The 72,089-nt window shown below is 39.5% G+C and overlaps 1 protein-coding gene across 2 annotated transcripts; it reads right to left on the bottom strand.

Annotated features, from left to right (window-relative positions):
* Window positions 1-19,236: 19,236 nt before the first annotated feature.
* On the bottom strand, window positions 19,237-68,892 carry YES1 (YES proto-oncogene 1, Src family tyrosine kinase). 2 transcript variants are annotated; one of them, XM_030970052.1, is made up of 13 exons: window positions 68,531-68,892; window positions 50,462-50,537; window positions 35,053-35,325; window positions 30,787-30,886; window positions 30,070-30,168; window positions 26,964-27,067; window positions 26,622-26,771; window positions 26,243-26,398; window positions 25,771-25,950; window positions 23,448-23,524; window positions 22,955-23,108; window positions 22,295-22,426; window positions 19,237-21,532 (listed from the first exon to the last, which is right to left on the bottom strand). In XM_030970052.1, exons 3-13 carry the CDS (start codon window positions 35,315-35,317, stop codon window positions 21,324-21,326), a joined length of 1,626 nt encoding a protein of 541 aa, XP_030825912.1. In that variant the 5' UTR covers window positions 35,318-35,325; window positions 50,462-50,537; window positions 68,531-68,892; the 3' UTR covers window positions 19,237-21,323. The 2 variants fall into 2 exon arrangements, with proteins under 2 accessions (XP_030825912.1, XP_030825904.1); XM_030970044.1 differs by lacking the exon at window positions 50,462-50,537.
* Between the last annotated feature and the right edge of the window lie 3,197 nt (window positions 68,893-72,089).

The following is a 72,089-nucleotide window of genomic DNA, read 5'->3' as shown; positions in this document are numbered from 1 at the left end:
ATACACCTGCTAGAAGTTTAACCCACCCTTCTAACTTCCCTTTGCAACCCACAGGAAGGCGAGCTTGGGTGATAACAACACCAACACATGCTGTGGCCACCATGTAGCAAGATGTTTTTTAAGAAAAAGAAAAAAAGAGTGATCACCACAGTCAGTTGTTACCAGAATTTTTTTATATAATGAACCTGTTTTCAAGCCTTTCAGATACTTGGATATGATCAAATGGGATCAAGTGCTGGACTAATTGACAGAGGCCCTCAAATCCAAACTAGAGATGACTGCCACACAGGGACATGCAAAGCCTTTTGGTGCTTAACATGAAACAACAAAAATTACAGCAATGCAGACAAGCTTATGCTCAGAAATCACAGTCATGACAGCTGAAGAAACTAATCAGACTGTCTTGAAGGATGGGGAGAGAAAGATTTTTTCATTGCTGCTGCATTTTGCAGAGCCTTTCTCTGGAACTTTTTGGCCATCAGCAGCACAGACAAGCTTTCATTCACACTTCCCAGCCTGCAGCTGTCAATTTGGAGACAACTCAAGGCCCTGGCTTGTAGAAGATATTTAAATATCACTCTGTTGTGGTGGTGGAAGGGAGAAAATGGAAAGTTAAGACCTGGATTCTCCCAAATTAACATATTATAAGAGCTGCTGGCAACTCATACAAAAGCATTTGTACAGTGTCCCTCCTGTGTGTGTCTCTATACAGCCAAATAATTTAAATTTAAATGAGAGATCACATGATCATTTGAATGAACTTCAAGGATGTTGTCAGTATTAAAAATCAGCTTATACTTGTAATGTCAAGAACAGTACACTTGACACAATGAACTGAGGTACACTGAATAAAAATCAGTGTGTGCCAAAGGGCATAGTTGTACTGGACTGAGTTTGGAAATTACTGCCACCCAACTTATGGGTGTTGAATCCCATAAGGGAAAGTGAAGTGAAAATGCCAAGTGAAAATGGCTGACTCCATTCCAGGCCACGGTCATGGCACAAAGGCACACCGAGCTTGTAGTGAGACAAATACATTGTCTCAAATATTATGTAATGCTCACACAAACTGATTGGGCAGCTCTCCCAGATAATTGCTTCACACACTCCCTCAAAATCTTTTTAGCATGTACACTCCTTTGGGAGCCAACTCACATCCCCCTGGTCACTTAACTAGGCAGGAACTAGGGGCACTCTGGGGACCGGATTCAGCATGCCTGGGACTGCACAGCTTTGGGATGTGCTTGCCTGTGTGAGTGAGCAGCTTTGAGGCATCTAAAGTGAAAATAACAGTGATTCTGCTGTAGGAAATCATTCTTCCTCCTGGAGACCAGTCCAGCCAGATGAGAGATGGCCTTGTAGCTGAGATACACTTGGATAAGAGTCAGGATTCAACTTCTAGCTGTGCTACAGATTTCCTGTCTGGAGCTGGACTAAGTTTTTCTGTCATTTCAGGCCTCATATTAATTTCCCGTGTTTCTAGTACAGATAATTGTATTCCCCTTATTCACATGGGAATTCTCTGGATAAATACATTAAATGCTTATGTGGTTCTCAGATGCTATGGTGAAAAGAAGAGAAAGGTCATAGAAAACATCCAATAAAGCCAAAATTCAGGACTGGCCTTTAATTTGTAAAGCAAGGCCATACTAATGGGTAATTCAAACCCATCCTACTAGATATTAATTATGAAACACCCCCCTCTGCAAATAAAGTGTCCTGTCTGCTGGTAGACAACAGCTGAGAGTGAGAAGTAAGATAAAATATTTTTATAGCAGGGCTTGGCATGAGAAACTGGCAGCAGAGAAATTATGCTAATGTCATCGCCGTTGTTTCCAGTTGCTGCAGAGAACCAAGAATTTGTTAATTCACATTGTTTGGCTCTGTAGATTTGGTGTCAATACTTGGCAAAAAGACAGGGGCAATAAAAACCAATTTACTTTAATCTGGAGACTGGTATTCTGAAAGGTATCAGCCTGCCTGCTGGCACCTTGCTATTTATGATATATCTGGGAGTTAGTTCTGGTCTTTGGACTCATTAAAAATATTTCATGCAAAAAGTATTTAAATACAGCTGATGGCAGTGACTAACTACTAATGCTAGCAATGAGATTCCTTGGGCGAAAGTACAGGTTTCACCTTTTAAAATAGCTGCAAATGTACCAGACAAATTCCTCCTAAGGCCAGACAGGGCACTGAGTGCATTGACAGGCCTCACCATGACCAGTCTCACCTGGGGCTCACACCTTCTGCCCATGGGCCTTAGTTTCTCCCTGGGTGGCATGACAGATGTACCTGCCCCCAGCTGTGCTACAGCTGTGGACGTGTCTGGCCATGGAACTACACCCCATCCTGGCTGGACACACCCTGGGCCAGGTCTGACCATGGTTCTCCTCACTCCTGGCCTCTGCTCATCCCCATTCCCAGGGAGATGAGGCTGGGGCCACCTCATTGTCCCCTGCCACCCCTGGAGGTGGGACAAGCTTGTCTGGGAGGACTCTGCCCTGTGGCTCCCATGGGGCTCCCCGACAGCTCCCAGTCCTTGGGAGCAGCTGGCCCCCGTGGCATCCTGCCTGCCAGGCTGCCCCAAGCCCTAAGCCAGCAGTGCAGAGCCAGGACTGCAGCTGCACAAGAGCTGGCCCTACAAACCTGGCCTGACTCTGGGCTCTGATCCTCTCTTGGGGTTTAACCCCAGCCAACAACCAAGCCCCAAGCAGCCAATGGCTCATTCCCCACCATCGGGGTCAAGGGTGGGATTGGAAGGGAAAAAGCAGGAAAATTCATAGTTTGAGATATAGACAGTTTAATGGGGAAAGCAAAAGCTGTGTACATAAAAAGCAAAACAAGGAATGAATTAATTCAGTCCTTCCCATGGGCATGCAGGTGTTCAGCCATCTCCAGGAGAGCAGGGCCCCATTACACATAACGGCTTCTTGGAAAGACAATTGTCACCACTCCAAATATTCCCCTTCCTCCTTCTTCCCCCACTTTTATACACTGAGCATGATACCACATACCACATGGTCTGGAATATCCCTTTGGTCAGTCTGGGTCACCTGTCCCAGCCACGTCTCCTCCCAAACTCCCAGGCACGCCCAACTCCCTTGCCAGCATGGCAGTATGAAAAGCAGAAAAGGCCTTGGCTTTGCACAAACCCTGCTCAGCAATAACAAAAACATTTCTCTATTATCAACCCTGTGTTCAGCACAAATCCAAAACATATCCCTTCCCTAGCCACTGTGGAAAAAGGAGCTCTAGCCCACCAAAACCAACACAGCCTCCCACAGCACAGGCCTTCCCCAAACACTGAGTCTGACTGACCCCCTCACAAAGGGGGACTTGATGATCTTCAGGGGCCATCTGAGAATCCCCACTTTGACCCTCACCCACAAGCCTGCCAGGGCTCTGGGGCTATTCAGGGTCTGCCTGAGCCTCCCACCTGGCTCCAGCAATCCTCATCCCTTTTCAATTTCCGTGTCCCTGCCCTGGTTCTGTGTCCCCTGAGATGCCCCCTACACCCCACAGCAACTGAATTCCCCTTCAGAGGAATCTCATCAGAGCCCCCTTACTTCTCTGTTGGGTGAGAATATACATCTGCTGGGAGGGAGCTCCAGGCAGGAGCAGCCCTGCTGGCCCTGCCCAGCCTCACTAAAAGCCCTCCCCCATCAACCCTGCCCTCGGGCCCGCCTCAGCTCAGGACGTGGCCCCACACGGTCCCTACCTGAGCTACCCCAGCTGTGATGGCAGCTGTGCAGAGCCATGGGCCTCGCTGCTCTGCACCCTGAACCACAGGCTGAGTCGTGCCTGAGCTGGGCCTGACTTCATCACTATGGACAGGCTGGCAGTCCCTGGGCTCTGTCTGATGCTGGTCCCTGTCACTGGCACAGAGCTTGCCCTCAGAGCTGTCTTGGCAGCATAACCTTGTCTGGTAACCTTCCCAGTTCTGGCTGCTCCCTCAGACCTTAGCCCTGCCAGCCATGTTACTGGCTCCCCAGCCTTCCTGCACCCCTGGCAGTGCCACTGGTACCACTGAGAGGATGACAGCATCATTTCCTGGAATGCTGATATTTACAGCTGAGTTAGGGCAGCACAAATAGAGTTGGTGCAATTAGAGGAGCCTGGAACCTCTCCCCTCTAAACCCCGCTCTTTCATATAGCCACTGCAGAGTCATGTCTACACATGCCCTGCTGTGCAGTGTTTTGCTTCAGCCAAACTCTGGCTGAAGCACCAAAGCCACAGAGCAAATTGAAAATGGGAGCTGGGTAATCATCCTTGGGGTACAGGGGATATCATCTTCATCAACCCTTCAGTGCTTTACAGACCACATTGTCCAACCTGCACTGTTCTGCATAGGTGTTATCCAGGCTGTCTCATGGACCTGCAGTGTGCTCCACAGAGCAGCATGGGCTTCATCTTTGTACCTTGCTTCTCTACCCTTCATATGGGCAATCAAGGATGCATTCTTTCATATTTCTCACTGGTGTAGGAATATGAAATTTTAGCAATTACTTTCATAATAATAGTGAAAAAAAAACCCCAGATATTTCCAGGTTGTTCACAGAAATTGTGTGCGGGAAGAATGGACCAGGGAGATAAGGTGAAGGCAACCTTGGTAGGGAATAGCTGAAATAGAGACCAAGTAATTTTCAGCTTTAGTGTTTAACTTCACACAAAGGAGTTTTGGCACATGCTCCAACGGTTATGCAGTAGATTCATTAAGCAAACAGTAATTAGGAAAAAGCCCAAAGCACTTACACATATACTCACATGTTCTCTGGTTGCTACACCAATTCCTAGCACTGTTAAGGCCTGCAAGGAAATAAACATTCAAGACTTGCTTCTGGTTTTCCAAATTCCCAGTGGAGTTACTCAGTAGCACAAAGGATGGAATAACAGCACACTTTTTTCTATATGTTTTATAGAAAATGTAACACATGTTATAAAACTTTTTATTGATTTTTTTCTGCTTTCTCTTTTCCACAAGCAATGTAAAGAATTATATAACAGGGTGTGTGCAGCACACACAGTAAAGAAATACACATACAGTAGATCTGGGGTTTTAGCAGTGCTGCTAAGTATAGCATGTTGGGAACACAAATTCTGAACCAAACTTCCAATTTCACTGGAAACCACACGTTAAAAAAAAAAGTCCATTCCCATTGCATACTAAATGTTGGCTGCCTTCCTTATGCAAGCAATGCAGTCCTTTTCACTTTTTTTAGAATAGAGCTATTTATTTTAACTTAAGGGAATACAGGTGCAGAATATGTATTAAGATCCTGTAGGAAACACAATTAATAGTATTTTCAATCACTAGTTCAAACTGTACTCTGAATATGTGAAGGAACAATATCAACATTACATCAGTACTGGAGTCACTGTAGTATTATTGAAATAAAATATTAAACCTCCAAGATTTGAAACAGTTGCATGTCCCATCTGGATATGTATATCCTCATCTGGAAAAGTTGGCTCCTTAATACATGAGGGTTTAAACTCAGCTGGTTCAGTGACCCACTGTATTGCTGCCTTTATTTCCCATTTTTGCTTTGCATTCAGCATCTGGGATAAGAAAAATAAGAATCATATACAGTGGGGGTTTCTAGAGAGTTATTTTTTCCTGACAAAGTGCAAAATTTTTATGAAGTGGTAGAAATTCAGGAAATAGAAAGCAAATGAAAAGTTGGAATTGCTGTTCTGTCTCTATTGTACTTTTGGCTATACTTATACAATGTTGCAATGACTATGTCAATATCCAGACTAGGTTCAAACTAAGCAGATCGGGACCTGTGGGAAGTAGAGCAGTCTTCTGTGGGAATGAGTATATCTTTGGCAGCATATATTTAAGTAAAGCACCCTAAAACATGGACATGGCTGCCTGAAATTTTCATCAGAAAAGCTTCCTGACCAAAAAAAAAAAAAAAAGTGCAATGGTTTAAATAAGATGAGTTTTTGAAGCAGCATTTCTCTCCCACACAAGGGAAATTTTTTTTCTATAAAAAATGAATCATCTGAAAATTACATCATAATTCCTCTGCAGGCTCTTCAGGTCCTTGCCATTCTATATTGACAGAGTTCCTGGATCAGCATTCCATGATTTATGGCATCCCATGAAAGCTTTGTGCTGCACTGCAGCACCCAGAGTAGGTCAGCAGCTGTAGTGCGTCAGTGAACATATGGGGCAAAGAATCTGACCCACAGCAGTGAGCAAAGTAACCTTTCAAAGTAAAAATGAGTGACTTCCATCTACTTTTTCATTTTCACTCAAATATTTTAGTTTGAATATCTTCTCTTCCAGCTTATTTTTGGCCAAATATCCGTTAAAAATTAGTAACAGGCTTTACTCTTGAAGCCTCTCTGGATATAAAAGACACTTTAAATCTTCTAGAAGACAATCCTGGTAGTAGGGCTCCCCTGCAGACTCGAATTTCTGGCACAGAAATACAGGTTAAAATTCTTAGTAATACATCTACTTCAGTCATATCCAATATTGCTGTTCGTTGAAATATATCAACATTTGTTGATATTATTATTCAAGATTTGAAGAAGGAAAAAACCAGTATTTGTCAATAAATGCATATACGAGCTATTTAATCTAAATGTTTTAAATAGAAAATAACATAGTATAGTAGCAAAAAAGTGATATTCACAGTTATTTTGTCTGGCCAATCATTTCTTGCATAGATCTCAGTCTGTAAATATCATCCTGTAATAATCACCCACTTTTATTTTGAACATATATGCATACTTGGAACATGAAATAGATCACTTCTGAATGATTAATGGGGCCATAAACTGGAATCCATAAAGTAGATTTTACAATTATAGCATGAATGTCTTACAGAAAGAACTTCCTGGTTACTTCTCCTCCCCTGTGAGTAAACTTCATCCTGCTCTGAACACAAAGCGGCGATGGCGTTTTGTAAATCAGCGGAAGCGCGTTAATCTCCACTGGTGATCAGCCCTCAGCTTTCCCAAAAGCACCACTCCTGTTTTCCTGCAATGCAGCATTATGCAGTAGTGGAAGGGGGGAGTGTCTGGGAGAGATACAGAAGCAAAGTCATCACTGCCCGTGTCACAGACCTGCAAGAGTTAGACTAAGCCCAGTTTGTCCTTTCAAAGCATAGAACACAGAAGTAGAACACCCAATTCTAGCATTTACTATACATTATCCAGCCTTCTCTCAAGGCCTGTGTGTGCAACTACAAGCAAAGTTAGATCAATTTATTTTACATCTCCAAATAATTCCACCACACTGCATCTAGAATAATATTAATTTACATGTAATTAGGATAAGCTTTTTATTTCTTCCTCACAAGTAGTTAGAAGAAACCATCAGAAAATGAGATCAGATATATCAGTAACATACAGCTGAACCAAACTCCTCATCCCAGCTAACTGTAACAAATAATACATTTTTCTAATCCAGGTATGAACATCCCATAACTTGGCAACAGTATTTCTGGGTATACCAAGGTGTATATTTTATGAAGGAAAAATACCAGCTATATTAACTTGATCTGACACCAATGAACTGAGACAGGGAGTCAGGCACATGCAGCTCTCTCTGGCAATAGGGATGCTGTTTATGAAGGAAGCCAAGGGCCCTCTGCTACTGACAGTTCCAGAGTATCCCTCAAAGTGATGGCAACCAGATTTTCTAGATTAAACCAGCAGTTATCAAATTTTGAGGAAGAAGATATCCTCATTTCTCATCCATGAAGTTACCACAGGATAAGAGTACTGTGCTTCTCAATGTATCTATCCAAGCATGGATTTTATGTACTTTCATTAACACTCCTAATGATCATACTTTTGGTTAATTTGTAGCACTCCCCTGAGAGTCGCTATGTGCATAAGCCCCTTGCATAAACCAAAAACAGCTGTAACCATGCAAACTCACTGTTACACACAATATACTAACAAAGAAATTTCCATTTCTGTGTTAGTTCCATGGATTTATCTTCATTCATAAACACTCTGCCTAACTGGGAAAATCCCTGAAATGCTATTAAGCCTACTTTTTTACCTCCCCAAATGGTAATGATAGATTTTCAGTCAGTCCAGCAAAATTTGTAAGTGTTTAGGAGCAAGCAGTGAGAATTGATCGGCATCTGTTAGCATTTCCCACTTCACATACTATTTAAAATCTTATGGCTGTAAAATTGAACATTCAAGCCTGTTTTAACTGCTGCTCTGGTTCTAGCCAGGAATAGGATCCGGAATAAGCCAGATATCCATACTTTAACATTTTCTGTTCTGAAGCAGATGAGAATAATTATAAGTCAGGCTGTATTTTAGTCAACAGCATATTATTTTGTTAAATAATGCATCAAAGAACGTTATTTGGTAAAACTGAAGAATTGGAGATGTTTTTACTTCTTTATTTTTTCCCAAAACCTGGCATTTTAATTGAATAGATCAATTTGGCCAAATAAACCCTTCCGTCTTCTCCCTAGCTATTTTATTGCAAAAGAACTGCAAAGCAAATAAATCCTTGGAAGAAGCTGAGATCAGCACAAGCTCCTTGCTAACCCAATGCGAAGAGTCACATGGCAAAACATCACCACTGTGGCACAAACCTGATGTTTGAGATTGCACTCCTGGGACACACAAGAAGATGCCAGCAAACAACAGGCTTCATCTCACACAGTCCCCTTCCCACTCTCTAAGAGATGCAAAGTGAAGTAACTGTTTCCATCAGGTACAGATGTATTTAAGCTCACACCTTTCTTTTCTCCCAAGCAGACCATTTTGGAGTATTTCTGTATGGGAACAAGAATGAATATCAAATTACACTGAACTGGATCAAATTCTCCTCACACTCCAGGTTTCATCATTACCATTGTTCCTCCAGCCTGTCAGTCTCACAGGCTGATGGTGTGTTCCTGACAGACTTACTCCCATCAAAACTGATGAGACAAGTCCGGGATTGGGAAAATGCAGGGTATGAAAACTTCAGCTTTGAAGGAAAGATGACTTACCACAAGCTTCCTCCTCTGGTAGCACACCAGTAATCTATCTGTGTTTCATGCAGAATAGCATATGCTGGCAGTCTCCTTCAAGCATGACATATAAAATAAAAAAAAAATAGCACGATAAAACAGTATGATGAAAAAAAAGATTAAGTAATGCTAGTCATTGAGGATTGGCTGTCAATTTTTCTAAAGCAAGCAGGGAGTTGAAACAGCAGACATTCTAAACTTTCACACCCCCCTCCCTCATCAGCTTGTGTTGCAGTGCTGAATGTGTGTTTGCCTAATTTCATGGCTGTGAGTAGTTGATAATAAGCCCTTTTCAGCTTCTTTTTAAACTCTATCCAAGCAGGAGTAAAAGATTAAACAGGAAAGCCAAGTCACACTATTTTAGCTGTCAAATTAAAACAGAGAAGCACCCCTATTCTCATACCTCCTGCTCTCAGGAAAGGAATTCAGTTATTTTAGAACAGGATCTTTTAGATCTTAATACTGAAGGGAGTTTCCCCCTAGAATGATCACTTCAGCAAACAGATCAACACATGAAGGCCAAGCATTTAGTAGCAGACCATGGTAGCACAGGCAATTAAATAACCAAGTTTGTAGTTTTCAGTGAGGAGTTGTTTTTGTGAAAAAGCTCCCAGCCATTAAAAAAATGAAAATAAACTCCAAATTATCCAGACTTAAAGAAAAGCAGCTTCTTGTCCAAACCCTCAACAAGGATCTACAGATTAAAGCACATTCTTTAAGTACTCAGCTTCCTGTACCTGCAGACATCGGTCCCCACAGCTGGCTGTGACCAAGGGAGGACAAAGACAGGCTGTAGATCTTCCCCAGGCGAGGGGCTGGTTTGCATCTCTGCTCGAGAATAGACACTGGGAGAGGGTGTGTTGGGGCGGAAGGACTTCTCTGAGCAGAAAGCAGCAGTCCCTGCCAGTGACGCAGCTTCTGAAATGAGCTGTAAGATCATTTTAGTTTGGACAGCAAGTAAAACATGTACTCTTCTAATAGGGCCCAGTTCCTTTAGACTTTCTGACCATGTCGACCTCCAGTTTTCCCATAAACTAGAAAAAAAAAAACAAATTAAATAAGTGAAGCCAGTAATGCCTTTTTTTTCTTCATGATGAAATGTCACAAAATGCAAGTAACATTTACATTTGACATGCAAAGTTAATTCCTGACGCCAAAGCAAAGTGGTTCTCAACACCGAGCAAGAACATTTGACACTTTCTCCTGAAAATCATTAAAGATTCAGTATCATTCTTAACCTGGTTTCATTATGGAAGCAGTATTGGAAGAGTAATTATTAAAAAAGGTGTGGAGAGATAATGACTGAGGGTTTGTGGGAGTCTGTAATTCATGAGGATATGAAAGTTTTGCCCACTAAATTTCTTTCCTTTGTTACAGATTACCACAAATACAACAGAAATTGCCACTGGAAAACACATCCATGGTTAATAAAATGAATATGAATGAATATATATCAAGTTATTACAAATTAATATCTGCCATCAATAACATATATTATCAAACAAGCACATGGTATCAATTAATAATGACATGAATCAGTACTGTGGTACAACCAATGACAGCAGCAGCCAATATTATCTATTATATATGGTATATAGGATATTATATATACTATTTTAGATTACTGTTTATCACAAATGAAGCAAATTTATCAATGATATAACAGCAGATATTTTTATGATTACTTATATTAATATTTATGCTATTGATATGAAGTGAATGAGCCAGATTTCAAAAGCAGCAAAACTGTCTCAAAAGGTGGGAACAACCCGGGGGACCAACCCTTCCTGAAAGGGAGGAGGACAGACCTAGACAGTAAGTGAACTGGTAGAGTCCCATTTCCAAAATGATCCACATCACAGACTCTTTTTTTTGTACATCTGTCCCTGGGGAGAGCCCAAATGCTTATAGAAAGGTTGTGTGGGATTCAACCAAGAAGTTCTCAGGCTCAATTTTGGATAAACATAAGGTGTTTTAATAGCACATAGTCATAAAGAGAGTGGGACATTGAGCAGCCAATAGATCCTGTTTAATTTCTATTTTTCACAGAAAATTGGGGATCCTATTATCTGTTCCTTCAGAGCTATTATTTTTTTCAGACTGTTTTGCACCTTCACGTGACAAATTGTTGTTACAGTCTCCTTGTTTGGTGCTTATCAGTGGTATCTGTGGATGTTTCTGGTTTCTACGTACCTCAGCTGCACTTCAAAGAGGCCAGCTGCCCTTTTCAAGGATGTTTTTCACTAGTTCACAGGGCTGGACCCCAGGCTTGCAATTCCAGGGAGCTCTTTCTATGTCAGTCTTTTTTTGAGCAGACATATATCTTTTGTTCACTAATATTCCTTTCTAACCAAGCTGTCTTTATGGCACATCACTGCCTTAAAAGGCTGTTTTTAAAAAATAGTAACATGTTAATTATTCAAGATTTGGCTCCCAGATCAACAGCATATTCAGTAGGGAACTGGCTAAAAGGTGAAAATCTCAGATTAAAATATGTGAGTAAAAAAGATGAAATCAAGAGAAGGATATACAAAGAAACAGGACTCAGCAAAAATATTTTCTTTCAGAAATGCCAGAGCTCTACAAAATTACTCTGTAATGTTCCAACCAATTCCATCACTAAGCACTGTGCAGTGGCCTCAATTTTCCATCCTGCAAAAATTAAGCATGGGCAGAGTCTCCAAGAACTCAGCAATGACTGTATTTTATTGGATATTTTAAAGCCAATCGTATGTACAGATTATTTCAAGATAAAGACCACATGCAAATGAGGGCAACCAGGATCTCTCTGAGTTAATGAGCATTCTTACACTGAGATCCCATGGGCATCACCCTTCCCTCTTGTTTGGCCCACAGAGCTTTCAGGACAGCAGCTATAGCCAAGTGGACAATACCCTTCTCTGGTCCAATCTACCAAGCAAAAAGATGTAGACCCCTCAGTGTCATCCACAGTGGCTTGATACTCACAGCTTCTGTTAAATGATATTTTGTTCCCCACGGTTTAAAAGATTGCACTGTTGATAACACAGCAAGGGGAAAAGTCACTGATACTGGGAAAAAAAAACCCCAAAACAATTCATATTGGTTAAAAATTACAAAAAAAGAGAAGGTGCAGAAATGTGCAACTTGTATAAAATACCTCCCTAGAATTCTGACTGGTCACTTTCACACTGGCTTGTCTGAGAACCACGTGTTCCCAATTTCTAAGAATGCAAATGGAACTATTTTGTGAAAATTCACAACTCACATGTTTGTTACAGTCCTTTTCAGAACAGCACCATAAAATGTGTCTTACAGCAGAGTTGCCTGTTGCTGGTAAGCTCTCTGGAGAAGCCTTCAAAGTTGTTGACAATTTCTCCCATGTCTCTATTGACCATATGAATAAAGAAAGCCTTGACAGCACATATGGCTGGCAAGCATAGCCGAATTTACTGCCTCATTACATCCCAATGCTCATAACGCAAGGACTGTGGGCCCTTTCCTCAGCTGGTACTTTGAGAATTAACCTTTTCAGACAGTCTCTGAATTTGAAGTATCAGCATGGAACCATTCATTTTGTGCCCAGACCTGGGTGGCCACTGTCAGTTTAGTTGACTGGCCATGTTTCATCTTCTACTTCCTGTTTCCAGATGCTTACCCCTTCCTCAGAAAAAATAACAATAATCACAAAGGTCTTTCAAGATGAAAGTTATTTTGTATCACCTCCCACTCCACAGAGGAAGAATACGGCCACTCTGGACTGGCAATCCAAAACACTGTTAAGGGGACAGAGGCCACCACACTGAGGCCCTTATCCTGTGAGGAAAACAGCTTTTCTTCAAATTACACAGCCTTTACATACCATCTCTTTCCAGCCACTGCTGCATCCCCCTGAGTTGTTTTGGTACTTGCACTCACATTCAAGTTCTCATTTCCTCATAAGGCATTCTGTGTCTGGCAGTGAGGTAATGGCAGTTGTGCTCCAGCTGTTTCAAGTCCCCAAAACTCAGGGCTATACCAGAATTGTTTCTTTCCAGTCTCACATACCACCACTCAATGTCAACATTTATTCTGAGCAAAGGGTTGTGCCAGGGTAAACCACATGCCAATCTTCTTCAGCAAACTGCAGAGTGTCAGAGAAAGGATAGACAGAGCATAAGCCTTGTGCCAGCCATCACTTTCTTCAGCAGGATGGAATATTCAGTCTTGAGAGTTAAGACAGTGATTCCAGTTCTGTGAGTCCTCCCCTGCTTAGGGTATTTGCTTGAGGTACGAGTAACCGATATCTGAAACAGTTTTGTGAGAACTCCTTTGTGTGCTTCTGGCTAAGACATTTTCCTTGCCTGTTTCTCAGCTCCTCTGCTGTTCCCACCTGCATTGTGGGAACAACATCCCATCCCACTTCTCTTGGATGTGATGAATCATGTACTCCAGTGCCTGAGGTCATTTATGTATCTAGGCAAGTTGTACTACGCACATTTCACCCATGACAACGGGGAGGGGTTTCAGCATCTTATAACAAACCAGGTGAAACACAGGCTCCAGTCTTAGGCTGACTAAAGATAATGGCTTGTTCCTAAAGAAGCTTAAAATAACTGAGCACATACTTGCTAGATCCTAAGTGAATAAAAAAAAAAACAAAACAAACAACAAACGAGACATTCCTGTGAGAAATTATTTCTGTGAGAAATAATTGCAGAGGTAGATTGAAGGAGGAAAAGGCACGATATCATCAAGGCAGAGGTTTTGTGGGTGTTCAGCTGAGTGCTTAGAGGGTTTTGACATATTTGAAGTGTCAGTGAAACAGACTGGAATAGCAAAGAAGGAAGTGCTCATTCTGTGGTCTAGGGCTGAAAGGGCAGTGCTGCAAACCAGTGATGTCTGGAACCCACACCAAGATACAAGAAGGGAGCAATGAGGGCTGTAGGAAAACTCGTGAACGTGCTCACTGGGCAGTGCTTGTGGAACAGTCACAGAAGCTGTGCCCTGTCCAAACTGCCTAACAAAAACCTCCTGGCCCCGTGGCTGTGTGTCTGAGGTGTGGCAGCTCAGTGACCTGGCAAGGTAGATCCCATTGACACACTGTCACTGCCATTTTCAGAGGCCAAGGTGCAGCACTCAGCCACATGTGTGCTGTCTGAAAGGTGGCTAGCTGCATCCCAGGGCCCCCTGGGCAAGCCTCAGGCTGGAGATCCATGCTCCATGCTGACAGCCAAACTGCTGTGCGGGATTGGGCCCACAGGTTTGATACAAGTTTCTCTCTCTCTTGTTGGCTTTTTTTTTAATAGGTCAGGTGTCCATTGTGAACAATAATGGGAAATTACTGCAGCTTTTCTTCTCCAAGCTCAAGACCAGGGGTCAAAGTTGGTAGGTAATGCTAAAAGTTGCCCATCTGAAAGGAAATGTTCAATCAACCAAATGCTAGATTCTGGCTGCTGCTTGATCAGGGTCTTCAACTTGACCCTGGATGAGTCAAAACACCCCTTTTCCCCTTGATAAAGGATAATGACAGAGATAATGACACTGATCTAATTTGTTTGAGAGTGGGTGAGAAATGTTATGTATTAGGTAATATGGGTTGTTGGGCAAAATGGTAACTGCCTTGGAAACCCCTGGGAGAGATGCTGCCCCTCAGTAGATTTCTGTTTATTGCCTGGCATAACAGTGTCTGCCTTGGAACAAAGAACAAATGAAGCCCAAGCTATTTTGTCAATAGATCAAGAGCATTTCCACAAGATAGGCTGACCTTTCATAGTGGATGTGTATCCCACTATCCTCCTGACTGCTCTTTGTCATCCCCAGGTTGCAAAAAGGGTCATTCCTTCCTACTTTACTGATCAATTGAAATCAGGGGCATATCTATTGCTAAGTATATACACACTTGCTCTTCAGAACACTTAGTAGCAGTCTGAACAGGCTGGGGCCATTCTAATGACAGTGGCGCCAGAGCTCATATTTAGCCTACTTGTAATCTGCTCATTATAACCTTTAACTCACTGAGGCAATTGATTGAACTTCACTTCCATGTGGAAAAAAAAATCCTCTCCTTGCAAATGGCACTTCTTTGATAAAGATGTCAAGAAAATTCAATGGACAGATTTTGATGCACTTTAACAAATGACACTAGACTAAAATGTAAATATGGAAATTGTTTCTATTGTACTTCTAGTCTTTTAGCACAATGGAAACAATGTACATTTGTGGTAGTCATAAGTCACTTTGAAAGACAGAGTCATTCAAGAAATGAAGAGGGTAATACAGAACAAAATCAAAACTCCAGTGCAAGGGATACAGATCTAACCTTGCTCTTATAAATCTGCTTAATTTGCCAGGCACCCTCCACTTAAAAAAGAGAAAACACCAACCTGTGAATTCTCATATGTCTATGCTTTTACTGCACAGCCACAATGGAGAAATAAAAGCTGATTAGTTGAAAACACCCTGGCTAGAACTGAGAGGAGAGGAAGGTGGATAGAGGCATGTAAGGAACACAAGTCATCTAGTCACCAGTTTTAACTCTTAGGAATGTGAACCTACACTCTTGCCTTTTCCTGGAAACTATCTGGAAGGACAGAATCACTGACTTGGCATCCTTGGCAGGACTGAACAGGGGCTGCAATTTAGCGTGGTCATTCCCTTTTCCACAGCACACCATGAGCTGTCCCTGAGTGGCATTTTCTACCTTTGCTGGAGAAGCAGGGAAAAGCCCTCACTGTTCTCATGAAGAAGCAGTCAAAGGATTAGATGTTCTCTTCACATGTGGTACTTTTATCATAGCAGTCATACTGAACTGAGATTTATCACATTTTGTTTTTGAAAAAGCAGAAATGCTTCCCTACCCTTCCTTACTTCAGCAAATACAGCCCTGGCACTGCCAAACACTGAAGACAAGAGAAGGATCAACAGCCATTTAGCCCCTGGAAGACTGCCCCAAATGCGAATAAATGTGTTTAATAAATGTGTGGGGAGAGGTATTGAATGAATGGTGAATCCAGCAGCTGGCGCCTGCGGAGGTGCAGGAAGAAAAGGTGCATCGTTAGCATGCCTGGGATGGATTTTCAGGAGCAAAGGTAAAATGCACAGATTTATCCATTTCCCAGTATGTACTTACCAGCAGCCTCAGCTAGAGACTCAATAACCTAGCAGCAGGGCACAAAGGAAGTTCCTACTGGCAGTAACTTTTTGATTAAAGAAAGGAATGCTTTCACAGCAGCCAGCTTTCCAGTTGGTACATGACTAATTCATCAAGACTGCTTGTATTCAGGTTTCCCTTTTAGATTTCCAGTCTGTTTCTAGACCCTGCTGAGTTCAACTGGGTATCTGTCCTGTCTTTAAGAACAAAACAAAAACAACACAATGGCCAACAAGTTTCTCCTTGCCTACAGTAAATTAAATTCTAAGAGAAGATGGACAGTTTCTGTAAAAATACACACACAAAAAAAACCCCAACTTTGATACCCCAACAACAGTTGTTACAATTTGACAAAAACTATGCCTTTAAAGAGAATGTTTAAAAAAATATTATCAATGTACTACCTACAGAAAGCACGTTTGCATGCAGAACAAGGAAAATAAGCTCAAAGAGTAGGACCAGAGAAGAACATGGGTCCCACGGGTAATGTTTGAATTCTGTAAATTTCCTAGGCACACCACACCTATACATGGAGAGGAGGGAAACCTGACAGAAATTCCTACATCCACATACATTCACTAGGAAAGAAATGCTAAGCTACGTCCCAGAGTCTGATATGCTATTTGGGATTCAGGGGCCAGTAACTCTCTTGTCAGGCTATCAGTATCTTGTTTTTTGTTGCTTGGTGGTTTTTTTTTTAATTTCCTAAGAGCTGATCAAGGTTCATTCTTAGAAATTTCTGAAAGCAAAACAATGCTTGTGACTCCCCAACTAATATGAAGCTGATCTACTAGAAACCAGTCAGGGTGAGCTGCCCAGGGCCACCAGAGAGAACAGAAGCAGCACTTGGCATTAGCCTTGCTCCATTTCCACTGTGCACAAGGGAACAGATGCTCTTCAGTTCCCCTGCATTTCTACCTCTTTTTCAAAATATGACAGAGACAAGAACATATGACATCTGCCATGCCACACCCCTCAGCCTGCTTCCCTCTGCCCAGTGATGAAGTGTGGTACTTCAGCTGCTTGCCTCCATCCTTCTATCCCACTCACCCCCCTTTCCTCCCCTATGCTAAGGCAGAAAGAAGCAGGGAAGCTGTTGCTGTTTCTGTAGCTAACACTCTCTCTGTGTCACTAGGAAAAGGTGCTGAGAAAATAATCTGGTCCTTGAGGAAATGCTAAAGTTTGCAGCTGAGGGTGAAGTTCCTCTGTGGGTTCTGCTTCCAACTCTCAGCACTCTCATAACAGTCTCTCACAGCTGACACCCAGCTAGCCAGGATTCTTGATCAGAACCCAGGTTTTGCACTCCAGGCTGTTACATCAAAAATAGATACAACCACCTCACTTCCGTCTCCTGACTCTTCCCACCCTATCTTGGAAAGGTGTCTGTCAGAGATGTATATTTGGGGAGATGCTCCCAGCCCCACACTGACACTCCTGCAGTGCCTGGAAGGTCAAAGGCAGTTTTGTTCCTGTACTAAAATGAGGCTGAAGTGGGAACAAGATGTGTGTCTATGAAGGAACCTGCACTTTCAGACATTTGCACAGCGCCCAAGTACCTACTGCACAAGACAATAGTTATTGGGTGAATCACAGTTCTAGACTGAGGCACTTATCCACCCATACCTGCTTCTGGTGCCCAGATCAGTTGTTCCAATCTAGCCCTAAATTCCTTAAGCCAGGTGTGAGGACTTGAGTCTCCTGTTTGCAATGTACTGCTTAGCTTATGTTGAGTGCTCCTGTCGTTTAAACCCAACGTGACCATGTAGCTCTAAGCGAAGTCGTGTCGGGGGAACGTTGCCACAAATACAAACATCTACAGCATCTCTATGGAAAACTTAAAAACTGAGAAGTTTATTGAACAGTTGAAAATAAATAACAAAAGGGGGGGGCTCATTAAGTTTGCTTCTTTATACTCATTTATACTCACTCCAGCTACAGATAATGTGTTTTAGAATAAACATTAGTATTGCAGATGAGTGTGGGTAAGACAGAGTTCTGCCTTTTTTCTGCCCATCAGCAAACTCTAAAGTCTTTCTTTAAACAAAACAAAAAAAACCCCAACCAACCAAAATAGCCCACCAAACCCAACAAAAACCCCTCCAATCCTTTCCAAGGCTACTTTTAAGTTGTAAGGGCTACTCACAAGCCTAGTGAAATGACAATTCAGTGGTTGCAAGGATAAGAACACATAAGGTTCTTTTCATAATGCTTTAGGCTGAAGTAGGAATGTACTTTATCTAAATAGTAGGCTCGTACACGTTTATGTTTGGAAGTTTACTCAAAAATACTATGAAAATATTCTTAAAATACTACAGCCTGAAACAATGCATGACAGAAACAGTCTGCAGGCCTAGCATGCAGAATGGGAATCACAAGGTTTGGATGGACAACAGGGAGGAGTACAGATTACCAGAAATTACATGATTGTTCTCATTAAAAATAGTAAAACATTAATTACATTACAGGAAATACTAAAAACACAGTAAACTTTGCAGTTTGTAGGTTCTGCAAGAATGAGTTTAGTGCTTTGTTAGTTATTATTGAAACTCAAACAGTACTAGCTCCTTGACCTACAGTGGCACTGTAGACACATGCCAGGATCTGCACTTTGAGTCGTACTGGTTGCTGAGACAGGTAACATTCAGTGAGGTTGAGATAAAACATTGGCTGCCACAAGAACAAATGTATAAAATTCCCTGAAAAATTAGACAGAAGTGAACAGTGGCTGTTAATCCCAGAGAAAGCAAGAGGGAGGATATGTGCTTGCCTTACAGCATGACAGTGATTGCCAGCTGAGAGTTTAAGTTGGACTTGCTCTCACAAGAATCCCAAGTCCGTCTGTCTGTCCACAAAAGGGGTTTGTTTTATGCCCAGGCAGAATTGTTCTAACCCATTCCTGCCAAGGACCCGTGAATTGGTCTAGAATATGTCTGTTTTAACAGCAAAAATGCACAATGAACTCACAATCCTGCATGGAAGTACAATTTACAGAGGACAAAAAGAACCTCATGAATGTTTTATTCCCGTCCTTCTCCCCTCAATGTGAAGGCTACTCTCTGCTTTTGTCCCCCTCCCACCTTCTCCCCCCACCACCTCAAATAAGCAGATGCAATCAAGGTGAAATTTATTTTGAACCAATTCTGCAAAACAGTTCAACAATGCCATACTTTATAAAAATACTTAGTTACATAATTAAACTTATTACTATTTATATAAAAAGTGTGAATGTGAATTTTAAACTCTGTTAGGGTAAGAACCACATCAAGGTCTTCAGGTGAAACAAATAAATTTTCATAAACATACAAACTCTTTTGGAGAAGTTTTATAATACACAACCATTTACAATGAACACGTTCATTAAGTTAGTGTTTTATTCCTTTACTATACAAGTGTTATTACAATGAACTGTTCCATTCAGTAATTAAAAATCCATACAATGCCAGTGTCATTTTTGGCATTTTTTGTTATGACTGTATTAATACATAAACTCATATGATTGTGTTATTATTTTAAAATATTTAGAAAAATTAAAATTTCATCATCTTTTTTGGGTTTTTTGAGTATTTTGTGTATGTGTTTTTTTGTTTTGTTTTTGTTTTTCTTACAGAAAGCCCTTTTAAAATTTGATAACCACAGATGTACAGTTGATGAGCAATGATGAGGGAAAATGAAAAATGATGGCACTGTTCCTACACAGATCTGTTTGGTAGCTGGATGCAATGTAGTGTAAACCCATGAATGTTAAGTTTAGTACCAGAACTATATTACCAGCTCTTCTGAATTCATTTGTTGGATAACTTTACAATGATAATATGAATTCCAAGCCAGTAACTAAGTAAGAGTGTTTCAAAATTAAAGTATATAAGCTTGATCAGAAATTCAAGAACCTCATGCAAATTGTTGAGTAAAAGACACGACGTTATTGCTTGATATGTCAGTAGCCAAAGAAAATAAAATCTAGATGTAGTGTCAGCTGGGCTGAATACCAGCAAATTTCATTACTTGGACAATATTAAATATATTTTTTCCCTTTACTTTTTAAACTTTCACATTTTCTTTCACTTATTTTTAGTTAAATAATTCTGTAGGAAGGGCAGAAGTGGGAAGAGCAACGGTGTGTGTGTCTTAATAGCCAAGAAAAGCAGAAGTGCAATCAAATCCCTGAACTAGTGACAGATAGCACTTGTGGCACCCACCCTTGTTAACACTTACAAGCCACATACAACAGTACCAAACCTGTCTCTGAAAAAGGACTAAAAGGTGGCCATTTCTGAGCTTCAGTCTTGCTTTCCTGGTGAACTTTGTAACTTTGTTCAGATAGTCTTCCCATACAAAAGCTCGCTGTTCCACTGGAGCTTAAAAGATTAAAGGCTTTCCCCCCATGATTGTATTACATAGCTTCAAGTTCAAATATCATCATACTTTATCAACACAATTTTATAAAATATTACCTCATTTTCTAGTTACCTTCATTATTCTTAATTAGCTATGTAGAAAGAAAAAAGGAAAAATCTCTCATGCTACTTTCCAGTTATATTAACACAAGTATTAACACAGTGCATTATGCTCTCTAATCTCACTATTGATGTCTACCATTTAGATCAAGTTTCTCATTCACTGTTCCAATTTCTCTTTTTACCTGCCTACCCTAATTAAGTCCATGAAAGTGGAAGCTTAAAGATTGAGACTATAAATCAAATACAGTTGTACCATCTTTTGTTTTGTGGGGGTGGGGGCATACACATGTAGTTTTAAACACAGGGAGTTTTACTGAACTGGAATAGAATTGCTTGGTCCCACAACGTTCTTCTGCTTTAAAAAGGCCTTACCCCAAGATCACTAATTCCAGACAATTCCCTCAATAGTACAATGATTAGCAAATAATGGGAGAATAAAGGATTTGAAACATTGGTTTTTCTGCTATTGTTCACACCAACACTCATTCTGCCCCGTATTTTCAGTAAGCTTCCTTTGGACCCTGAAAATAAGTTGGGAAAGAGGAAAAAATAAAAAATATGTCATTGGTAAATCAGAGTATAACACTTTAAAAGTGGTTTTGTGCAACTGCATTATGAAATTCCAGTTTGCCATTAAGAGCATGCAAAGTAGCGAAGATTTTCTTTCCTGTGATTCCTTAGAGACTTCAGGAATTCTTTGCAAGTCTTTTACATTTGGCAGATTTGTGCATGTTATATAGACTGTTGGCTTATAAATTGTCTCCAGGCTGGTACTGTGGTTCTGTAGCAGTAAAGTAGTCCTCCAAGAAAGACTGTATATACTCAAATGTTGGTCTCTCATCAGGGTCCTTCTTCCAACACAGTTTCATTAACTCATGGAGAGACTCTGGGCAGCCTTGTGGACAAGGCATCCTATATCCACGTTCCACTTGTTCTAGAACTTCTCGATTCACCATTCCTAAAAGGAAAGCATATTAGCTCTGAATGACATGATGCAAAGAACAGTTTCCCAAAGCTTTTCAAGAACCTCTGCAGCTGCAAAGCATGTGGTTCTACCAGAACAGAACCTTTAATGAACACACTTCATAGCGAATGAAATTTTTACATTCTGCATTAAATACATTTTCTACAACTTATTTCAGTACACTGGTAATTCCTCAACACATAGTACTTTTCCCTTTCTCCCTGTCCCATTGCCTTGGACTTGTCCTTTCAGAGAGGAGAATCAAGCCCAAATAGCTTCTCCCTGCCTTAGGTTCCACTCAAGCACCACTTAATTTGAAATCAGGCCAAGAAAAAGGCTTTATATATCCCTAACAGAACTGCCTTACACATTCCAGATACAGCAAAATATCTGCTGAAAAATGTTTACTTTCAAAAACTGGTTCAGCAGGTTCAGTGTAGTGATGCTCTCTTTAGTCTGGAACAATGTCAAAAGTAGAAATATCAGGAACAGACAGATAGAAAACATAAGGATACCCACTAATCTGAAATAAACTGTCGGTCACATTTAGAAGTGCTATTATCTTAAAACAGTTTAAAATATGCAATATTTAATCTGAAAATAAACCTTTGTGAACAAAGGAACCAGTGAGGTGTGACAGTTTTTGTTTCTGCTTGTCAACTGTGGGCTCTGAATGAAGGGAAAAAGTACAAAAGGTAACTTCAGAGGCAGAGAATACAACAAAGAAAACAAAAATCTATTAAATCTTTCTGTTACCTGGATATGGCACTCTCCCCTTAGTTACCAGCTCTGTCAGTAAAATTCCAAAGGACCACACATCCGACTTGATTGTAAACCGACCATACAACGCTGCTTCTGGAGCGGTCCATTTAATTGGAAATTTAGCTCCTACAAACATTGGAAAGACAGATTCTCAGTTTTCCCTTGCTAATCCACAATTTGCTTGCATTTCAAAATATTTTCAAAAGAATAATGCAATAAAAATAGTTTTATACTTTGCTTTATTGATAAAATTCAAGGTGGAATAGTATTTTAATATTTCTCAAACTAGGACTACTGGCTACAATATCTGGAAGCACTAAAGACATCTGAGAGTCTTACTTAAATATGTTTCAAAAAGTGAACTTGATGAACAAATTCTCTGGAATCTCATCTCTCTTCAAACTGTTTTATCCCCCAAAAATAATTAGAAGTGCTTTTTGAAAACACAAACAAACTGCCACATAACTTGGAACAAAGGAAGTTTACTAGGACTACACTTAGGCAAGGGGCTCACCTAAACAGAGCTGTGAAAGCACACTTCCATGCATGATCTTTCTCCATGAACACAGAACACACAGGCATATTCTGCTAAATGTAATAGTTCTAAGCAATTGAAAGGCAACCAGTCTTATTAAATAAATTAACTGGCCTTACCTTGTCTTGCAGTGTACTCATTGTCCTCTATTAACCTTGCTAAACCAAAATCTGCTATTTTACACACAAGATTGTCTCCTACAAGAATGTTAGCTGCCCGGAGGTCCCTGTGGATGTAGTTCATTCTTTCAATGTAAGCCATGCCATCTGCAATCTTAAAAAGAAAAGTGTTATAAAAGGTTATTTTTCATGGCTATATACATTTCTCCCAAGCATTAAGCTGCACCCCCTTATTTTAGCTCCATTCCCATTGTATAAGTATAGGAATTACAGCATAGCAACCAAGAGCTTGGCACTGATTAGTGTGTCTGGCTGTGCAGTATCTGTTAATTGCAAACCAGACTGTTTCCTTTCTGACAAATTACAAATCCACAACAGAAGGTGTAACACAGAGCAGCATAGAACAGCCAGAGCATTTGATATTTACATTCAGTTGCTATGTGATACCTCTTCTCTAGGCACAAAACACAAGTTTTTAAAGTTTTTTTGGTACCTGAGCAGCCATGTCAACCAGCTGTGGGAGTTTTAAGTATTTCCCTTCCCCTTCTTTAAGGAAGTCTAGCAAGCTGCCTGTAAAACATAACACATTTGGGGGGGGAAAAAGGAGGAAAAAACAAAAACATTAACTTGACCTGAAAACACAAATGAGATGATCTTCTTAGACAATAATGTTGTCTAAGAAGAAAATTGATTGACACATTTATCTCATGAAATCTGTATTTGAAAATCCATCATTTACTAGAATATGTGACCCAGTGATCATGCCCATAGTTACCTCTACACTGGTAACTAGTTAGTTAGCAATTATATCCACGTCGTTTGGATTCCACTTCAATAATGCAAATAACTAAACAATAACAAAACAGACTGCTGTTTCTGGCAATACATTGGAATTTTTCCAGTGTTGTTGGTATCAGTGCTCCTCCTAGCTGGACTTTCTTCCGCTGTTAGATTTATAATTGCAGAACAAAAAAACCTCTATCCCTTACTTACATTTTTCTGCCAGCCCCAATCATATATTAGAAAAAGACGCAAAATAAAAGCAACAATTTCAGAATAATTTTTCTTTCTTACAGTGAAAACTATCTTCAATTCTTTACAATACCTTATTTTCTCCCATTTATATAACACAATTGTACCCAGAACATTACATGAGCAGTATTTAAAATCAGTTCCAAGGACCTGTGCTTCTGTTAAGACTCCGACCTCTACTTGCGCAGTAAAGCTTTGTCTCTACATAAGTTTTCCCTACAGGTGGCATTATGTCACACATGGTAAGAATAGGACCTCTTTCCCAAGAAGCTGGTGAAGATTGGTAACTAATCACTCTTGTCACTGTCCAAATTACAGCAACAAAATTACAACTGTGGCCAAGGTGGGGAAAGAAACTACTTGACTGCATATCCTGAAGTGGATTCATAGCAGTTCATAGCAGTTACTCTGAATTAGATTTCTCCAACATAACTTTAGTGACTAACTGTATTTTTGCACAGTGAAAGTAAAAATGTGTCAGGTCAGACCCACACTGCTGCTGCTGTTTGCTGTGTGTGTTTGCACAGACTTTTTCTGACCTTGGTTCATGAGATCAAAGGACTGAAGAGGAGCAAAGATTTCACACTGATCTCTAGTAACCTGTCCACACTGCAAAAAACAGTTGGATACTTTGCAGTTTGTACCTGCTTCTCTTTCTTGTGAAAGGGGAAATAAAAATAAATTGTCCTAGTAGCTTAGAACAAGGAAATTCTGTGGGTTTTGTAAAATATAAGAATTTTGTCAAAGGAAAGCTATAAAGAGAAGCTTCCAACAGCATTTTGAATCCATAATTTAGACAAATGACAATTCTTCTGCTTTTGCAAGGTAACTAGTTCTGGTAGTGAACTTTGCTTTTCTTTAGGCAGTTATAAATATTTTTTTCCTTACTGCCTTGCTGAAATCTGATTTCTGAACAATGAAAACTGACTTTGCAGTTCCTAGTGTTATTTAGGAACAAAAATGCAGAAGGAAGTTTTTACATTTTCTGTTCATTTTTACCTTTTTGATCCTATACAACCCTTTAAAAACCCCATCCAAACAGGAAAAAAGTAAACCCATACATTTGTAGTGCACTACTGAACACAACTAGCCACTCCCTTGCTTCTGCAGTTTATGAGGATAGCAAAATTTCTCTGAGTTGAACAGAAGTCTGCATTTTATAAAAAATGGAATAATTGACTTGGAAATCTGCTGCTTCTTAACAGTCATATGCTTATGATGTTTATTTCTACATTCTGCCTAAATCTCTAAATCTCTGTTTCAGCAGCAGGGGGAGGGGGACATGACACAGAGCAAAGGAAGAAGGATCAAAGACTGAAAACAAGGGGATAAAGGAGAGAGTCTGGGGAAAAAACCACTCAACCTTTTTAAAATTTACTATTACACTGCTGGGAAAAAAACACTAAAAAACCCAAAGCACAACATGTTTTGTTGTTAGCATGACCTGTCTACAGGCAGGCATAATCTCATAATAATACTCCCAGCTACGCTGCTCCATTTAAATCTAATGGACAGTACACACTAAAAATGAGGAGAAAAACCCCCCCAATCTTGCACTTGGAAGATTAGAAAGGGTGACACAGATGTGCAAAAGAATCATGCCTCTGCCCATAATCTAAATCAGGACTGCTCCAAGTAGGTCAAGCGTTGCTCATTTTAATTTAATCAAAATTAACACTTATACTCCAGTTAGCTTATACCTAACATTAATTAAACATTTGATTTGTTGCTGAGGTCTTAAATAACTTTTTAAATGTAGCATTTCTAACTATTCTGTCCCACACCTTTTGTCATGAATTCAGTGACGATGTAGATTGGCTCCTCAGAAACAACCGCGTACAGCGGAACAAGCTTGTCATGTCGTAGCTTCTTCATGATCTGAGCCTCCTGCAGGAAAGCTTCTGGCATCATTGTACCAGGTTTTAGTGTCTTGATTGCTACTTTTGTGGTTCCATTCCATGTTCCTAGAGAAACAGATCAGGTTTTATTGCCCACTGTAATACTGAAGAGATTTTCTGCTGCAACTTTTTTTTTTGCTTCTGTTTTCTTAGCTAAGAAATAATCATAAATTAGATATAATCATAAGCTAGAACTATACTGAATATTAATTTTACCATTACATGCATGATCATAACTGGTATTTTTTCCCCTTCATTTCTCTATGATATAATCTTTTCAGATCCCAATACTGATTTACTTAAAATACTATTAGAACATTCACAGGAACAACTGAAATGTGTCACATTAAGCTCTTACCCATCCACACTTCACCAAAACATCCTTGGCCCAACTTAACTTCCAGCCTCAAAGATTCTCTAGGAATTTCCCAAGCATCTTTTGCTAGTCCCTGTGTCTGTGGTTTCACAGTGGGACACACAGTTGTTAGCTTATGACATAGCCCATCGGCATGTTCTGGAAAACAGAAAAAATAGTCAACAGCTTCACAGTTAAGCAAGGGCAAGACTGTAACAAAAGTAACATCTTAATCTTGATAAAAAACAATTAGTCCATTTACTTTTTGTTGAAATCAGAAAGCAATTTTCTAGTTGTGAATTTTAAGAATAAGCTATGGATGTAGTCCTTCTTCCTCACAGCAGGCACAAGGTAACAATGGGACACTGGAACTTGGGCTTACCTCTGTAGTGTTTCACCAGCTTCTGTAGAGATTCAAATTGTGCTCTGGTTGTGATATAGTATCCACCATTGTCAAGTTTCCTGATTTTGTAGTGTTTTACATTATCACCTCTGACCTCATCCCAGTCACGTATAGAAAGGGAATAAGCACCTAGGAAAAAAAGTCACATCTGGTTCTTCACCAAAATATAAAAAGGTATCTAACGTAACTCCCCAAGTGTCATGGCACACATACATAGTGTGCACATTCATGTGTATCATGGGACAGGTAGAAAAATGTTCACTTTGTTGTTGGGGAGAGCAGAGAATGGGAGAGAGAAGAGATACACAGAAACATACATACCTTTAGTGGTTTCACTCTCTCTTACTAAGAAAATACCACGCTGGTTCCCAGGATTTAAAAGTAGCCTTTCGGCATCCTTCCTGCCCATCTTACCAAAATACCACCTAGAAAATTTAAAAGGAAATGTGTAAATAAAAGCTTCCTATGCTTTGGTACTCATATAAGCAAAAGATTTAGAAATCTCAAGCACTGATTGGACTACTAATATTCCAAAACAGTTGCTGGGCTCAAGTATCGCAAAGCGGATAGGGATCAACAAAAGCAATGACATCCATACAGACAAAAGATTAAGATGACCTATTTCTGTATGACTCTCATTTCTGTTATTTACAAAATACATGTAAAGAGGCCTGTATCTGCAAATACTATGGTTTTCTGCTGGTTTAACAATGGACATCAACTGCTCTTAACATTGAAAGGAACACTTTCCCCAAGCTAAGTTTTCAGGCCAAGATCAATCAGATGACACACTTTGGTAGCACATTCAGAATTGCAGCAGCTGAAATACCTTCTTTAAAAAGTTTTGGCTTTGTGCTAGAAAACAATATTTAATGCAAAGTGAGTGTGCATAAATATCATTGGATGACAGGTTCATTCAGGTTGGAAGGACCCTTGGAGTTCTCTGGGGCAGCCTCCTGCTGCAGACAGGGTCAGCAGTGACATCACACCTAGTTGCTCAGGATGTAGTCCGCTTCAGGCTTAAAAGCCCTGAAGGACAGATCACCAACCTGGGCAACCTGTACCCCTTCCTGGCTGTCCTCAGGATAAAAATGTTTCTTATATTCAGCTGGAAACTCTCCTGTTTCAATTTCTGTTGCCTCCCATATTTCTCTACCTCAATAGAGAGAGACCTTTTTTCTACTGATCATTTAGGAAAAACCCTATGGTAGATGTCATTTACTTCTTTGCGAGTAACATTCCAAAATGCTGAATTCTTCTGATACCAAAAAGAACACAGATGTTTTAGAAGACTTGCATTTTTTCTTGCCTTCAGCTCTTTCACATAAGGAGTTTTTTCTTCTATACTCCCACAGTGTGCCCATCCTGATGAACATCCTGCACACAGTGCTGTCCTGAGCCAGTGATAATTTTAAAGTCCATTCTCCTATGAATCCCCAGACTTTGGATGTATTTAGATGTATTTCTAACTACATCTGTTTTTATTAAATGCGTCAGAAGTTACAAATGATGTAAAGTGTAAATTTCAAACATTTTTGTCAGTCACTATCTTATCGTCAAGTTAATTCGGCTTCATGAGTGATGGGAAAAGTAGTACTGCAAACTGCTGCAAAACAATGGTTTTGTGGATTAAACTTTTTCTGGGGAAAAAATGTAGATAATGAGGGATCACTTTGCTGGCCATGAACAGAATGGCCTGTGCAATCACATGGGAATTTGAAACTTATTCTTACATTTTGTTGTATGTGCAGTTTGAGTGTTGAAGGAGATGTGCAAAGTTAGAAATGGATATGAGAGTATACACACTGGAGACAATTTGGATGTAACCTAAAATCTTACAGAAGCAAACTTGAACCTAGTTCATAACTTCACATAAAAATGCCTTCCTCAGACTACAACAATTTACAAACTATATTGTAAAGTGCTGTTTTATTTCACTACCTATAAAATAATAGTTGGGTTTAATTGCTTTCTTTTTTAGAGACAATTAAACATTTACATTATGGTGTCATTAAAAAAAGCACACAAATAATATGGATCCTGTCAAAAGCAGTTTCTGCTATAAATACCTCCAGGCTTAGAAAAGGCCACAGACAAACTCTTAGCAACTTGGGGCTCTGTATGACATTTGCACTTTTATCTCTAATTGCAGTCACTGCACAAAATCTATAAACTCTATCAAAGCACAGGGCTAACAAACTCTAAAGCAATGAGCTGTATTCCAAATGCTGAGGGGATATTTCATAAAATTGGCACTGTTTTTTTAAAATAAACAGTTTTTAGAAGGTTCCTCATTCATCACCCTTTACTCTCACCTCTAGTCACCACATAAACGTATGACAAATCCCACCACTTTGTTCTGGCCAGTGTTTAGGAGCTATGCTTTCTTTGTAAAGGGCTACCATTTCCATTTTACCACTATGGCAGTTGTAATAGCCTAAGCTTTTATTGTGTAGTTCTAAAAAAAAGAAATCTTTGACTTTTTTTCCCCTAAAAATAAACAAGTTAATAATTTTAAAACCCGATGAAACTCAAGGGTGTAAAATAACAGAGCATCTTTGATGCAATCATTTTTTAATAGCACAGAGCCAACTGAGAGCAGCAGCAGCAACATGCTAAAGTCTCAGCTTGAGATTCAGCAAACATCTTGAAAATCAGGCACTTTTCCCAGACATGCAGTAGCAAACAGAGAAGTGCACAGATCACATATCAGCGAACTGCTGATTGGCAGTATCACTGAAACAAGAGCTGTGCAGCTTTATATTTCTAGTACAACAAATACAATCCCTTGGAATAAGGATAACCTAAAACTCTACTCCAACCTACGGGACCCACAGTAATTTTATGTGATTGTCTAACCACTCCAGGATGTTAGTAAATGAATGTATGAAGCACTGGTACACAAAGCAGTATAATTTTCCAAATTCATAGCAGTCCTTAGCATATCAAACAATTTTGTCACTAAAAAGTTATTACAGATTAATAGATTAACAATAATTGTGCACACAAATGCTTTTTTAGAATGTAAGGTTAGGTAATACCAAGTATATAGCTGATCTTGACTCAGGGTTTGGCAAGCAAAAATAGGGCTAAAAACCTAGAGTTGATGGTGTGTGAACTCTTTAGCTAAAACCCATAAATTTTTGCTTTATATGATACACAAGGCATGCCCTCCAATTTTTATCATTACTGAATTCTCCCATCCTTTCTCCTTAGCCCTGCATGTAGCAAGCAGGCAGAAAACATCTGCATGAGTGTCTACCCCATGCTTACTATTTATACCTTTGACATAATCCAAGTAGCACTGCTATCCTTTCATTAATAGTATTCTCCTATTTTACTCCTAAATGTTACATATAATGAATTTAAAAACCAGTATTACCACAGGGTAGGAAGTATATAAAATTGACAGAATACAGTATCTTACTCTTCTGCTTGAATGGAGTCTGCAGGAGCTACATAATTGCTTGGGATGTAGCCTGTCTTTCCTGTAGCAATGGATCTTGCTTCCCACCAGTCTCCTTCCCTGCAATGAAACATCATTACCTCTTCCACATATAAACACAACATATAATCCCACAGCACCTGTAATGTACTCATGTATGAAAGACAGGTAAATTTAGGAAACATGTTATTTTAATTATGAGGGCATCTTAAATAGTTTGTGCTGCATCTACATACATTTCGTGTTATAAGCAACACAAATGCACTTTAGTGGAATTTGATATTTTAAAGATTTGGGGCTTTTTTTTTTAAATGTAAAACCAAAATGCTTTATGGCAGAGATGTGTGAGCAAACTTGTGAGTTGTCTAGTCTTCATATGCCTCTCCAGATCAGAGAGTAACTCCAGATGCAGAGTCTGGGATGGAGCAGTAGCTGTCCCCACCTTTGCTGCCCCCCAAAGGGGGTAGCTGTGCCTTGCTGCTACAGTTCTACATCTGCACCCAAACCCTGATCTCAACCTGAAAAGTTATTGTATTAGCAGTATTATATATTTTAACCCCATGCTTGTTGAATATTGAATGTATTTAAACAAAAAAAATCAATTACCCTTCACTGAAATAGGATATATGGATTTCCAAAAGAACTAAGGATCTAATTATTTCAAACAACCCAGTGAGGTCTGTGAATGAGAACACTTACGTGTTATTTATTATCTGGAACCGTTCACCTTTCTTAAATGAAAGGTCATCTGTAGTTCTAGCTTCATAATCATATAAGGCCACAAATACAGTAACACCACCTTAGGAAAAAGAAAAAAATATCCTGTATGATATAGCAGTAATGTTGCAACACTTGATTTAAAGACTTATCCATGAAACAATAAATCAGTTTTGTTTGGAAGCAACTAAACACTCTGGGTTGCATCTCATTTTGGAAGACAGATCAATAACCTGCTAATTTCTTAGGACAGAGCTATGCCTATAAACAGACATTCTGAAAATATGCCTCCACACCACAAAAGGCCACTAGACACATCACTGGAACCACATTAATAATTACAGCACTTATATACAGAAACCTGCATGACGCATCACCAGCAAAAAACCCCAAACCCTTAGCATCTTTATTAAGCTTGCTTCTTGTTAAGAAATGCAATTCTGGAAGAACCTACACCACCACAATAGTGAACCATCAGCCACTAATTTTCACAGAAGTGAAAGTTCCTGCTGCACTTAGCTATAAATAACCGATGCATTCCCAAGTTTTTGAGGTTACACATCAAGACCTACCCAAGGAACTGAACCAGAAATTAAAGTATTCTCCTGGGGACAAAGACATTCCTCTGCTTTAGCCCTGATGATTTTTTTGATGCCACCAAGTCTCTCCACCCGTGAAGCAGACCCTGGCTGAGGATGATCCATCAGAGCATTACTCCAGAGAACGACGACCAAGACAGGTCACATGAGGAACAGCTGCACTCCACCAACACTAAGGAATCTGCCTTCCATCCCACTGCTGGTATAGTGCACGCTGTTGAACATGTCCCCCAAATAAGACAGATGTAAGAGAGGTGGATGGTAGGAAGGCTTCTACACTTAGCAGCAGAAAACATTTTTCTATACTTCAAAGAACTAATCTATAAAACTGGGAAGACAGAGAAGAGGAAGAGGGAAAGGAGAAAAGGCTGTTTGAGATGTACAAGCTATTAGTAAAAATAAAGAATCATGTACCATAACCATGAGAAAGTTAAAAGAGAAAATCGCAAATAGTCAATTCAGAAAGACTTTTTAAGCCCTAGAAATGCTATTTCTTAGTCTAATTAACATTTAGGAAGCCTAATGATCATCCAACCAATAACATATTTTAAAATGTATAATACTACATCTCTAATATGCACATGTACATATCAGGATGTACATGAAAATCCACCAAGAGAAAAATGTTGCATCTAATTTAGGTCTTAAAATTAGCATGACCATGATCAGAAAGGAAGAATACATAATGCAATGGGGACAGTCTATATGCAATATTCTTTTGCAGTGTACACTTTCTGACATAAGAGCTCCTAATCACCTAAATAGTTTGATTTGGAGTCTTTCTGTCGTTACAGTCTCTCAGCAGGCCTCAGCTGGAAATGAATTTACAGTTCCGCTAGGAAAAACAGAACAAAATCCCCACAGGAGGTTAGAGTAATTGAAGGGTTTTTTTTAAAGTGTGATTTATGAACTCAAAATGAATGAAAATATTCCTTAGAAGTAGTAGCTCCTAATTTAAGTTAAAAATCAAAACAGTTCTACCAATTTTTCTCTATATTACTAAATTATTTTGATGACACAAACTGATATGTGGAAAAAGAAAACAGTGAGGATACAAACAGTATTCACACAAACAGAAAGCAAATGTTACGAAAATAAACCATCCCCAGAAAGTTCTTCAGCAGATGAAAACAATCAAAACTCTCAAGTCACAATATCACAAAAGTTTTTAACTGCATATAAAGAAACTTGAAAAACTTCTGCTACCATAAAACCTCTTTTTATTCTCAGTCACAAGTGTTATTTTTTCATAGCAAAGAATACAAAAATACTTGAAGAGAACAGCATCAACACTGACTGATTTAAACAAAGATACTGTCAAATGATATTTCAAGTCTCTTGCAGCTGTTTTCTTTGTGAACCACTCTGAGGTGATCTGGTTTAGTTGTTCAAACTATCTGTAGCCACAAGACTTCTGTTAAAGGTTTTCCTTTTATTAGGTCAGTACGCCATCCTCTAATCTATGACTGGTTTTGGAGAGAAGACTTTACCTTCTTGTTCAGCAAAGGGATTACAGAGCACTAGCATAGCGGAAGGCAAGAACAGCAATCCATTTTTATGTTTTGATTTTCAGCAATATTCTATGAATTCAAAGTATCTGAAGACAGACAGTGTGTAATACAGGAGCAGCGTGACTAACTCAGATTTCTTCTTTTCTGCTCTAGAGGAATAAAAGATGGCTGAACTTTTCAGCCTCACTACAGGCCATGATGACAACCATATCATCCTCTTGTCACTCATCACTGATCAACTGGATAAGTACTACTGACATTTACATCCTGTTTCACAAGCCCATCTATTCTCCTCTCTTGTGAAGCAAAGGGTGACAGAATGTGATCCAATGTTTTATTGGTCACAAATACAAAAAGCTTACAGCAGATGAAGACTGTCATCTCATTTGCTCATAAAACCACCCAATTTTGATTGATCTGAAAGGCAGTACTGAATGTACCAAATAATTGTTACTGCAATTTTGTTTATGTATGTATGTATTTATGTATGTATGTTTTTTTGTGGATAGGCTGGTTTTACAGAAAAAAGCGGAATAATTTCATATGCAGTATCATTTTGCCTAATTGCAAAACAATGGAAGCGTTCCCACAAATCAGCCTGCCTGCTGATAACTGATTTCACACTGATGAGATATCAGACTCTCTTTTCATGAGAAATCTCTCTTGTTGACTCTGGTTCAAGATATAACATGCTTAACAACCAGCAGGAACAGGAGCAGGCAAGAGAACATCCCTTCTGGTCTCTGCAGCAAAGGATTTGTGGTACCCAGTGGGGGGCTACATCCCTGATGTCTGGTTATGCCCAGGAGTGCCTGCATGCACTGCTGGAGATTCCTACATGACCAAAGAACCAGATCTAGTAAGAAGAAATACTCCAAGGTTCTTGGGGGAGTTGAAATACAATAAACTTTCCTCAGCAGAGCTAATGAAAATAAATAAATGCTGCCCTTATTTAATTTCTGCATATGTTCATCCAAAAGAGGGATTCAGAGTTGACTCATAGATGATACAGGCTAGATGTTAATTTTAATTATTTGGGTTTTAATGTACTCCCAAGAAAAGGACCATGAGGTGATCATTACCTGACAATTCATACTTGGTTTCCTGAATTGCTTAATGCCAAGGTCAGAATGTGTTTTCAAGGATCTCAGATTTCTTGTGTTTCTAAAAGACTTTAAATGCCACTGGAACAATGCAAACAGTTCAGCACTGTAATTGTGCCAGCATTAGAGGTTTGTGGGAAAACTAGAAATAGACTGTAAAGGAATTATTTACTCTGTTTTCTGAAGTGTCTGTAAAGTGCTTCTAGAATAAATTAGTCTGTCTTTTTAGTGTCTCTCAAAAAAAATTAATAAAGCACAGCTTCCTGTCAAAAATATCCATCAAAACAATGAAACTAGTTACATGGACAAAATCAGTATTTTTGTAATTTTTAAGATTTTAATATTAAGGTGGGTTTATAACATCAAATATCCATGTTGCTTAAAAATGCTGTATCTTCTGTACCTCAGCCAAAAAGGTCTCTGTGTGCTGCAAATTCTATCTCTACATTTTCCATTCTGGTTTTCATATGACCACCAAAAATGGGAATTCCACTCTTTCATTTCACACATATTGTTCCCACACTAAAGTACATAGAATATAATGCAAATCCAGTTTAGCTTCAGAAATTCATTCAATATTGTATTAATGTTACTTAAAAGTAGTCAGACTTAAAAAATCAGTTTAAAAAATCAATTTCCTGAATCTGAAGTGTTTTTCATTTTGTACATCTCCCAAGTTTAAAGCCATTATCCCATACACATCCTTTCAACAGCTTACAACTTCTAATGTAATTTTATCAACTATTCCCATTATTGTCTTTAGTAACTCTTAAATTTCTCTGTTCTGTGATCTTAACTGTCCCCACAAAAATAAAAGCCTAAGCACCCAACCTTCATGCCCCAGTCACTAGTGAATACAGGCTGAATTATTACATGAGCAGTAAAGATACTGAAAATCAGGAGTCTCTAAAAGGCAATTTATTTTAAATTTGCAATTTATTTCTGTGTGGCAAGGTGTCACAGTATTTTTTCTACCATGACTGCCAAGCAGCTATAATACTAAATAATAATAGCATCATTTTATGTAACACTCACCTGTTAAAGTACTAGGATATGTACTTGGCACAGCTGAAAATGAAGATGATGCTCCTCCAAAGGGTGTCATTCCTGAAGGCCCTCCAAAAGGAGTCATGGAATGACTATTAAAATTAACTGCTGATCCCTTTATTGACGGTGACTGTGTTGCTTGGCTGGAATCTGATCCATAATGACTGACATGGGAAATAACAGGTTCTGGAGCATTTTCAGTTCTGTATTTCATGGCTGGGCCTTTACCTTCTTTGCTTTTAATGCACCCCATCGTTGCTTCTGCAAGGATGAGAGAGAAAAAAAGAGTTCATCTTCATGTTGTCTTAAGATAGCTAACACAGGATATTCCCAAAAAGTTATTCCAAGTGTGAATTTATTACTGTTAAACCCCATGCAGAGTGTGAACTCTGATGAAAAAGTGTTCTGGAATAAAACCTAAACTATTACCAGAAGCCTTAATTATTTTCCTCTACAACTTTACATAATAACAGCACATTTGGATTATTCTTCATCCTGATTACTTGACAAACTGTAAATGGTAACAATGAAAAAAACGGGGGAATCAGGCAGCAGATAAGGAAAAGACACTGGAGTATTCTATAGCAGGGCGGAGGGGGAAACAGATGTGACAAATCCAGATTCAATTATAGGAACCAAACCCAAAGCAATTCTACAAAGAAAACCAATGGGGCATTCCTGCTTTCTTTTTTAAGCATCTGTCAATGAAGTCTTGACCAACCGCTGACATCTTTAAAGACACAGCCCCCCAAAATACATCTCACAAACAAACCTCAGACATTCATCACAGCCAGAGGATAGGGTTAAGCTCTAGAGTAACTAAAATTGAAAGAAATCCAAAAGTAATTACAATTCCTAAGGGATTTAGAAACTGAACCATGCCCGGACAGGTGACAATTTATATCCTTGATGGCCCAGGAGTGCCAGCAGCTCCCACTACAGGCAGACAGTGCCAGAGATCTCTACCGTGGGGGCACCTGCTGCTGAAGGGAATCAGAGAGGAGACCTGTCACCAGCAATTAACACCGACTGAGCCTTAAGAAGTCACTACCTGTCATTTATCAGGTGGTGACAACTGGCAGCAGGCATTTTCTGGCTTACCCCAGTTGGGAAACAAATCAGGAAGAAAACAGCAGTGTCTATTAGATGCAGCACTAGTCTGGCATTAAAATCCCTGTGTTATTTGCAGTAGGGGGTTTAAAAATCTACTTTAACTACACAAGTAAAACCTCTACAGACATAGGAAATCAACTGCTCCACATTCTCTAATGAATCAATTAAAAAAATAAACAGCAGGAGCCTGAAAGCATGAAAACCACATATTTTGATAAGTACAACAACAATTTCATGGACTCTAACTAACAATTAGGGAAACAGAGTATTTCCCAATGTGTGTCTAATTCTTTTTTTCCTTCTCAATTCCTTCTTACCTTGTTAACTATTAGACACAGAAATATGGAACAAAGTAATTTTTACTAAACAAATACTGCTGTAATACAGTCACACTGAGAGAAAATAACACCCTCTCTATAACTAACCGTTACAATAATAAAGATACTGTAATTTCCTCAAGAATCATGAATCAGAGTTCCTGGAAGGAACAAGGTCCACAGACAGTGAAACACCCTATAAAATTTAATGCTCAAAAACATTGTATTTATCATGTCATTTCAGCCCCTAATACTGCAATGTAATACAATTACTGATGCAGAAACAAGCAGCAACAAAGTCAAATAACTGCCCTTTTACAAATCATATTTAAGGTTTTCCACAGAATAATGAATCATCACAAAGCACACCTTTCCAATTATTTTTACTTCTTATACTATTATTGCCAACTTATTAACTATGAACAAATGTTAACAGAGCAAGGCTCAAATACGTGAATAAGAATGCAATCTGCCTAAATACTTTACAAAAAACACGTTACTATGTACAGTAGAAAAGCCAGTTATTAATTCACAATAGAAGTCAAACATCCTTTTAATTTCAGAATCACATCCTTTTAATTTCTCTACTGCTGCAAACAGATACTATAAGCCCAAACACTTTCTTCTGGCCATGTGGCTGCCTATTGTGAATTCTTGTCCTCCTCTGAGGCCTACCTGGCTATTTTTAAAAAACTTGAATTCTGTTTTCTGCTAGCATTGAATAAAAATCCAATCACCTTTGCAAAAATGTCTTTTCTAATAGCACCGATTGCTTGCCTTTGGCTGGAAGTTGAGCACACAATTCAAAAGTCCAGTACACTACTAATGTTAATCAAGTAGATTAAAAGGGAAGCACACAGACATCTGTCCAAATGTCCATCACAAATGTATTTCCGTCCTTGTGCCATTTACCTAACTTGTAGCAGGCTGATAAGACCTCAAGATTAAAAAAAAAAAGCAATGAAAAATAGATAGTAAACAATTTACCAAGTCCAGTAAAACTGCTGGATTCTGCCCACGGAATTGCTGATTTGATCAAATGGCTGGTAACTACTATCACCCATACGTGCTCACCTGCTAAGGCTGTGTTAGCAGCAAGAACTCACTATTGGGACGCTTGAGTGTCACAAAGAAAAGCCCTCACTGAAGACCTAAATTCATTCGAGAAAAACAGAATCAGCCTCTCCCTTGCTTCTCCCCTCCCCAGCCACTTCACTGTTAAGGTAATCTTCTTTCAGGGGTTAAAGAGATTAACAACAGAGATTCAATCAGCACTTCAAAGAGAAGACATTCAGAAATAAGCAGACAAAAATGTAAACACTTTTATAACCGCATACTCACAAAAGAAAATTGAGCAAACTCCTTAGCTTTCAAAAGCAAAAAAATATAGGTGCGAACTGCAGTAACATTCTGTATATGCATTTGTGAAGATAAGTTAAAAGCATGAGGGGAGGGAAGATGACATAAAACAAGAGCAAGTAGTAAAAAATCCCTGACTGCCCATCCTGTGGGGGAAAACCCCCAACGACTTAGTACTGTTTAGTCTTATAATAAATTGCTGGATAAAGAACAAAAAATCCCTAAGCAGCTGGTGTGCAACGCTGGATTTGATTATTCCGGTACTACATTTGTTATCAAAAATGTATGTAACTGAAATAACTTTACACCTATTTTTACCAACCTTTGCCTGACCAACAAAAACATATTAAGGAATACATTTTTGTCATAAAAAGCTAACAGCTCTCTTTCTGATGCACTGAACTCTTTAAAATAGGTTCAGATGGGAAATTCCTATTTTCACTGCAGAAGTCAATCTATTTAAAGCAACGCTGGCTGAAGGTATCTTATTCACAAGCCTCTGACTGCCCACTAATTAGATCATTGTTTCATGCCAGACTGGTGTCTGAGGCAATTTATTTGAGTAACTTCAGCACCTTGTTCTTTGAAACAAACATTCACCTATTGATTCTGATCACTGTGCCCACACATTTTGGGTGGGAGAGGGCGGCAGTCAGCTTGCTGAAGGTCTATCAGGAAACCATGTTCAGAAAGGCATGGATTTTAAGTCCAGCTGTCTTGTTCTGCCTTCTAGATGAAAACAAACCTATGTTAGAATGTTCTCAAGTAGAAACAGAAACTAAAATTATCACTGTTAAGGACAGTTGAAGGTCAACAGGGTGCCCACAGAAATCAACAGAAGAATGAGAGTACCCCAGAAGTCGGAATCAAATGAAATTTTAGTAGCATCTCAGTGGATTTGTGCTTTTTGGAGAAGTCATATAAAGAGCAACAAACAATTGTCATTCAATACCTTACAAATACCTCACACAATGAAGAAGACCCTTAATAAACACTCTGACAAGATGAGAACTCCAAGAAAGTCAATACTGCTCTCTTATCATCCCAACTCCTTTTTATAGCAGAGTGCCAGATGAGAGGAAAGCGTTGTTCAACAACAATTGAAAAGTGTGGCCAGTAAAGTCTTTGTGTTGGCATTTTGCTGCTTTCCTTTAAGGATGAGCTACCAGACCAAGAAAAACAAGTTTTTCTTCTAAAGCCATTGTATCCTAGAATACTGACAAATTCCCGCAGGGTGTCTGCAGCCTTGTCTATCCAGCCCAGAGAGATGGGTGTCACAAAGAACCTACTTCTTTATCTAATGCGTCTTTGCTCCTTCCAGCTGATAGTTACAGAAGTTACTCCTTGGTTCCTTGGGACACAGGATTGTCAGGAGTGCTTCTATGAAGGTCTCCTACTGGCATGAAGGAAGATTAGATAAAGTTTTCATTGCCAGAAGGGATTTCAACTTGGGTGACAGTGTTCCAGCCACATGCATTAGAGCAAAGCAGCCTGCAAATGCCTCTAAACACTGTGTTCCCTTTCCCCCATACTCTACCCATCAGCACAGAGATTTTGAGGGCTGGGTGTTAGCATCTGAAACCCTGAACCAAAGGGCTGGGAGAGGCTCATGTTTGTTTCACTTGCTGTAATGCATTTGATAACAAAACCCATTCACTATTAAGAAAACCCCAAAAAACCAAAACAGCCAAATGAAAGACATCCAAGAAAACTGGTGTTTCCTTTTGGGGCCAACTAAATACTCCTCTGATTTTGCTCTTGTGTTACAATGCAGCATGTCCCAGTTGCCTTCTGGAGACTTCATCTTGAGTAAGGCCAGGAGTGACAGTCACATGTAGCAGTTTCAAGGCACCACAAAGGGAAAGATGCTCTAGGGACTTCCTCTCTTTTTAACCTCTCATATAAACCAGGTACTGTACTATAACTAAGAGGTATAGAAAAAGACAGTCACTAAGGGAAGGGCAGTTTGCAACATTTTGATTTCATTACTTTTGATTACTGAAATTGTCCATACAGCTAAAAAAGAGCATAGAAGTGATTTTTCACTACAAAGAGTAAGTCAAGTTAGAACAAGCAAATCAAGTCTCTTCCCAGAAGGATAAGGCAAGACTGCAAATATTTTCCCACCTAAAACATACAAAAAATCTTCTAACTAAAAAGTAACTCCTCATGCTACCTAATACAGAAAATAATTTGAGGTTCACAAATGGCTAATAAAAAGATGAAAAAAATTGAAGATTTCCACTGCTACTGTAGCTTCACTTCTCAGAGTTAGCATAAAAAAGAAATTGTTTCTGTCAAGAAAAGACATGCCTTCACTTCTGTGAAACAAATGCCTTACAAAAAGGTCTTACAAAAGGTCTTCTTAACTTTCAACTAAAGTAATGATTAAAAGTTATTAAAATTTCATGCAGTGATAAAGACAGGATATTCTGTGGGAAGTTTGCTAATGGATCCATTAGCTGGCAGCTGTCTATTTGCTCAAACAAGTGTAGAGCTGATTCCACACGCCACCGGAGACATAGAACCTATACTGGCTTTTTGTACACTGGACAAACAGCATAGAGCATCTGCCAAACAGCTGGCTTCAGCTTGTGGTATTGAAAAATCATTTATTACATGTGACACAGACTGAAAAAACTGAAAACCACTAGTAAAGAGGCTAACAAGTCTTTAGCCCCTACAATAGTATCCAGCTAATTCAGTCCATCTTTAACAGGTCACTGCTTTGGTATGAAAACAAGAGTGGGCTCTCTTGTCTACAAAACAACCTGCCTTGTTTATAAAGAACAGTGTACTAAAGAATTGCCCTGTGTTCTTTGCAGAGTACATACAGTTTTTAAAAATTATGCTGGTTTTTATCATGGGATATAATTTATCTTTTATGAGCTGTCATAAATTGCAGGGTTTGCTTATTTTACCATGAACAATCCATGACATTTCAAAGAATGATGTTCTACTGTGTTCAGTTTTATAATTAGCAGCAACATTAGTGTAATGAGGCCTTAGAGAGTCTGCATCATTATGCATTTAAAGTGCAACTGACATGACCTTGCAATTAACGATCTAATAAGGAACAAAAAGTGAAGATAAAGGAAGAAGCATTCAAAAAACCCCTACTGAAGCAAGCATTTATATTACTTGAATTTCAATGTTTACCACACATCTTTGTGGAGTTCTACACCAAAAAATAACTACAAATCAGTACTATTAGACCTCATCTTGCCCACACACTAAAATAGATATTTAAAACCACTCTCTTTATTACTAAGGCAATCTGAACCATTGAATCCTAAGGGTTGTACAGACCAAGTGCTTCTTTGATCACGACTATAACAAACATACTGAACAAAAAAATGAGGGGCAACTGTGATAATAATTTTGATTTCACAGCAACAAAACAGACTCCAGATTGTTTTCTAATAAAACTACAGCTAGCAAACCCTGTAGCAAACAGGATTCTGTACCGAGAAAAAACTGAGAATAAAAATGCTTTTTAGGTGGACATTTTGCATTCAAGAGCCAAAAGATATTGGAAATATTACATATTGCTATTCTGGTTTGTGTTTTTTACAGGACTCAGAATTTTGAATTTGCTTTAAATTAGTGATTGATACTGATCCTTCTAATGGAGGAACCAGCTAACTGGTTTACAAGATCACAAAGGAATACTGAAGTAATTCACTGAAGGAATATGAGATTCCAAAATGCTACCTGAAAAACAAGGATAAGCAGAAATTGCTAAAAGAAGAGGGCCCTTCAATCCTTCATGTCTTTCTCTAATTTCCTGACTTTTTTTTTTCAATGGAAGAAGTTCAATGGAAGTTTGTTTCCTCTGAGGCTTGAATGGCTTAGACAGGGGAGATTTGCCCAGATGTATCAGACTTTGGAACACTGTACCTATGCAGGAGTCTAAGGATTTGCAGTCCTCCAATTTGGATAGTCCCAAACAAAGGCTTCTCTATTGAAGAAACACTTACTGTCCTTGTTGGAACTCACAAGTAGGAGATGGAACTGCCCCAGCAGGCAATACAATCCTCACACCAGCGCACAACAGGCCCTAGCAATCCAACTGCAAGGTCCCCCTGGATGCTAGGTTGCAAAGTTGACTATGGCAAAGAAAAATTGACTATGGCAAAGAAAACTTCTAAAAACAAAAGTGGAATTAAGGGTTATCAGTGAGGCAAAGTTAGGAGAGATGTGAACACTCTCTCTTTTTTTATCTGTTACATTCTTCCTTTTATCTGGGTCAAAAGGGATCTCCACCCACTCACTGTGTACCTGGACAGCTGAATCTGTAGAGGTATAGATTTGTGTCCCTCTAACGTGTCTTTCAATTTAGAGACAGGCAAAGGCTCCAAGAGCATACTGGAGACCATGTCATGGATGATACACAGCTGGCTCTGCAAAACATTCATATTCAGAAATTTGTGCTTATTTATAGTCAGAGTTTCACCTACACTATCTAGGGTAGTAGGTTTTCTTCGACCAGCTGTTATATACAAGAAAACGTGATGCTTCCAATTAGACTAGGAAGTGGCCAAGAATGACAGACTAGAGGAAGAAGAAAGCAAGCCTACTGTAATTTTTAACACACTTCTAGTCAAAGAAGACCTAGCTTATTATTCTGTCTTCAATAGTGGCCTTTGCCTCTAAGCAGGAGTTCTACCCTTCACTGTGGGTCTGGACTGTGACATAAAATAAGGCTTGTCTCTTTATAAAAAGAGCCATCAGCAGGGGATGCCTTGGAACATGAGACAAGCAGGATGAGGGCAGACTGCTCTGACCTCCACCAACCTGTGGCTCAGAAATTCCACTCAAAGACTCAGCTACCTGAAGAAAACTCCAACAGCTACGTCGCAGCTTATGAATTTGTTGATGCAACATCTGCACAGGATTTGCATTCTAGTATGTCTTCACTTGAATTGTTTAATGCTTACTGGTTTAAGTCAGAATAATTTTACCCAAGAAAACAGAAGTAGTTGTCACTATACTGACACTGACTTAAACATCAGAAACATTCTGATCTAGACAAGGCTCAGGAAAACCCACAGGGGGTGAGTGTCACAGCCAGGGCCAGGACTAAGATCTTGCAAGAGCAACTGTAGCAGCCTGACTTCTAGTCTGACACACCAGCACAAGGCTGCCTCATCCAAACTGCTCAACACCAGAAAAAGCACGTTCCCATCAACCATCAACCTCCTTGTCTTCCAGCTGCCCACAGAAACAATCTCCACTTCAGCTGGAAGCTGCCTACCTTGTGTGCCAGACAATGGAAAGCAAAAAGAAAGAAGTTACTGGATGGGAAAAAACCCCAAGCAAACGGAAAAGCACCCAACACCCCAAAGCCACCTGCAGCAGGCACAGAGCCTCACTGGGGTACCTGACTGACATCAAGAGGGAGCTGTTTCTAACTTCCAAAGCAGAGCAGAGAAAATATGGCAAAGTTTAATAGTTAAAATGAATTTTTAAAACCCCTACCAACTGCCAAATAGAGCTTCTACATGAAGAAAGTTTGTTTTCGGGATGTATACTGAATTTTGAGTGAAGTCAACGTATTTTTCACTTTCAGGAAGGATGAAAAGGCAGACGATGCAAAATACCTAACACTGGTGGATTAATTTTCTTTATTCCAACAATCAAGATCACAAGGGAGAGACTAACTAGTGTATCAGAATTGCAAAAGCAGTTTTACGTGATGAAATACATAATACATATACATGAGACCATTTTTAAAATTTAGAGTTACAATGTCTAGCCATACAATTTCAAGCCCTTACCACACAAAGACATTTTCTCTGACAACAGATGATACTAGAGACAAAACAACCAATATATTGTCTAGACAATATTACTGCTGCTGTATTGTCTTGAACATTTAAGTAGATAGTCAATAAATAAATGCAGAAAAGAACAATTCTGCTGGGTTTTTTTTAATAGTGCAATGGCTATTTTTATTAACATGCAAATAATTATAAGTATCTTAAAAGCTAAAAGTTGGGTGTGTTTAAAAAGCGTGGTCAAAAGATTGTTTCAGATTTTAAGGCATGTCATACCTTGTCAAAGATATCCAGGATATTTCAGACAGGATGCTGGAATCAATTTATAAATTTTGTTTTCATTGAATTTTATTTGGAAAACAACAAACCTATGATACCTATGCCTGGTATCATAGACCATTTTCAATCAATTTTCCGACATTCCATCTAAGTATATTAAAAGGAAAGTATAAAAAAGTTGTTAAAAAAGCCACTTTTAACTTTTGTTTACTAAATTAAACTAACATTGGCTTTCTGGGTCTCACAGCATGAAGCATGCAAAACATGTTCCCAAGGGACATCTGCCTTACAGAAAAACCAACATAAAACTTAGATGGTAAAAGAACAAATTGCATTTTTGTTCTGAAAAGATAATTTAAGAAGCAATTTCTTTCAAAGTTCAGCTATGAACTACATATGAAAAAGGGATGACAACATTTGCAAGCTCCCAGAAACTCAAAGACACTGAAATTCTTATGAATAATTTTCATCTTGTCAGCTGGGCATACTTTAAGATGACAGAGGAATTCAATATCAGCAAGAATCCTCTTGCAACTTCATTAGTCAACTTAGAAATATAAAGGAAAGGAACAGTTGCAGCAACTTAAAGAGATAAACCAATGAAAGAACCCTATAATATTATATCAATCCAAATTATAGCACATGGTCACTGATAAGAAACCTCATGGAACTTAAGACATTATTTATTTGCTGTGTGTTTGATACACTGTACTTTACACTTGCACATTCCTGCTTTGCAGATATGAATTTCCCATGTACTCTTTGCCAAACATCACCCTAAGCTGAATGCAGATTCTCCTTTATTCTCAATGCTGTTTTATCCTGATATACTTGACATGATTACCACATTAAGAAAAATCAGTAAATAAAGTATTTAAGTCCAATTATTAAGTCAAATTACTGACAAAATGTTGCAGCTCATTTATTCAAGGACCATACACCCAGACCTCCTTCAATTAGCTCTCTGCTGAACAACAGCAAAGATTTCAAGAAGACAGCTGGAAAATATCAACCTTTGGACTAAAACAAAAAGTGAAAGTATGTATAAACAATTACAAATACACATGTACATTGTTCTTCATTAATCAATAGCGTTTTCCCTTTGCACATTAAAAAAAAAGGGAGAAGTACAATTAAATTGTAAAGAAATTCAAAATGAAACAAACAAACAAAAAGGATGACATCTGCTAAATAACACCCTTATGAAAAGAGCTGGGTGATTTTTAAACAAGAGTTATTACCCTAATAGCTATCATTAGTGCTGTTCTATTGTTTCTCTACTGACAGCTATAATAGTGTTCATAGGCAAGAAGACCAGGAGAAATTATCTTAATTAGCTAGTCAGGCATCTTGCACAATAGAGGCCATAGGGCTGCCCTAAATTAATTTTTCCTTTTATGGTCCTGAATGTACACACATGCCCAAACTCATTTGAAATGACTGTTATGGAAAGCTCACCTGCAGTCTGGGCAAGTCCTACATTTTGAGCACAGTAACCACTAAAAGTACATGCCTCACATCCCATCTGAATTTAATGGCAACATCCAGAAAACACCTTTGCCTTGGAGCCCTACCGCTACCCTGTTCCTGTTTCCAGTGTAATAAAGATCACAGCTCGCTTAAAACTTCCCATTGACAAGACTCATGTAGTCCCACTAGGCTCCAGTCCATCAAGTGGCTCTTCAGTCACTCAATCACCTGTTCAAATCACCTCCAAGATCCCTTAGCTTTTTCAGAAACTCCCATTTACAGTGATCACTAGGAACAGACATGGCATTCAAGGTAGGGGATACTCCTTAATCCTTCTTACATATAATCACAGAATGTTTTGGATTGGGAAGGATCTTCTAAGATCATCTAGTTCCAGCCCACATGACCCTGAGCAATCTTTCACATTGAGCAGGACCCCATGCAACCTGGCTGGGGATGGAGCATCCACAGCAGTAATGGGGCATCCACAACAACTCTGAGTGATTTGCTACAGGGTCTCATCACCCTCATCCTGAAATATTTCTCACTATTATGTGATACCAAGCTATGGTCTTTTAGTTTAAAACTGCTATCTCTTGATCTGTCACTACAGGCCCTGGTAAAAATCTTTCTCTGTGCTTCTAACATGCTCCATTTATATATTGAAAGTCCACAATAACTCTTCCTGGAGCCACTTCCTCTCCAGACTGAACAATCCAAACTCTCTCAGCCTGCCCTCATGCCCCAGCCCCTTGCTCATCTTTGTGGTCTCCTCCGGACCTGCTCTAACGCTTCTACACTGTTCTTATGGTCAGGGCCCCAGAGCAGGACACAGCACCCCAAGTGGGGTCTCACCAGAGCAGAGGGGCAGAATCACCTCCCTTGACCTACTGGCCACACTTCTGATGCTGCCCAGGACATGGTCACCTCATGCCTAATTTTTCATCCACCATTTATCTTTTTCTTTGCAAGGCTGCTTTCAGTTAATTCCTCCTCTAGTCTGTATTGCTACTGGGGATTTCCCTGATCCGGGAGCAGGACCTTGCACTTGACTTTGTGGAAAATCATGATGCTCCCTGGGCCCATTTGAGATCTTTAGTATTTATTTTTACAGCAGCATTATGATTCTTAGGTCTTTTTCAGCACTGCTCTTGAACAGAATTTTCCATATCCTGAAGGCATGGTGCACATCCTTCTTGCTGAAAGTAAATAATAATTTTTCTGTATTAAACAGACATGACTCTCAGTTAATCCAGATAAGTCTAATCCTGGAGCTGCAAGACAAATTTGGAAAAAAAAAATCAAAAGTCTATCACTCATCTGAAGGGAGACGAAAGGACACAGTAAGAGTCTCACCACTACTCTATCCAGAGTTTCTTACGATTATCTCCAATATTGCATTGCCTTGTTCATCATCTGCCCTGCAAGCACCTGACACTGTGTTTTGCAATGTGCATGAAGCTCAGCTATGCAGCAGTTCTACCTTCCAAGTTCATCTGCTTCTGCAGGACAAAGACATATCTGCTGCACCTCAGCATGCCACATCACAGGAAAGCACTCACATTCTTCCTGTCTTTGTAAGCAAGACTGGCTTACTTGTAGGTTACAGCCACTTGTCCTAAACAAGGGCTGGTTCCTGCAAAGTAGGTGTATCCTGTGTCCCCAGCAGAAAAGTTTTGTTCCAAATGCGGGCACTTCAACTAGTGATTTCATTAACTTGCTACTGAAAAAAAAAAATTCATTCTTTGCTTTCTAAAACTAGGATATTACCTTCCCTTACATTCATGTTTCATTTGCTTAAGGGATCAAAATAGTCAACCCTTTCCAGCTCCAGTCTAGCAATTAGAGAGACTTGCACCAAGCATACCAAGCCTGCAATGACGGCATGTAACGTGGAACCACATAGTGTTTCCTTTCCATTCTCTGTTTGCTTTTGTTTCCACTCACCTCTCCACTTTACCATTTAAAACCACTGAAAGGGCTTTAAACACAGTTCATAAAAGCATTTCTGTAAAAGATGTCAAAGACAGGCTTTTCCTGAGGGTGTTCTTATTTGATGGAGTGAAACTATCTTAGTATTTCCTGTGATGCGAAGCTTTATCAACACACAGCTCAAAAACAATGTTGAAGTCTTCCAATGATATTTTAGAGATGACATCAGTTTTGTTTCCCTTTTTAAAAGGTTTTCCATATTAGTCAGTGGGCCTTCCCTCTGACATAGTTCCCTCTAATATATGTTCCAAGCATGAACTGGCCAACAACACATAACACACATCATCAGTCACTACTCCCTGAAGATGAGCAAAACGAACACAACAGATAACTTTGGTAAGTTTTAGCCATGGTACAGGACACCAAATAAAACAGTAATAGAGAAGAGAAGGGTGAGTAAAGGAGAGAAGAGATGCTGGAACAACAACTAGAGGGCTGAAAGTTATCTTTAAAAGAGAAACAAACCACTGATAATCTCAGACCAACAGGAAATAGTTTTTACATATTTCATGTAAGTAAATACTGTTAATTTACAAAAGGGTACACCACACCACAAAGATACCCTTCAGTTTTTATTCACCAGTTCGGGCAATGTTTTTCTAAATAGGTAAAGTAAAGCCTTGGCCATTTTGTATTCTCAAGCACTCTAGTACCTTGTTTTCAGAAGTAAACAAAGTATGTTTAAGAATTCTCTTTAGGCTAATTTACTGGTGTTTAGTAACAAATTTTCTTGTTCATAACCAGTAAGCAGGGCTTTTAGCAATATTCTTTTGACTCTAGAAGTACTGCCAGAAGGAAGGACAATTTCCATTTCAATTAAATGTTAAATTGAAGGGTGGAAGGAAGTTGTTAGGGATTTAGCAGAAGCATGCACGCCAAACAACTTACTCCTCAGTAACTTGCATGAGTTTTTAAAATTTTGGTCACAGGTCAGAATGATCTCAGTCATGAGTAACAAGGAAACAACAAATTTACACTATTCAAAAAGAACTAATGTTGCCTGATAGAGATATTTCAATGACAGAACTGCTGATCTTCAAAAATAAGCAGCATGATTAAAACAGCTTAAATGAAAACCACTTCGCTGCAGATTTGAATGTCTGACTGAAAATTTCAATAAACCCAAGTATTTATTGGAAACAAAATAAAAATATAAGCATTTAAAATGCTTAGATTTTTATTATAATAAAATATAATAACTTATATAATAATTTTATCATGTCACCATAAAACAAGAAAAAGGAAAAAGTCTTCCCATTGTACCATGTCTCTTCTGGAAGGTGGGGGAGACATATTTTATGTAGCTTTCTTACTTATTTCAGTGTTTTAATTCTTATTATACTGATGGTTTACAGATGTGCAAAAACTTGCATTTCTCACTTCTCATAAGTTGAAGAAAAATAATCTATCTGAGAGAAACTTATGTGTCATCCTTATCCAGCAGAAATGGGATTTCCTTGCTAAGCTCCTAAACTTCCAAATTTCCTTAAGTCCTTACCAGCTTTATAAACTTAATACTTCTAAATGTCATCTTTCGAGCAGGAAGCAATGCAATACTATCATTCCACAGGTTAGTCTAAAGAATTAATTTTGCATATTTTTGAACACTGTCTTTTGGACTAACCACAAAAGGGATCTGCTGAAAAATGGGTCCAGCTGTTTGGAACAATCTGTGGACTGCTGGCCAGAATCTACTGCTATTCACAAAGAGTAGTACTAAGAGGGATAACTCTGAGCCTGAGCAGAATTAGAGGCAAATACCTGGACCTGCAGCCACCAAAGGAGTGACACAGTTCATTGGTGACTGGTCTAAGGTAAGATAGACACAATAGAACACTAAACCCCAACTACACAGTAAGAAGAAAGGAGAAATACACAGAAGGGAGTAACCCTTTTGCAACAGTCTACAGGGGAGCAGTAGGTAGCACTTCATATTTCTACCAAGTACTGGCTGTACTCAACAGGAAGAAGGGATGCTGTCCCCAAGCAAAGTCCTATTCAACATCCAATGGAGAGTTCAGCAATTGCTCCTTATCACACAAACTGACAGGTTTGCATTTTCTGCTCATACAATACCCAGCATTAAATTGCCAGGCTAGGAATGGAAAGAATTACCCAGCCACTTCCAACTGGTAGAGACTAATTGGCTTTTTTATGTCCCCTCTTTGAGGGGATACTTTTTTCTAAAAGTGCCTGGCAATTTCCACTTGATAAATTCTCTGCTAGTGCTAAGGGCTGGTGATCTGTTTTACCTGCCTTCATATCTTTCCATAGCTTGACATAGCTACTACTTCTGACTTTTGCTATTTTTGTTCAGAGAGTTGAGAACTGCTTTACATCCTTGTCAGTGCAAGTAAGGAGCCCAAGCAATATCTGTACAACATCCAGTTCTCCCAGTTAGGAGCATCAATAACCTTCTGGATCCAATTTTTCAGCCACTGATTTCCTCTAAGCTCCTAGTGAGGAACTCCTCTCCCCACCATGGTTGTATCTGGTGGAGTAAGATGTTCAAAGGATACACTTTTCTATTATATACATAACCCCAAGTGTTCTTGTGAGTGATTTTTCAACCCAAAGCTACTTTTCTAGAACCTTCAGGCTGATGTAGGAACTAAAAAATTTCAATGCAAAAAATCTCATTCCAATGCAAAAAAATCCTCAAGCCCAACTGACATGACAGAATTCTATCATCCTTGATATATAACTGGACGTAAGAACAGTAAATGGTATAGGAAAATAAAAGTGGTACAATAGCAATGGGATTGTAATAATTCTTTATATTTGATTCAAGTATTAGGATAGAATCTTATGGCAGGACTTGATCAGTGTGATCATGAGGAAAAAGTTGCCACAAATCATGACACAAAAAGCAGCATTTCCGAAAGGAAAAAAAAAAAGGACTAGGAGATTGCCCATGACAGGAAAGGAATCAAGATGTATAAACAGGAAAAATGAATGGGGGGGAGGGGGGGTGATTTCTGTGTGTGTGAGCATGGCACAGCATGAAAAGTATTTTAAAAGAATACCAGTCATACCAAGTGTCTGTTCCAGACAAACAGAAACAAAAAAGGTATTTACACTGCCTACCTTTTCCTCCTGAAAATTTGAAGTCTGGATCACTTCATACAAACTTAGTGTATAACCACTGTAGAGACACAGGTTCCTGTAGAGGAGCAATGATTTTAAGGACTGGATTTTTTTTTCTTAAATTCCTAACATTTAGCAGAAAGTTATGAGCAGAAAGACATGTTTCTGACAACAGGGACTAGCATAATGAGAAGAGCAGGGCACATAACTCTGTTGTCATCTCCTTACACTAGCAATCATATCAGTTGTCAGGAAGAGTCAGACAGCCTGGGAGAGTTAGATACTTAGAAATTAAGGAATGTGAATATAACTGACTTGTAACTTTCAAATCTGCTGTAAAGGCAGAGCATGTCCAAACAACACAAAATATGAAACAGGCTTCAGAGTGCTGATTTTAAACCTCTGAAACACAATTCATGTAAGAAAAAAAAGACTTCTACTCAATTGTTGTGCCAGTCAAGCTAGTGTCCTTTAAAAATAATTCCCTAGTTTAAACTAATGACATTTATATTTGGTAATGGACTTCAGGTGGAATTCATCTTCCAAATTTAGACATCCATCTGGGGGTGAGATGAATCATGCAGTGAAAGTGCTTATTTCTCTCCACTGACTATAACGGGAGCCTACAGAACCAGCTCATGTATAGGCAGCCAAAGCTGGTGTTAACCAACCTGTCTCCTGACAGCTAATGCACAAGTTTAAGTGGCAGGGCATGCCTAATGGTCATCTCCTTCCACAGTCTCAAAAAATCAGGCTAGAAAAGTTGTCCTTCAACAGGGTGAGAAGCAGCACTGCCACAAATTAGCTACTGGAATTAGCTTAAGTTGTGTGTAAATATTAGCACCCATTATTTTCCCCCTGCACAACAGATAGGAGTTTGTTCATGGAAAAATAATCACACCTTTCAAATAAAACTACACATGTTTCTGACATCTTTGTACAAATCTTGATATCTGCTGAATATAAAATAATTATTTTAAAATAAGGCAACTATATAAGGGAAGCTATCAGGAAATCCATATCTTCAGATAATGATGTGTAACTGGATGAAAATATTTCATGAAGTCTACTAACTCCTTAACCTCAACCTAAAATGCAAAAACGTTTTTACAGAAAGCAGAAACTAAAAAATAATCAGCTACATAGTAAAGTATACTACTAAATCAAAATAATCCATTATGATTGAACCAAACAGTTAAAACCAGTTATTTGCAGAGCTGCCACCTTCACAAAAGGAACAGGGCAGCTGTACTAAATAGCAGTCTCTTGTTTCAAAGAGTGTGAAGATCCTCAAATGGAATATTGCCATCCAACACAGTATTACTTCTTAATTTACAAGTAGCAAGATCTCTTGATTATTTCAATAGTCATGAGAGACACAGAGAAGTATATTTTTACCGATAAGCATGTCTGGAGGAGGAAGTGCAATACAAAATCACTGCAACAGAGTCAGAAGGGAGAGCAGAAATAATCTGCCTACAGTCAGCCCAGGCTATGCATTTGTTCGACCTATACACACTCAAAACCACCTCTTCCTTAGAACATCCATTACACGACCAAAATGTTCTATGCACCAGTAAGAGGATAAAGTCTTATGAAATTAAGCCATTGACTGACACGTACCTGCAGTCCTATCCCTGGTCTGAACATGATCAGATTTTATATTTTGGAGATTTTATATTTTGGTTGCACGCACAAGGTCTCACAAAGAAAAGAATATGTAACCAGTGGCCTAAAAACCCTCCTTAAATATCTCAGCACCCCACTGTGGGCCAAAGTTTGAGTATTACTGTTAGAAAGGATTCTGGAAAACTAATAACAGAAATAAAAATAAAAAAGGGGCAGGCTTTGAAGCAAAGTAATGGCTATACTAAGTAAGATCCAGAGGTCCATGTCTATTCAAATAGCCTCTCACTAACAGCAGCCAAGAGTGGAGCATGCAAGAATACAGTAAATACACAGCAGTGTTTCCCAAGAATATTCTTTAATCCCCCAATGGTTTGCAGAAGCAGGATTTCCTGAACAAGAATAGGTAGGTAATTGATGAATCTTCCACGAAACAGCAGTTTCCCTCTACAGTGATGTAATGTTTAGACTCCTTAAATTCCTGAGGCAAGAAATTCTATAGCTTAATTACATGTTCTGTTGGGAACCACCTCCTTTTGTCTGTTTTCAATTCGTAGCTGCTATTTTCATTAGATACCTCTTAGCATGCGTGCACTAAAACAAGACATTGAATAAACACCCCCTATTTTTGTCCTATTAGCTGCTGAACACTCAACAGGATGCTGTCACACCAGTTTTGGTCGCCTTTTCCACCTTAACAAATTCATGCTGCTCCTCTTACAGAAATTGTCCCATATTTCAGATTTTCTCTTCCTTGAAACTTCAACTATGTTCTTTTTACAGCAATGACAGGGATAGGTGTAAGCAGGGGAAAACTGCATAAGATGATTTAATTTCTTAGAAGTTATAATCATTATTCTTCCTTTCCTTCCTAACCATTTCTAGTGGCAATAGTCAGCTTTGAAGTCATTTTTTTAGATGAGAAGGCAAACTTGTTCTTCCCCCCTCCAAATAGAACACATGAAGCAATTTATGAGAAATTTCATCTCCCATTTTAATGTCTGGTTGCTGAGCAATGTCAGGTCCCTGCGTAATGCTAGGGTCTGCCTTTGCATCTGCTACCCATCAGTGAAGTCTGTGAGCTCACTTTTCTTCTATACACCTTATTAACTTGAACATGCCCCATTAACATAACCCTGGAGAATTATTACCTGGGGCCCCTCTCTACTCTATTTATTCCAACCCTTCTCTTATATTTCAGTCATTAATTTAACCACATAAAATCCTTTCCCCCTATCCTGTGACTGTTTGATTTCTTCAAAATTCTTTGGTGGTGGTCCTTGTCAAATGCTTGTTGGACATCCAAGGGAACCACTTCTGTCAGATCTTACTTATTCATGTACTTGCCTTCAAAAAACCTCCAGCGAGTTTGCAAAACATGACATCCCTTCACAGCAGGCTTCTAACTCTTCCGCAATACATCATGTTTATCCATGTTAGTTTCATTATTATTATTTTTACTGATATACTTGGAACAGATGTCAGGCTTAGTAATCTGTAGTTGCCCAGATCTGTCCTGAAGCCTTTTTTAAAAATAGTGTCACATACAGATTAGGACACTACAGATCACACACACACGGATTTATATCTCACCTAGGTGTTGCATTTGTTGCTTACTGTCTACAGTACAATGATCCTTGCTTGCTTGCTGTTTGGAAAGCTGTACTTCTAAAGTGCAAAGCAGGCACTGTTCCTAAATACATGGAAATGGTTTTCATTTTTTCAAGAGAAGGTTTAAGCATTATCTTTAGGAAGATCAGTACATGATAAAAATTTACAGTAACACTAATACTACAAACATTTAATTGCATCAAAAAGTCACTCTCATCTTTCCAGTCTGTAAATAATAGTTCCATAAATATATGGTCCTGTGCAGCAGTGACCATTCAACTATGCAATAGCTGTCCTAATTACCAGAAAACGCAAATGAGCTTGTGAAGACACACTTATTCATTTGCAAATGACACAGCATTTCAAGAGAAGTAAAACTTTTAACATCTTTCTGGATCTGAGAACTTCTGTGGAAATTACAACCAAGAAGCAGGCAACTTGAGATAAGGATTAAAACAACATACACAAGTATTTTTACACTCACCAATTTTGTGTGAAGTTGAAGTTTTACAACACAAAGTTTTTAAGCGCCATTTAAGTTTCAGGTTTTCATTCATGCAAATTTTCTTCAATATAGTGCCAACTTTCATCTCTTTTAACTCACATATCCAAAGACAAAGAGTTGAAAATCCGTCTTACAAACGGATGAAGTGCTTTTCTGTGGTGCAAGATCAAATGCTAGGTTCATTGTGACCGTATTTCTACTGGCAGGATGTTACAGTTACACACAACAGTGTGTTTAAATCCATATGCAACTGTTTCATCTCCTTCTTCACTTCTGTATTTTGCATCAGTCTAATAGAAGCTTGTAGCTCTAATACCAACAGAAGAGCAGCATGGATGAATCAATTCAGTATGTTTAAATCAAATGTAAGGAGAAAATAAAACTTAAAAACACCATAAAGATTGGTAAAAAGACCATTGGGGCAAGCATAGTGTTCACATCCTATGTTTTTACATTATGAAGAAGAAAAAAAATTGCCCTAATTACAGATGTTGAGAAACATCTTTCCAGCTATGAGATGAACACTTTTCCTTATCTTAAAGCCTCTGGTGGTGCTCAGTGTTCTGGGCAGCAGGAAAGCTAACAGTAGCCTCACTGCTGCTGCTGCAGGAGTGAGAGGACACAGCTGACAATAAAGCCATACACAGCCTTGATATTAATAGAAAGCTAAGACACCCAAGAGAACACAGTTGCAAAGAGTTTTCTCTCCTCTTCCCAAGCTGTTGTAAAAAAGCTGGGAGGAACAAACAGACAAACAAACAAACTTGTCTGTGAATACAAACAAAAATATTCTGCCTTTCAACACCTGTATTTAGTTTCATTTCAACTGCCTCACTCATCAGTTTGGCCCTCTTAAATAATTTAATGAAAATCAGAGAACAGCTGAAACTGGAAGGGACATCTGGAGGATGCCTACCCCAGCCCCCCTGCTCAAAGCATGTCAATGACAGCAAGTTGCTCAGGGCTGTGTCCAGCTGGGTTTTGAGTTATTGCCAAGGATGGAGAATCCAAAACATTTTTTGGACCACCTGTTCCAGCAATCTATCACCCTCAACATAAAAAAACCTCTCTTTTTTCTGATATTTAAATGGAATTTCCTGTATTACAGTTTGTGCCCATTACTTCATCCACTATCAGTGGAAACTAGGGAGATCAGCCTGACTCTATCCTCTTTATTCCACCCCATTAGGTTATTTACACACATAGGGTGCCCCTGAGCATTGTTTTCTCCAGGCTGAGTAATCCTAGCTTTCTCAGCTTCTCCTCATAAGAGAAATTCTCCAGACCCTTAGTCATCTTAGTGGCCCTTTGTTGGACTCTCTCCAATATGTCCATGTCTCTCTGGTACAGGGAAGCCCAGAAGCACTTGAAGCATGGTCTTACCAGCGGTGAGCAGGGGGAAAGGATCACCACCTTGATCTGCTGGTAACTTTTCCTAATGTATCCAGAACACTTCTGGGCCTTCTTTGTTGCAAGTGCACACTGATGGCTCACACAAATCTTTCGCATCAGGACCCCCAGTAATTTTCTGCACTTTCTTCTCAGCTGATTGGACCCTACCACATACTGGAGCCTGCAGTTGTTCTTCCCCAGGATCACTGAATTTCCCTTTACTGAATTTCTGGAACCTCCCATCAGACAATTCCTGTGTCAACGTCCCTCTGGATATCAGCACAACCCTCTTTGGTCTATCAGTTCCCCCTGCAAGCTTGGTGAGGTTGCACCTCTGTGGGACCCCCAGGTCCCACAGCAAAGGTGTTAAACAGACTTGTCCCTGGTACTGAGCCCTAGGGCACACTGCTAGTGACCGGTCACCAGCTCTTGAGCCACTTGTGACGTTGTGCCACTGATGCCAACCCTTTGAGCCCACTGGATGCTACGGGAGACAATGATGTAAGCCTCACTGAAGACAAGATAAACAATGTTCACTGCTCTTCTCTCATCTACCCAGCCAATCTTATCACACAAGGTGGTTAAACATGATTTTTTCTCCATGCTATGCTGACGGATCCAAATCAACATCCTGTCTTTCATATGTGAAAATTATTCTAGCTCCTGTTCTTCATCTTCTCCAATCTAAGCTTCTGTTTTGGTTTTTTTCTTTTGATGTCTACAATACGCTTACTAATAGTGGCACATCTACTAATGGAGATGTCCCTAAAACAACTAACAATCTCGCAGCACTGCTTAACAAACTATTATTCCAGCCAGGCACTGAAACAACAATGCTTCCTTTTTCTCCACAAATGTATGTAAGCTAGTAGCAATGTTGTTGCAGCTGTAATGGCCTAATGACCTCAGAGAAGCAAGGAAAACACCCTCCTCCCTGCCCCCAAATATACTCACTACTCGCTGCCATGCCCCTAAGAAATTTTCTCTCCTTTAAACTGAGTATTTTGTTAACAGCATCCTTTCTACACATTTAGAATAATAACCACATTTTGTCAGGCTCTTGACAGAAATAACTTATTTTCTCAGATTTCCTGGCCTCCCTGAAAAAGAAACATGAGGAATTTCAGGAAGCATCTTCTCCACATGGTTTTTTCTTATTTTTTTCACCCTCTCTCTTCCCTTCAGAAGTGCAGTAAAGAATTATCAGGGCCCAAATTATGCTTAGGAAAGGTCCATCCTTACACTATCAAGCACAGCACTAAACCCTCTGCACTCAAGTGATGGTGTACCTAGAAGGTATGCATTCTTTCAGCCTGCACTAAAACTAAAAATGCATAAAAAATTTTAGTCAGCAAAGAAGTGATGCAATTTTCATAAATTCTACCCACTTTCACACAATTCCAGGTAATAGATAATCCAAGCAGCTGGCTTGGCTAAATGGTAGCTCAGCTCTGTAGGCACGACAGTAATGACAGGCTACAGTTGTGGTTTTACACTGTATTATACACCCAACTAAGTGTTTCAAACACACGCTGTGGCATTAAATGGAACTGGAAGAGCAGATTACAACATAAATCCTGTATTCTTTCACCAATTTAGTGATGTACTGCCAAGAAGGAGCCCATTTTAAAAGCTGTATTGTACATTCAGCCAGGACACGTCTGCTACAGTTCTGACAGACCTCGGACGACTGTCTGACAACCACTTCTGGGGTATTAATGCTCTCTGCAGCTCAGTGATTGACTAAAATATTTTGAACTAATTTTGATGTAAAATCAGATTATAACAATTATTACAATTTTCAAGCAGCTAGTGCTCTGGGCCAATGCTAGTTGACAGCACCCATTTAAAAACTCTTTCACACCCATACCAAGTTAAATCAGCTTGGCACTCTCTCTCTGGTAGACAATTGTCTCCTTAAAGTATGAGCACTATTCATCCAAGTGAATTGCTGCATTAAGGGGGCAGTTGGCTGGCATGGGGAGGATTGGACTGATTGACAATGCATCTCAGTCACAAAGAAGTTGCAGCAAGAGTTTCTAAAAACCAAAAGCAGTCAGGACTGTGAATAGATGAAGCATGCTGAAGACACAAAAGTACAGGATGTATCCAGGAAGATGCCGGTGCTTCAATAAGCTTCCTAACTATGACTAATCTTAAAACAGTTCTCGTGTCTTGTTTTGTAAATTTAGCATTTCAAGTGTTTCAGAGAGCTTAAGTTTACTACTTAACCCCTTAACACCAGTCAAATATTGCAGCAACAGTTATTTGAGGAGGACTTTTTTTCAGAGCTATGTATACTAAACAGCAAAGAGCCCTGTGAAGCTTCCTAGGGAGTGGATTTTATTAACCTCTGAAATGTTAATAAAGAAATGCTGAGCAGCATTTAAGGGCTCATTCTCAAATTATTCTAAGGAGATTACAATACTCCCATCCCCCTTCCCCTTGTGAAATTTCAAAGAGGAAGTACAAGAAACCCATACAGAAATTACTCAGGTCATAATCATCACAGACAGTTGAATTAATTCCTGATTCCAACTGATACCAGAAGCACCAGAAGAAAAACTTGATATGCAAGAGTGCAAATGATACATTTTACAAGAAATATAAAAGTTATTACATAAGTAATCACTACATTTGAGTTCATTTGTCAAATATTATTTCTTCACCATTAGCGTACAGAAAACAGATACTGTTGTGTAAAGCATTAGTGGAAGATGCCAAAGGCACTACTGTCTTCTGCGGAACTCAATGGGATTACTCCAGACACCACCAGCAAACACATGAGATAACATCCAGTTCAATTTTTGGTGTAAATGAATTACCTGCTTCTCACCTCAGCAAGACTACATAAAGACACTCAAGATGCCAGCCTGAGGCTGAAAATACAAACAAGGCACCCCAAACCTCACACAAATTGTCATATAAAGCCTAGATTTAAACAGCAATTGAAATAGATTCCTTTCATCTATTTGAGGATAAACTCCTTAAAAGTTTGCTTAACATTTACCAAGTGATAATTCTTATGCCACAAAAAAAGGTTCATAAAGAGATTCTAATTTCTGTAAAATATTTGTATATTGTAAAATATCACAAGATTAAGTGACATATGTTATTCACTGCTCATGCAGTGAAGTAATATAACGACAGTCTAATTGAAAAAGGGCTAAAATCTTTGGTTCAACTGCTAAATTAACCTAGCTGTTTGAGCTAACAGATCCAATTTCACTGCCTGTTAAGGCAGGCAACATTTTTTTGTCTTCATTTTATACTCTAATGAAGTCTACTTCAATAGAGTTGCCTCCACTTATCCCAGAGGATGATTTAGTTCTTTTGTGTACAGCTAATCCAGCTCTCCCTGAAGTCAAGGGGAATTTTGCACTTGACTTCAGTGTGAAAAAGGATCACATCCTAGAATAGCAACGCTAAAACATCTGTGAATAAAAACAGGTTCAGATTTTCCAGTTCCTAATTAGCCAAAAAATGCCCCAGACAAACAAACAAACAATCCTAAAACAAACCTTTTAAAAAATCAAAAAAATCTAATTTCCATTTCAGTTTAAAGCATGTGAGAAGTTATTTTACATGGCAATGTTTTTAAAGAGAATGATCCCATTCAGATATTCTGACTGTAAAACTGTACTATCTGCATCTGCTTTGGCTTTCAGTTTCAGGGGAACTCAAGGGAAAAGTAAAAATCCATCAAATCTAGGAATTTTAAGAGAAGCAACAGTTTAACGGCATGGTTTCCAAGCTGGAGAAATCCTGCAGCAGTAACACTAACAAACTTTTCAATTTTCCATCAGAGCAATCAGAGTTTCCTCAAGAACTTCTTATGCTGTGATAAATCAACAGGCTCAGAAGTTTTTGCACCTTACTCTGTTGGCCTAAATATGATTGGATTCCATCACATAAATTACCTGGTTACCTGGCTACACTGTACTGCACATAATGTAGCAAACAATGTTTACTTCTATTTGTATAACAGTAAAAATAGAGCACAACAGACATATGGAGCCAAATTAAGCCATACACAGACGGACTACATGTCATATATAATAGTAAGTTACCCTTCTGATGGCATTTTTTAAATATTTAATGTGGACAAAATTTTTTTTTAACTGAAATTTCTAGAAAGACAAAGGTTTACATTTAGGAAAACCTATACTGAGTTTTAAAACATTCTCAAACTATGTTGCTAGCGACCAAAACTTTAAACAAATTTAAATCACCAAACTTGCAGAGCTAATACATAACCACCTGAAATCAGAATTTGAATACCCAAATATATAAAGTAACATAAGCTGTTGCAAGTGTAAAGAATATTCCACCCCTCAATGTTATCTAGATACTGGTTCACTAGAATCTTAGACACATTTAGGGAAGACAAGTTTAACTGACAGAGGAGAGATTTGCTTCTATTTTCAAAGAAAATAAAAACTTGGAAATATGGGATCTATGTATTCTAATGCCTTAGAGGTTGAAGTGACCAAAAATTATTCACAAACTAAAGCTAATATTCTCTTTTGTAAATAAATCTAGCAGATTTAAAGCAAAATGTGGTTTGCACTAGAATTATTGCCCTCTATATCCTTATCTAGGAAGCAACACATTAATCTGTACTTTAAAACGTAACACTGGTTATTCATATGAGTTTCAATCAGAACTTCCATTCAAATGCCACTGAACACACACTAGGAAGAAATAAAAACGTCTTGCATAGAAATTGCAGTGTGATTGCTTAAATAATTATGTATATAGCTTAAGAGAATTGTTAAGACACTTTACTATTACATTAAATATACACACAGAGAACCCATGCCCCTGGCAAAAAGCTAACAGGATTAGTGTAAACCTAATATGGAGAGTCAATATATTTTACTGACTAGTAAGGCTCAACCACTTTCTTTGGGAAAAGAACGAAGAAGCCCTAGTGTAAATCTGAGGTAAAATAGTAATTTAAAATAACCATAGAAAACAAAGGTGTTGTGCTTGTTAATGTAAGTCACATATTAACTTGGCTATGACTTCACCATGTATGCACCAGATTTAAATAGTATTCTGATGATATGTCAGACCTAAGTGAAAGGGAAGGGGAGGTAATCAAAGAGCCCTAGATTTCATAACCAATGCAAATGAATTCCAGAATATTTAAATACACCTACTATGCATGAACAAGTCAAACGTTTCCAGGGAAATAATTTTTCATCTATAAACTAACACTTGTCTCATTTTACGTACATCATGATAGCCTGAATCAATCAGTTCTACGATTTCTACAGCATACAAGATAAGAAATAATTCCTAAAATGAAAAAGATTGATATCTTTAGCAAATTACATAATGTGCAATTATTCAGCAAGATATTTTGAAAGCTTATCACTTTAAATAGCCTCAATCACTATGATTTATGAATTGTGTTTTAAGTGTGTAGTTGTGCTTAAAATACAGTACAGAATTGTACTTGAAAGTAAAAAAAGGGTACTCATATTACTATTGCTTCCTAGCCATATACAGTTCGCATTTAATTTTCGTGTGATCTGAAGTTGAAAATTTTGTACTTCCATTTTCCTCTCTCACTCAGAACCACAGAAAAACAACAACAAAAGCCAAAAAACACCCCTTAAAAACACCCCTTAAACCCCACCAAATAAATATACATAACCCTTCTTTTCCCACCAACTACAGAATGTTAATACAATGCCTACTTCTCAGGCTTGAGAAAAGAAATATTACTCAAGAAAATTTCCCCAACTGACTAGTAGTAACATCTCAGGAATTATCCTTGCTTTTCCTTTTCTTCAGGGGTAATTGTTTTCAAAAGGAATAGTATTTTGCTCTATGCTCTAAGTGCTCCTGAACAGAATATTTAACTTTACTATGAAAAAAGAATTCAACATGGCTGTCTACAGTGAGACTAATATACCCTTTTTCTCTCTCCAGTGAATGTTTTTCAGTTAGGTATGGATGAGCTGATGTGGCCAATGCTATTATAACCTTTAATCACCCATTAAACAAATATTTAACACCAGTATCAGCTAAACAAGCCCATCCTCTCTTTGCTTTAAGGGCTTTGTCATTCTATAATGCAACTGATACTCTAAAATATATGACAAGGAGAATCCCAAAAAAACAAAACCAAAGAAAATACTTTGGCAAAAATCCCACATATCACATGTCTCAGAAGCCAGAGAGCACACTCGCGTTTTAAAACATTGCTGTTGGAAAAAACCTGAATACTTTTTATTTTGAACAGGCAGAATAAGAAGTACCATCTGTTGCTCAAAGAACCCATTCTGAAAATTAGCCTCTAACTAAACTTCCAAGAACTTTTACTTGAGACATTAAGAATTTATCCTGAATGAAGTGGATTGAAAAAAAAAAGAAAAATCAAGACAACAGATTTTGCCTAGATAGAGGTCTGATTTACAACAACTCCTGGTCTGATTTACAACTCTTCTTTCAGTAGGCTTCAGCTAAAGAACATGTGCATCAAAGAGAAGCTTTGTTCAGATTTAGATAAAAATCCTCAAACAATCAAGAAAAGTACAAGTCTTCCGTCCCCATTCAGTCAGGGAGAGCCTTCTTTTAAGAAAGATACACAACTCACCTGGGCTAGTCTTCACACAGAGCAGAGAATGGTCTTTGCCTTGCAAAACTTATTTAAGCCTTGCATAAATTTGCATTAGGAGAAAAGAAGACAAAAATCTGTATTTTCACATTCACCTGTCACTGAAGTCTTGCAGGATTTTCTATTAGGACAGATTATCTATGAGCCCATAACACGCATCACTAACTATGTTCACAGCCTCATCAGAGCATCATTACAAGTTCACACCTCTAAGGAAATGTGGAGAGTTTCAACTGAACTACCGCAATTGGAGCTGGTCACAAACATTAAATACCAGGGATCAACAAAACACCACAAGTTGCAAAATGTTCCACTGGCATGTTGTTTTCAGCTCAAGGTACAAGAAGAAGAACACAAACCACTTGTTTTTATCACCATAAGCTTTCCTCCCATTTCATCTCACCCTTGCTTAGTTTTCACATGAATATAAATGCCGTGACTCTACAGATTTTTAAAATGTGAACTTTGCTACTAGGTTTGGTGCAGATCTGTAATTTTTTAAGATGTTTGGAGACCCCTGTTTTATACAAATTTCAGACATACATGTCACATTTAACTCTGTGTTTTGCACAGACTAAGTCTGATCAACTTCTAACTGAATCACTACATAATGTAAGTAATTTTTTCTGTTAATATTCTTCTGAAGACCTCAGTTTGAGAATCAGTAATGTAAACTGCAGACCTCCAGAAAAACAGATCAAAATCAAGGCAAAGAAAGGAGGTACAAGAGCACTAAAAAGATGACTAATCGTGGTGATTTGTTTTTAACACTTTACGATGAAATACAGAACTTTCATATATATTTTTAAATTTCCTCCCTCAACCTCAGTTTTGATAATGTTTTCTTTCCTAAGTTTGGCAAACAAATGCTAGTTTCATATAAATGTGCACTTTGAAAACAAGAATATTTTCTAGACGTTAATTCTATATTCATTTTTCAGTGAAGCATACTTTAAAAACCTTAAAAGCATTGTTCATCTGTGAGGCACATGTTAAGTGAAGCCTATCGAAAGGCCAGTTTTTATGAATTAGACCAAAAGCCCATCAAGCCCAAAGACCTCTGAGTCATACCAGAGGTTCACCATGGGCCTCCACCATCTGAAATGCTGGGCAATACTGGATGCTCAGGAAGGGAGCCTAAGAATTAGGAAAGCCTGTGGTCATGGGGTCCTTGGTGCAGTCTTTTAGCTTCTGGACTTTGGGGTACGATTACTGGCAAAATAAAGTATTTATGTTGAACAGGCTGAGCTGGTAAAAATCAACCAGAAACAGGAAGAGTTCTGTGGTTACAAGTGTCAGTCAGGATATTAGTTTCCAATAAAATGTTCTTGAAAAGCAAGAAGATACACATAACAACTGAGACCTGTTTTTTCTCTGTCACACTTCAAGCATAAATATTAATGCTGTTATCTAACCACACTTAAAATAACTTATTAAAACTGGATTGTTCACTATTAATTTGTTTTAAGTCTCCCTTTCCTGGCTGACTGCCAAAACAGTTATAATGCTATACAATTGCAATACACAAGAGATCCATAGCACCCTCTAATTACTCTTCAAATACCTTGCACAAGCACTGCCTTTTCTTACAACTGTGAGGCCATTAGATAGGGTTGAAATATCAAAATCTTTAGCCAAGATACTTTATTTTATTTCTGAAGTTTGCATGCAATATCAAAATGTTTGCCTGAACTATGGGCAAACATTTGGAACATGAACACCATCCTCCACTCCAACCCTTCTTTTCTACAGGGGCTGTCAGTCCTGGGAAGCATACCTGAGGCCTGACTGCATTTATACTCCATAATTCACGTCATGAATAAAACACTACTACTGTCTCAGTTTTGCAACACTACAGAATGCTTTGGGCATGTGCAAAGGAACTTAACCCTACTAAATCAAACTCCTCCAACACGAAGCAAAAATGTGTGATTAATGCCACAAAATTCTCCTGAAAGTTCCTCTAAAACAATGTTTAAAGGCCCTGATCTATAAAGATTTACTTATGTGGGTGTGTTTACTCAACTTCAGTGTCAATGGAATTAAACAAAGTTATTAATTCTTGTAAACCTGGTCTAGATAACTCTAAAATTTCAACTAAAAGGGTTCATCACTTCTGAAGAATCATTTATTTTTCCCAGAGTTCTCTAGACCTCTGGTGTGAAGAAAACCACAGAAACATTTTAAGCCGTAGAAGTTTTTCATCTCCCTGAAGTGACAAGTTGAAAGACAAATTATTTTATGTTCGGTATCACCATTAGAATTCAAAATTTACATAAACATTTAAGACATAGGTGCAGTCAATATTGTTACTTATTAAAGTCTCATGTAACACTACTATAAAAGCATTTGCCTTCTAAAAATACAAAGATAAAACACACCAGGTTAACAAAAAAAGTTAACCAATTCCCTACTCAACATCTAACAGTGTTCAAGAAGCTAAAATACAAATTATTCCAGTCTGAGGTTTTACATCCTCAGCATTCTCCAACCATGCTCTATAACATTACCTAATACTACAGTCAAGAAAAATCGAAACAAAACCCCAGTCTTGGCCACAACAGTCAACACAGCCTCAAATGCAGTTAGTGATGATCTCTACAGCAGTAGCCCCACTGAGCTCTGGGGCTGGGATACAAGCCAGGGCTAGCTAGAAGTCCAGCTTGAGGGCTTGATTCCAGCTGTGCATGGCTTTGGTCCACTGACTTACATGACACAGCATGAAACCCAGTGCTCTACGCCGTACCTATCCAAAATGACAACTGAGAGTGCTTCCTATCCTTTTTCCAGCTACCCTTTACATTTTCAAAGAATACGTGTTTAAAAGGAACAAAACTCATGCATAAGTAAGAGTGTTTACTTACTCAATTTCTAGCATTAAAGTTACTATTATGTTGATCTCTGATCCTGCAATCAGCCATGTGTGTTAACTTTACCTAAGGGTGCAGTCCCACTCATTTCGATAACTTTGGTGCCAGTTTCTGTTTTGATGCACTGGCACCATCAAGGATAAATACCCAGAAATGCAAAAGGCAGTAAGAACGACCTCTTATAAGCTAAAATTAAACTTATCCTACAGTTAGTTGACAGCATCTTTTCAGTATTACATTTTCTCTACTAAACTAAGCGTACACATGGAAGTTATCCAGGTTTACCTTCCATACCTGGCAATTGGTAATACAATCTGGAACCCTACAGCTCTAATCATTGGTGTGAATGCAGCCAGGGACTGTAGCGATTGAAAGAAGTTCCCATATGGCAATTGTAAAGCAGCTAGTATTTAAAAAAAATATAAAAAATAGTGATTATCACATCATAAAATCCATCACTATAAAACAGCCTCCTACAGTCTCAAGGAGAACAGAAATGAAATAAATCCTGAGACTAGAGTTACCTACTTGTATTTGGAGGTGGCTCCTCCAAGACCAAAACTAACCCATTCTGTTACAGTAGTTAAAGAAACTGCAGTTCTCCCTCATGGATCAATATGTTCCATCCACAGGCACAGGACTTTCAGCACCAGAAGCCTGAAACCTTTCAGGAGGACTTCAGAGAAACCACAGGCTGTGTATGTATGCACAGAACATGTCCTACCTGAAAAAGGCTGCTTGATGCGACACAGCAGAATAAGGACACCTTCCTAAAGTCATTTTTATGTTAGTACGGACACCAATTTTTAAATTAACATCAAGGTACCTTACTCAAACTGTGATAAAACTACGTGGCAAAACAGTTGGATGCAAGTAGGGAATATGAATGAAAGAACATATTTCTTTTAACTAATGTTTTGAATACAAGGAATTATCTATTGAAAATGTACAGCTTTTGTCCACAGGTAGCGCACATGGAAAAGTAAAACCATTAAGGCAGTTTGTTCATAAAGTAAACTTTGACCACATAATCTGATATGTGCCACACTGCAGACTTTTGCATCGCTGTCACATGACAGCCATGATTTATCAGACTGAACTGAGTAACAATTTCATTCTTCAGGAGCTGCATAAGTGCACAAAGCTCAAAATAAAGAGCATTTCTTTGGTGCAGAAGAACAGTTCTCTGCTCTGTCGCATGAGCATTGATAAAAACCCCTATAATGTGAAGTTTTTCAATAATTCCATTACACAGTATGCAGCACACCAAAAATGTATTAAGTATTTTTCCAGCTATTTCAAAATAATGCAGTTTAATAATGCAATTTAAGTATACTTTGAGTTCCACTCATTTGTTTTGTACGCAACGAACTGTTGTTGAGTAACAAGCATTTCCTTGAAAATCTCTCACGGTAATGCAAAATACAGATTAAAGCTACCTTGGGCTCACCAGTCTCGTTCCAGATAGAATGGCATGGGGGTTCAGTTATTAAATAACTATTGAAAACTGGACCAGTAGCTCTGCAAGCAGCAAAACCAGGAAGGTCCCATTTCCTGCAGCAATTTCCAGCTTGAGGTAAGTGTTGCTGTGAACTCTCTGGTGTGCAGGTTAAATGCGCTGTTCTACCTGGCTTCCTTACTTCCAGAAATTTTGTAGAAACTGCTCACCTGGGAGACCTCTGCTGCCAAATTTATTTGAAAACTTCTAATGGCCAAAAGAGTTATTAGAGGGACTGAAGGCACACAGAGATTATAGCTCTATTTGAGCTGCATCTGTTAAAGAAATAAAGCTAATAAAGCACGTGGAATAATTAATTACTGGCAATTGCTGTTACTAACTACTGTCACACTTGGTACCACAGGATCTTTTTCTTCGAAATTCAGCAGAAGCACAGTGCCCATGCTGCTGTCCCTGTTGCCATCACAGATGCTACCTTGTCCCAAAATTAACCACAACACCCTGGCTGTGCAGAACACACACAGAGCCTCCACTCTATGCTTATGCACAGTAGGACCCTCCTATAACTAAATTTACAGATACGCATCAGAAATAAGAGTGGAAGTGCGAGGTTTTGTTGTTTGGAAAGGAAATGTTCTTATGTCTATGAAGCCAACAAAAACATGGTTATGGGTGAACTATACCTACAAACAGAGGTACTGCAAAGGAAACTGACAAGACAATTCTATCCCTCTTCAACGCTTACTTTCCAAAAAGGAAAAAAAAAATACTCTGAAATAAACTATCATATCTGGCTCCCGACTTAAGATCAATTTCATTTGCAAAATTTGCCTGAAATATCATTCAGTTATCTATGAGTTATATTAAGTGAAAACCAATACACTTTCCCTGTCAACACACTCCAAGCTTCAAAACTGGTTTTGGAACATTCTGCCACTTAAAGTAAATCCAAATACCTAATTTTTAATTAATGACTGGCCTCTGCCTAGGGTTAAATCCAGCAGGTACATCTGAATATACCTTTACAACATAAGCTTCAGAAGTATTTCTGTCCTAGTTTTCCCACTGCCAAGACGATCATAATCACATGCATACATGACACGTAGTAGCCCGTATATTAACATAATAAATAACCATATCATAAACTTCACATATTTGTAATACTGAATACTGGAGAAGTCACACTAGCCCTTGGTCTGAGCACACAACTTTTAAGCACATCAAGCCTGTGGGTCCACAGAGAGCAGAAAGTTATGTGCAGACTCCGCAGGAATAGGGGCCTGTGTGCGTCCAACATATTTTTTTTTTAATTGTAAGAAAGACAAGCCTTGATGAAGTGTGATGATTGAACATTTAAATTAATGACTCAGAAACATACAGCGGTCATGTTCCAGGTTCGATAATGGGATTTAAACCAGAACAGTGGGGCGGGGGAGAAGAAAAATTAATAGAATATAAAACCACGCAGGCCAACCTACAGGCGACTCCTGAATTTTGCTCTTTTACATCCTCCGTCCCCGCGCCGGGAGCGGAGCCGGGAGCGGCTCACACCGAGCACCAGCCCGGGCGGCGAACGCCGCCTCCGCCGGGGGACGAGCAGCCGGCCCGCAGCGCCCGCGGCGGGGCAGCGCGGCGGGCAGGGGCCGGGAGGGGCCCGGGCCGAGCAGGGGTCACGGGGCCCTCCCCCACAAACTTACTGCCCGCAGCCTGCCCCACGCAGCCCGCCCAGCCCAGCGCGACTCCCGCCCGTCCGACCCCTCGGCCCCGCGGGCACCAGCTTGGGCCCGGGAGAAAGTTGCCGAGAAAGTTTCTGCGGAGGAGAAGGGGCCGGGGGTGCGGGACGCCCCCGCCCCCGGGGCGCGGCAGCGGGGCGAGGCCGGGGGCAGGCGGCCGGGGCCTAGCGCCTCCATCGCCGCCGCCATCGCGGCCGCCGCTCCCGTGGGGCGGCGGAGCGGGGACGCGGCCGGGGCCTCACCTGCCTCTCCTCGGCGTGGCGGGTGGGAGAAGGAGGGGGGGAGGGAAGGAAGCGGGGGCCCCCCCGCTCCTCCCGGAGCCGCGGCGACCCGGGGAGGGAAGCGGGGAGGAGGGGAAGGGAGGAGGGACGAGGAGGAGGGAGCCGAGCGCTCCGGTGCGTGCGGGGAGCTGGAGCCTCGCTGCGGGAGGAGGAGGAGAAGGAGGAGACTCCCCGCCCCTATGGCCGGGATCTCCGGTGGGCACCGCGGCCCCTCCTCCGCACCGCGTTTTCCTCCATGCGCTCCAGGTTGGGATCGCCGCGCCTGCCGGCCGGGGCAAAGCCTCCGCGCCCGAACCGGAGGCCGCGGGGAGGAGCCGGGCGGCCCCCGCGGAGCCGGGCTGGCGGCGGCGGTCCCTCCTCCGCGCCGCTGCGCACCGAGACAACATGGTGGAGGCGTGCGGGGCGGCGCGGGGGCGGCGGGGAGGGAGCCGGGGCTTGCCCTGCTCCGCGGCTCGCCCGAGGGCGGCCGCCTACTCCCGGCCTTGGGTCGCGGGAACCCCGGTCGGGGTAGATCCTCCCGCCGTGCCGCGCCGGGCTGGTGAGCTTCTCTTGCTAGAGAAGCTGAACGTGAAAGATTCCGACAGCGGAGCCCTTCGGCGCTGTGCGTGAAAAGCGAACAAAAATAACTTTTAAAACTCCTCGCCTGGGCGTCTTCAGGTGGGCCACGGCTTAGGCTCGGTGCATTTGGTTTCCTGTGGGTCAGGATCAAGATGGCCCTCCGGCACTGCGGGCGCTGCGGCGACTGGCGGGGAGCAGCGCCGGCAGCTCGGGAGTGCCCGGGGCGGCCCCGCAGAACAGACCTGCCGCCGAACACCGAGCAAAGAGCGAGCCCGCAAATTACGCATCAGTAACTCCGGGGAATTCTACGTTACGGGTTTCTCACTCATCGCGGTTCCATAAGTCAGTGTTTTGTATTTTAAGAAATAAAAAATTGGATTTGTGTCAAGGTGGGCTTCATGGAAAAAGGTGGTTCAAATGCATCTAGCCTTCAGAGCTGCAGACTGCAAGAAGGAGTGGAAGAACATTAAAAAAGTGAACCTAAAGAGCCAAAGTATATGGGCAAGTCGGCAGTTCTCATTCAGCATTATCTTTTATTTTTCTCAGCTCTCTAATAGTCAAATTTACATCTCCCCCCGTTTTATTTTCTTTAAAGGCTGATCAGAAAACAGTAGTTGTGTTGATCACTAATGATAACCTAATGTAGTTTGTTCTTAAGAAAAAGAATCGAGTCAGGATGTCCAGTTTATTCTACAGGCAATGCTGCAGAGTAAAGCCAGTTGTGTTTTTTAATTTCAGGCAAAGCAAATACATGTATTTGCTTTTAGAATACCATAGATACACTTAAACATTTAACAAAATAAAAAAAAAAACAAAACCCAAAAGCATTCTAGATTTGGAGACTCAATACCATACCTTGTTCCCATGTAACCCTCTTAGGGTGGTGGAATTCATCATATCCTGTTCAGTCAGAAATCTAACTCACATTATCCAGAATTGATTTTTAATTTAAACAGCAATTGTAAGTTTTACAAATCGACCTTGGCAATGAATTACTTAACAGTTTGTAGACTGGTTGAACCTCTAGGTCAGCCATGGCTTCACAATTCCAACTGGGCTTATAGTTGTCTTGAGTGAGAGCAAAGTTTGTGCTCCAGTATCATTTGTGGTGTTTTGTATACACAGGCAAGTGTTGCTGATTGGTGAGTTTTACAGCACAATGGTAAAATTTGCATACCTGAAAAACACGAGACCTAGTTGTGTTGTCATCTTCATGACGTTTCAGAATGACTCACATAAGAAATTTTGTGGCATTGGGCTAAAACTTTATAGCTAGAGACATCCTGGCTCTTGCCAGCTGTCACTGTAATTTGATGTCTGGGTTTCAGGTTCGGTGTTGATGGGTGGGATTATATAGTAGTCCTTTCTCACGGCACCTGGCGATGCCCGTGTGGTACCGAAAGGTTTGTTGGGATTCTCAGTTCATCACACCTCTCCTGTTGCTTTCTCTCCTAAAGACCAATGTAAGGAATGATTCGGTGAGTTTCTGTAAGGCTGAGTTATTAACTGTGTCCTCTGCTGTCTGTCTTACGTGTATGTGTGCTATTGGCTGCCACAGACAGTACGGGGCCGCACCAGTGATTGACTCTGTCGGTAGTGGAGAGACTGTCACGCCTAATTTCAAGCACAGTGTGATTAAAATAGCAGAGCAGTTGTGGAGAAGGCGAGCTGACCAGTCCCATAGCTGAGAGCAGGCTCAGACTCACACCATATGGGGGTGAAAGAATAGATGAGGGTCTGAGTCGGGAGTCTTGGAGGCTAGACATGCTTTCATTGCAGTGGAAAAATTGGCTGCTTCTTAAATTGTCATGCACTTGTCGCTGGTAGTCTGAGTGTTCCTCAGAGCGTTCCTTTTATAAGGAAATGTTGAACAGGTGACTTAAAATGATCAAACTGTTGGTAGTTCATTCTGATTAATCCTGCACAGGATGGGACTTGGAGTGTCATTGCCACGTTTTGCCTGCCATTTTTTGAGGCAGCCTGCAAAATTTCTGCCTCATGATTCCTTACCAGGGCCATTCCTGAGTGGGCTCTCAAATGTGTTGCAGTGCAGGTGGACTGACCGTGCTTGGTATTCACTCAGGAGTCCGAGTGGATCAGCCAAAACTACCACAAGTCTCAGCTACTAGTCAGGCAAGGCTGGTGCCAGCTTCTAGAAATTTCCCCTCTCTTTTGTTCTTTTGTTTTAAATCAATATTTTTGACCTTGTGAGGGAAGAAGGAGGGAGGAGCTGCCCTTGAATGCTTTAGCATGGCTGGAATATAGTCTGAGAAGCTACTGATACAGGGGTTCATTGCTGCCATTTGCTGAATACAGTTTCCCAAACAGCCCTTCAGACAGGCTCAACATTCACTAACTCCTCATCTGTGTTGCATGGTTAGTTGGCATTAATTTAATCTTGAAGATTTATGCAAATAGCCTATGTTTAGGAAGGCATTCTCCATGTACTAGCTTTGAAAATTCTCATATATTTGAATTACTTTCTAAAGTGATCATTTATAGAGTCCTTAATGTGTTTGAGTAATTTGAAAAAACCCAAACATGTATGATAGAATCAAGTACATATTATGCCAAATAAAGTATTTTAGGGTGATATGGGGGAATACAGGTGTAAGAGCAGGAAGAAGGAGGAACAGAAGAATAGACACAGAAACAGGCAGACTAAAATATTTCAAACACTGATGTGGGTTCAGTGGTTTGTAATTGGGGCATACAGGACTTGCATCCTGAGATATTGAAGGAGGTGGACAGATTGATTCCCTGAAGAGCTTTGCCAGTACATGCCAAAAGTTAATCTATGGTACACGTGGTAGTAACCTGAAAACATCAACAAAACATTCTTGAAAACACTTGGTGGGATTGCTTTGTAACAATTCAAGATAAATAAAAAAACATTGCAGTGGTTCATGGACAAACGATTTTTTTTCTTTTGAAAGGAAAAAAAATATTTCTGGACCGAGAT

The sequence above is a fragment of the Camarhynchus parvulus genome, chromosome 2 (assembly GCF_901933205.1).
Source record: "Camarhynchus parvulus chromosome 2, STF_HiC, whole genome shotgun sequence".
Taxonomy (NCBI): domain Eukaryota; kingdom Metazoa; phylum Chordata; class Aves; order Passeriformes; family Thraupidae; genus Camarhynchus; species Camarhynchus parvulus.
Note: the sequence above shows the minus strand (reverse complement) of the source record. Positions and strands in the feature narration are given on the sequence as shown.

Excerpts from the sequence above, each read along its gene's own strand:
- YES1 (XM_030970052.1), bottom strand. The coding sequence starts at position 35,317 with ATGGGGTGCATTAAAAGCAAAGAAGGTAAAGGCCCAGCCATGAAATAC. Across the intron at positions 30,887-35,052 it reads ATATCCTAGTACTTTAACAG|GTGGTGTTACTGTATTTGTG; the intron begins GTGAGTGTTACA and ends CTTTTTCCTAAG. Across the intron at positions 23,109-23,447 it reads TGGTTGACATGGCTGCTCAG|ATTGCAGATGGCATGGCTTA; the intron begins GTACCAAAAAAA and ends TTTCTTTTTAAG.